Raw genomic sequence first — 71,481 nt, forward strand, 5'->3', positions numbered from 1 at the left:
CAAATCCAAGCCTCACTGATACACTTCCCTTGGATCGGCTATCTCTCTAGTCCCCTCAGCTCTGTCTGCCAACACCCTCCATTCTAATTGCCTAGTTCTATTTACTCAGCAGATTGTGAACTCAGGAGGGCAGGGTCCACGTCATCTACCAAGCACAGTGTCTAACAAATCAAAAAAAGTTAGTTTTTATTAACAACCGTGTGAAATACACGTTGAGGCATCCAGATTTGGGTGGAGCTGTGATTGAGGAGTTATTAGTATATTAGTATAGAATATAATACAGTCTATTAGTATAAATATGGTCACTGAAGTGGTGGGAGAGGATGGGGTAAATAGAAAAGAGGGTTAAAGGAAGAGGTCCTTTAAGGTCGTGCTGAGGGGGAAATGCCCTAGAATGAGGCTGAGAAAAAAGCCTGAGAGCTGGCAAGGATCAAGCAAAGGGCTCTGGAGCAGGTGAGCTCGGAGACCACATGTGATTCCGGGGTTTCCTCCAGCAGCTTGCAGTAGACTGGCATAGAAGCAGAGAAAGCAATCAGTTGAGTTTGACCCAGGATGAGGACAGGGGAATGTGTCTGCAAAAGAAATGCCAGCCCGGTGGAGGAAAGACAAAGTAAAACTAGGAAGGGATGCTAGGTTGGGAGAGGATGGGGGTGTGTCAAGGGATGGGAGGTCCTGATGGGGTTGAAAAATAGGTGGCATGGACATGCAGACATGAGAGACCTGAAGAGAATTTGACATTTTTTCAGGGTGTAACCATGCCTAGGATAAAAACACGGTCACCAAATTGTGTATGTGTTTTTTTTTTTTTTGGTTCTGCAGGACCCCAGCCTCCCTCAAAGTCCTCCTGGGAGCTCTGGGCATCCCAGGGGCTTCTCACACATGCCCGGAGAATTCACTCAGGAGGCTCTCTCCTCTTTTTCCCTTTCTGCTTAGGATCTCAGTGGAACCATTGACTCTTGTCAATGCCGATGGCCAGTGAAAGCACTGCTGCTGGCGAAGCCCAAAGAGGGGGCTGATGTGACTGCTGGTGCCCACCTGGCTCTGCACTGAGGCCACCCCTGCCCAAAGCTAAGGGCCCTAGTGTTAAAAGAAGCAGTGGTCAATGGCTCAGAGTTCTAGAGTCCAGGACATCTGAGTTTCCATCCTGGCTCTGCCACCAGCTCTGTGACCTTGAGCAAGTTAACTAACTTCTCTGTGCTTATCTGCAGAGGAGAGGATATTAAAGAACTTACTTCACGGGGATGTGGTGAAAATGAGAAATTCACTGAAACCACTTAGTACAGTGCCTGGCGTAGAGTGAGTGGTTAACAAATGTTGGTTATTATGATTTTTGTTATTATGGTCCTTCTTGCATTCATTAACTCATTTAACAAAAAGCTCTCGGCATTCCCCCGCATGTGCTCTGTGCTTCAGCCAAAATGGATTTCCTGACATTTCCTAGCACTTAGCATCTTGCCTCACCCCTCTGTGGCTTCATACATGCCGTTTGCTCTGTCTGGATGGTCCTTCACTCCTCGTCTGCCTGGCAAACTTGCCCTTCGAGCCCCAGCTAATGCCTGTTATCCTCAAGGGACTTTACAGACTGGATCAGATGCCTCCTCTGGGCTCGCACGTGACCAGGGCAGTCTCGTTGCACAACTCTGGAGGGACCCATCATATAGACCCCCAGACTTGTGCAACATGGCAATCCTGCCCATATCTCTCCTCTGTTTCCTTCTATCATAATTTTTTAAAATCAAATCCTTACTGTAATGATTTATTTACCTGTTGGTTTCTCCCTCTAGACTCTGAACTCCTTGAGGACTCTGCCTGACACAGAGTCAGGGCTCAGTGAATGCTCATCTGAATGAAGGGATCTTGGTCTCATCCTTGCATCCTGGGGCTCCTGAAGACTGGGAAGACAGAATGAACAAACATGAAACATGTTAAGAACTGAGCATGCTCAGGAGGTTCACAGCCCTGTGTGTTTTAGGTCGAGGCTTTTTTAAGACAAACAGAGCTGTGAGGGAGGATTCAGTGGTCACAGTGGGGGACTGGAGCTGAGATGTACAGAATGAGTGTGTGCTTGGGAAACCCAATGCTCCACACTTCTGGAATGCTTCGCTCTGGGACAGGAAGAATTCAAGCCCTCCATTCCCCATGATTTTCATCTGGTCCAAAGTGAAAGAAGTAATCATTTCAAAGCTCTTAATGGGACTGCCCTGGTGGTGCAGTGGTTAAGAATCCGCCTGCCAATGCAGGGAACACAGGTTCGAGCCCTGGTCCGGGAAGATCCCACATGCCGCAGAGCAGCTAAGCCTGTGTGCCACAACTACTGAGCCTACGCTCTAGAGCCCGCGAGCCACAACTACTGAGCCCACATGCCACAACTACTGAAGCTTGTGTGCCTAGAGCCTGTGCTCTGCAACAAGAGAAGCCACCGCAATGAGAAGCCCGCACACTGCAACCAAGAGTAACCCCCACTCGCTGCAACTAGAGAAAGCCCACACGCAGCAACGAAGACCCAACGCAGCCAAAAATAAATAAATAAATAGATTTATTTTTTTTTAAAAAAAAGCTCTTACAAGGACATTAGATACCCAAGAGGAACTATCATAGGTTAATGCTCTTTGCAGGCTTGTTTTTATACATGGTAGGCTGGGGCATAGCCTGAAACAAGAGGATGTGCTCAGAGGATCTGCCATTGCTCTAAAAGATAATTCGAGTTATCCCCACTATGGGCAGGGACCCAATTATAAGGCTCTTAGGAAAGTGTTTTTCTTCCTCAATATGGATTTAGACTATACTGTTGCTGAGAATAAACACTTGTATTTTATAGGCGTATGTGTGTATGTGTGTTTTTGATCTGCATTTAACCACTCTATCCCCCACCCCGCCATCCCCACTCACCCAAAAGGCCAAATCTGAACAATGAGGAGGAGGCATAGCTTGTTACTTCTCATTGGTGGAAAGACTTTAAAGGGACAGGACACTGAGAATCAAAATTGCCAAGCCCACCCTAGGCTGCTTGGTGAAGGCTATTTCCTGTACCTTTGCATGCTCTTGCTGTGAAATTCGTCTAGACTGAACATTCAGACTTTGGCGAGTGTTCTGCTGAGTGTTTCTTATCCTGTTGATTTGATCCCATGTGGCTTAGGGGGTGAGGTTTCCTGCACAGAGCCTAATGGAGACTGCCCAATGAAGAACTGAAAAGGTGGTCTCTTTCCGTGGGTGTGAGGGAAGGAAGATCTGAGACAGGAGAATAAAGTTAGGAACTGAGTGTACTCATGAGGGGACATCCTGTTAACAGGTTTTGGTTGTTTTTTCCCTCGGGCAGTCATGTGTCATGTACAATTTTCAATGATTTTTCCCAGTTGTATTTCCCTACAGGAATTCCTGCTCCTTCAGTGAATTCTGTCACCAGCACATAGGCCTTGCATTCATGGCAGCGCCGTGGAGTGAGCATGTCCAGCGTTGGGGCTGGGGAGGAGTCCTGCTGGGCAAAAGGCTCCAGAGCAGATGGGGGAGGAAGGGGAATAAAATGTGGAGAGGTCCATTGTAAGGGAGAAAGCAGTCAGGGTAAGGGGATGGACTTGAGCAAAGGCTTCGGTGAGCCCTGGAAATTACCTCTTCTGGGGCCCAAGAGCTTCAAGCCCTACTCCTGGCTGGAACAGAGAGTGGGGTGACATCTCGGGGAAAGGAAAGGAAAGGTGGGGGTAGGAACCCCTTGCTCTCACCCCATGGTTGCCATGAGCTGCACCTGTGCTTCCTCACTACACTGCTCTGTGGGAAGGTACTTGATAACAAGCAGAATAGATCCTGCCCACCTGAGGACACCTCCACATGCCACCTGCCCTACCCTTCGCTTCTCATTCTTCCTGGTGACCAGGGAAGTCTTCGGCACCTCAAGGAAGGTTACTACCACCTTCACTTTGGCCTTCTCCTCTGGGAGGAGGAATTAAAGCTGCAAATCTCTAGGAAGAGAAGTGGGGCAAAGGGAGGAGCTTAAGAATTTGCTACTCTCCCTTCTGTAACCCCTTCCTTTCACCCAATATAAGCCCAGAGCCTGAAGTTCAGAGGACAGAGATCACAGCTTACCACCTAAGGTTTAGTACTCAGCCCACCCCAGCCCCAAAGTACAGCTCAGAGCCTTGAACCCAGAGCCCAAACAAGCCCAGCCCTGGTCCAAAGTCCAGCCCAGAACCCAGACCACAGAGCCCAGAGCACAACCTGGCCCAAAGGCTAGCCAGAGCCCAAGATCAGAGCTCAGAACTTAGAGCTGGACCCTCAGCCTACAACCCAGGTCACAGCCTAGAACCCAGAGCCAGAGGACCCAAAGCTCAGAGTCCAGAATTCAGGTCAAAACAAAGCCCAAAATCTAGAGCCCAGAGCAGCCTAGAGTCCAGCTCAGAACCTGCCCCAAAGCCTAGAACCCAGCACAGACTCATCTTAGTTCCAGAACTCAGAGTCTAACCTACTAGTTAGGGTGGCCTAGAACCCCACACTCAGCCCAGAGCCTAGCAGATCTTTGACGCTCCTCCTAGAGGCAGCCCCAAAGGCAGAGATCAAGACTGCAAGCCGAGGTGGAAGAATTCCAGATCTCAACCCTACTCCTGGCAGGAGGAAGTAAGGAGCTGGTGTTTGTGTGTGTGGCAGGGGGAGTGTTCTGTGGTCCTCCCAGTCCCGGTCTGGAGGGTTCATCCTGGGGACTCAGATACCAGGCAAAACAGGGCTTTCTCTGCAAGGGCTGGCACTCAGAATCCCAATGGGATGGGAAACAGAGTCCCTCCACTGATGATTTGCTTTGTGACCTTGAACAAGTTCCTTCCTTTCTCTGGTCTCACTTCTACCAGAAAGGAAATTAGGAAGCGCTTTATGTAGACCCATAGTCCCAGAAACATGGAGGAAGGGGCTATTACAGCCCCTTCACTCATTTAGTCTTTCACTCATCATACATTTATTGAGGACTTCCCTGGTGGCGCAGTGGTTAAGAATTTGCCTGCCGATGCAGGGGACACAGGTTCGAGCCCTGGTCCAGGAAGATCCCACATGCCGCAGAGCAACTAAGCCCGTGCGCCACAACTACGGAGCCTACGCACTAGAGCCTGCGAGCCACAACCACTGAAGCCCGTGCGCCTAGAGCCTGTGCTCCGTAACAAGAGAAGCCACCACAACGAAAAGCCTGCGTGCCACAACAAAGACCCAACGCAGCCAAAAATAAATAAATTAATTTTTTTAAATGTTAATTTCTTTCCTCTGATCCCTCTGATTGGCAGGATGTCTTTGATTAATAGACAGTGGAAAAACACTTTCTGATCTGGGTTTAAAACTTAAAGGTTGAGAGTCTTAAATTTTAAAAAAAATAGAATACTTGGGGGAGCTGTAAAGGTGGCCTTGTCAGTACTTTCACTGAGACTATTCGGTGTCCACCCAGCAACACAGAGATGAATAAAGCATGGATAATCTTATCCTCTGAGAAAGTAACAGCTAATCATAGAGACAAGTGTAAGCAGACTAAGTTATGGAATGATGTGACAAAGGCCTTATAGAGATCTGTCTGAGTACACATTTGAAAACGTCAGCTTCTGTCTGGGGGGTAGAAGTCTGCGAAGCCTTCACAGGAGGTGGTAATGCAACCAAACCCTGAAGAATGAGTAAGAGTTCCTGAGACAGGGATGGACATGCCAGCCACAGGGAACACCACAGACATGGAAGTGTGTTGGAGGATGGTGGGTGCAGGAAAACTAAGCAGCTTGGACGGGCTGGGCATTTGCTGGCTGGGGATCTGGTAATCCCTGAGGCTGAGAAGATGGAGAGAGGCCTTGTATCCTCATCCTGAAGACACTGGGGAGCCATTAAAAGGATTAAATGCAGAGGAGTAAAATGACCACATCTGTACTTTATAAAGATGACACTGTCACTAGCCATCCTCAGACCCTCATCTCATCTCTCCTGGACTGCTGTAGCAATACCCTAACTGGTCCCCTCTGAGCCAATCTCCAACAACAGATGAATCTTTTTTTTTTTTTTAGTTTGGCCTCGCCACGTGGCTTGCAGGGTCCTAGTTCCCCGACCAGGGATCAAACCTGGGCCCTCAGCCCCTCAGCAGTAGAAGCACGGAGCCCTAACTACTGGACTGCCAGGGAATCCCCCAACAGATGAATTTTCAAAAAACAAATATGACCTTTTCATCCCCCTATTTATTGATTGATTGATTTTTTATTTATTTATTTTTGGCTGCATTGGGTCTTCATTGCTGCACGCGTGCTTTCTCTAGTTGTGGCGCGTGGGGGACTACTCTTCCTGGTGGTGCGCAGGCTTCTCATTGCGGTGGCTTCTCTTGTTGTGGAGCCCGTGCCCCTGCATTGGCCAGGGAATTCTTAACCACTGCACCACCAGGGAAGTCCCAAAATTAACATTTGTTGAGAGCCAACTGAAAGGTTTGTTTTGTACACATACATTGTCTCACCTGATCTTATAACATGATGATCTGATAAATTACAGATCAGATAAATGAGACTTAGAGAACTTAACTGACATGCCCAAAGTCACAGAGCTGGCTAGAGACAGAACTAGATTCAAATCCTGACGAGCCTGACTCCAGGCCACACTCTCTAAGGGCCCCAGCTATGCTTATCTCTTGCACCTAATCACCATGAGATCACGGGGTTACGTGTCTGAAGGTAGCCACCAAAAGCTGGAGGTCTCTGCATGCCAGTGGAAGTGGAAGCAGCCACTGCATGGTGTTGGGCTGTCCAGAGTGCTTTTTGTATAGATAGGTGAAAGGAGGCCCAGATGGGAGGCGGGACCTCAGGCAGGTTCTGCTTCTGCCACGTTGGTTTGTCTGAGTTCAACAAGTCCCTTACTCTGAAAGAGTCTTCCGGCTCTCAGAGGGTCAAAGGCCAGCAGACCGAGGCACAGCTGCTATGCAGGAATAAGGAATGAGCATAAAGAGAAGGAAGGCAGAGGCCTGGCCAGCCTGTAAGAGAGCAGTATCACTCAGGCTTCAGTCCCCACCCCTTCTTCTGAGGCCAGGCTTTGCGCTTCTGCCCAGAGAGCACCTCACCTGATCTTGTACCCCGGAGCCTACCAGGCAGGTTGGTCCAGCCACTGGGGCTTCCTCAGAGTTGTGCCACGGCGTGGCTTTCTGAGCCAAGGCTGACCTACCCAGCTTCTTCCACACTATCATTCTCATGTCACCTCAGCAGTCAGAGTCTTCCTGGGAAGTAGGGCTGTCTCTCTCTTCTGGAGAGGACCTTGAACCTGGGGGAGTCAAGGATGAGAAGATGCAGAGGCTCTAGGTAGGGAAGGGGGCACCAAGTATCCCAAGGAGTCTCTGGGCACTCTCCAAGTCCCTCAGCCCCAACTGAGGCTCAGAAATTAGACCCATCACCCAGCTCAGTCCTGAAGCCCGGATAGGAGGCTTCCCCATGGAGTGATCAGCCTTGAGTTGGGGGATCAGCCTCGAGGCCTCTCCTGTCTCTCTATTGCCCAACCAACATCTAGGCAGGAACTGGTAGCCCTCAGATGACTTCAAGGGCCCTCAGCTACTTCCTTCCCAAAGAGTCTCTCTTGGGATCCTCAAGAGTCCCTCCTTCTTACTTTCTGCCCTTCCATTTCCCAGCAGGGCAAACAAAAGGGCTAGGTGGGGGAATAGCCTCAGGCAATAGCTTGCCCAGCCCTAAGCTCTTCAACCTGGCCATTCCCTGGCCTCAGGCCTCAGACCATCACCACTTAGGGTATAAACTCACTAGTGGCTCTTGAGATAAGTATGTTTTAAGGCATGGGCTGGGCTCCTTTTCTCCAGAAGTCAGGGTGGTAGACCTGCCAGTTAGGGACTAAAGAGATCTTACCATTGGATAACAGTTTGCAAGCAAACTATCCCACTTGGCAACACTGGCATCTGACAACACCTTCACTTAGCAACAATCTCCTAGCACCAGCACCCCAAAGGCTCTACCTGGTAATCCTGCCCTGGAAGAATCCCACAGGGCTAGAAATACCACCTTGAATCACCAGATATAAATCTAGCCCCTAGTCATTTACATCAAATTTTCTCCCCTCTGACTTAAGTGGCCTTACTTTGTGTGGCTTTGCCCAGGATACTACTAATGATGATGATGGTGGTGATGATGTTAATGATGACGATAAAACTTTTTAAATGCTTACTATAGGCCAAGCGCTGTTCTAAGGACCCTACTAAATCCTCATGATAACACTGTGAGATACACAGAATTATTATCCCCATTTGACAGGTGAGGAAAGTGAGGCTCAGGAGACTTTGTAATTTGCCCAAGAGTAAATTGTGTGGTAGAGATAGGCTATGAAGCCAGGTGACCTGTCCTTGGAATCTTTGCACTTAATTCTGCTGCTCTGTCTCCCAAGAAGATCAGGGGACCCAGTGGCCTTCCCCAAAGGCCTTCAGGGGAGTACGCTAGGATATGATGAAGCCCACCAGGCTGGGAATGGTGCCCTGTGAGGGCACAGACAGGTGGAGAGCAACAAGGGGATCTCTGAAATGCATTTGTCCTTGACTGTGAGGCTGGGCTAGATCCAGAAAAGGTCAAGGTTGGCCGCAAGGATAGTACCCCTCAGAGTGGGGAGTTGCCTTTCTGTTCCTAAGGGAGAAGCCCTTGTCCTCACTGCTATCCTAGATGAAAAGAATGTTGCTATGAAGAACGGGCCCAGGTCTCTCTCCAGGCTCCTGAGGCTAAGGGAGCTGATAAGGTTGCCCTCTGCCCACCTTGGACAGGAGCCTAAGCAAAGCCTCTTGGGCCCCAGGCCTGGTGGTGTGGGGGAAAGGGGGTAGGAACAAGAGTAGCCAAGAGGGCCATGGAGACACATTGTCAAGACTGTGTGTAGCCAGAGGACAACATCTCTAAGTGACGAGTTTACAGACAAGCTCATGGTCTGAAAAAGAGGCCTGACTCTGGGTGTATAAAACTGGTCGCTGCTTTCCCTCTCTTAGCCTCAGGTTCATTGTCTATAAAGTGGGGGTAATAAAAACTACCCTCCCCAGTTATGTTGTGAGTAAATGAGATGGTATATACCTAAAGCACTTAGCACAGTGCTTGCCCAGCAATAATTGGGAGCTGTTGTATTAGCAGGGCCCTGATTCGGTCAGGGGTGAACGAGTGTCTCTAGTGATGTGCTATGGGGCTCTGTCTTGACCAGCAGGCTGGATGGTATAGTTGAAGTCGCCTGGAGCAGCCTGGATCTAAACTTAGGGAGAGAAAACAGGGGGCAATAGAACCAGCATTCAAAACAATTTCGACAGGTTGGAATAAGCAAGATGACACTGTTGTTCTGTGAGCTTCAAGAAGGGGGAGACACTACACAAAGCAGAGGATGAGGGAGAGACCTGACTTGACCCTAACTCCAGTGAAAAGGATCTGAATGATTTAGTTGACCACAACCTGATGGGAACTAATCATGGGAGAGAAAGGCTCCAAAGCCCAGCAGTCTTAGGCTGCATTAACAATGTGTCGTGTCCAGACTGGGGAAAATAATAGGCCTATTGTGTTGGCTTGGTCAGGCCATATCTGGAATCTTATATGCTATGCTGGCAGACTGGAACTGGGCCAGGAGGGGGGACCAGCCCAGCCTGGGCTCCCAGGCACTTGTGCTAAGCACTTCCCCTGCATTTTCTTGTTTCATATCCAAAACAGCTCTATTAGGTAGTCACTTAATATCTCCACCTTATACACAGGGAGGTTAACTGAGCTGCCCAGGATCAACCACACAGCTAGTAAACGGAGGAGCCTGGGGCTCTTCTGAATGGGCTACCCTTATGCTTGTACCTGAGGGAGGCTGAGCAGGCATCACTGAACACATCTGAGTCAGGCCCCCGCTAGTCAATGGGGATATGGCCGTGAAAAAGATGTGGTTCCTACCTTCCCAGAGCTCACGGTTTGGCAGGGGTCTAAATCACTTGTGTTGTAGCGTGATCCCATCGGACTGAGGATGTTAGCGCTGGAAGGGATCGTACAGTCACCTCAGCCAACTCAAGCCCAGAGAGGGGAAGAGACAGAACAGTGTCACACCACTCGTGGCAGAACCGTGGGGGCCAGTTCAGGCCCTTTTCACAGTATTCAGCTGCCTCATCTTGGCTCCCTTAGGCTCAGCAGTGGCCAAAATCTGTGTGCCAAGATGGGGATCTGCTAGGGCAGATGAGGAAGCTTGGTGTGGCCATCCTGGGGCAGCCAGACCTCATCTCTCCTCCTGGCAATCAGATTTTATGAAAGAAAAAAGGAAACTGACACTGAGCAACCACAGGCACAGGAGTGAGTAGCCTTGGAGCATCCCAGCAACCACTTCACTAGTCAGTCTCAACTGGCCCCCTCCCAGCCTCTTGAGTGCCTGGGAAGCCAGGGCTGATGGTGACATGAGGGGCCCAGAGGTGGTAGAAGACTTTTCTGGCATCTGGGTCTAGCCTCCCATCTTCTTTCTTTTTTATAAATTTATTTATTTTTGGCTGCGTTGGGTCTTTGTTGCCACATGCGGGCTTTGTCTAGTTGTGGCGAGTGGGGGCTACTCTTTGTTTCAGTGCATGGGCTCTAGGCACGTGGGCTTCAGTAGTTGTGGCACGCGGGCTCAGTAGTTGTGGCTCGAAGGCTCTAGAGCGCAGGCTCAGCAGTTGTGGCACACGGGCTTAGTTGCTCCATGGCATGTGGCATCTTCCCCGAGCAGGGATCGAACCTGTGTCCCCTGCATTGGCAGGCGGATTCTTAACCACTGTGCCACCAGATTATTCAGCACTCTTTCAAACCTTTCCTTGATTGTTTCAACCCAGAGCTTTGTATCTCCCAGGGCTTCTTTTTGGCCGTGCCACGCAGCTTGTGGGATCCCAGTTCCCCAACCAGGGATCCAGGGATTGAATTCTGGTCCTCGGCAGTGAAGGTACGGAGTCCCAACCACTGGACCGCCAGGAAATTCCCTCTCCCAGGGCTTCTTCTTGGGGAGACTGGTTTACCCTTCTCATAATTTTTGCTGAGAGGGATAGCACAGGGCTGTGGAGAGGGAAGGATGTGAAATGGGGCAAAACCTTATAGGCCTGCCTCTGCCACATGAGCGCTGTTTCATTTCTCTGAGTTTTCCTTCCCTCAGCTGTAAAATGGGGATAATAATAGCACCACCCTCACACGGTGGTTATGAGGGTTGAATTAGATCATGTTAAGCATGGAGGGAGCTCTCCGTAAAATGCCGCTGATATCATCATTGTGTGCTGATGGCTGTGGTCCCGACTCCTCTCCACAACTTAGGAGCTTCCTGCCGGCGGCGACTGCGACTGCGTTGCCTCGTCTTTCTCTCCCATCGCGAGGGCCCCACAGATGCCAATGTCGGGAAGAAGAAATGGTCCGTCTTGGAGGAGGGGTGAGGGGTGTCGGTTAGGAAAGTGTCAGCGCTATATGCTCCAGGTTTGGAGCAGAGGGAGACTCGAACTGACTCCAGACGTTAAAGGGGGCAGTAGGTTTCCAAGCTTCTGCCTTTCCTAGGCCTGGGGGTTGGAAGTCTTGGGGTGTAGATCTCACTCAGGTAGAACTCACTCTGGGGGACCTCGGGCAGGTCACTTATAGCCTTGGACCTCAGTTCCTCGTGCTTGTCAAGTGGGTCTCCGGCTTTAACCCCGGGGTTGCGCGGAGGCGCGCAGCCGGACGCGGGCTCCAGGCTGGAGAACGTGGCTTGGTGGCACAAGCCGCAGAGGGGTTTGGGCCGGCGGGAGGCCCGACGGGCTCCAGGATTGGCTGGCGGCGGTGTAGCAGAGCTCCAGGATTGGCCAGTTAGAGAGGGCAGGGCCCAACCTTTTAAGAGGCGCGTGGGGAGTGCAGTGAGCGAGTCAGCGGCGTTCGTAGCGGCGGCGGCGGCTACAACTACAACGCGAGCCCGGGCGGAGCGGAGGCCCGCGGAGCAGAGGAACATCGCGGAGCAGAGGAACATCCCGGCTTCCCGGTCCGGGGCGGCGTGGCCCGCGGCTCATGGCCAAAGGAGAGGGCGCCGAGAGCGGCTCCGCCGCGGGGCTGCTGCCCACGGGCATCCTCCAAGCCGGTGAACGCCCGGTCCAGGTGAAGGTGAGGGCCGGGCACCCCGGGTGGAGGGTCAAGGGTGGGCGGCAGGCTGAGGTTGGGGCGTCACGGGATAAACCTGGTTCTGGGACACCTTGGGCTAAGCCGGGAACAGGAGGACCCAGAGGCAGGAGAGGGCCCTGGGGTGCCCTGGAGGCAGGCAGTGATGGAGAAGGTTTGTAGGCGCTGGCCCCCTTTTGCCCACCCCCCACTCTGGGTGTCTCTGGGGAGCGGCCCCACCGGCGGCTCCACGTTGTGCCCGGCTCCGCTCTGCCTAGTCGGTTTCCGTTCCTCTGTGACCAGACGCTTAATTTTGCTGCCCTAGACGCCAGAGAGACCCCAGAAATCTGGGAAGCCCAACTTGGTCCCAAATCTCTCATCCCCCTGCTCTCCACCCCCACATGCTACGCCTGCTTCTCAACTCCGCAGTGAGGGCCGCTCAAGTTCATTCATAAGAGCGAGGGCTCTGCTCTTAAAGGAGCCGCATTCCGCAGGCGTTTGTGTCAGTGTAGGTGTCGGCTCTCGCGCGGAGCTTTGCGCGTCTTGACCTTCGGCCCCATTCCCAGCTCTCTGGACATAATGAAGGACCCAATGACATCAGACGGCCCCAGGGAGGGATCCCAGGCAAAAGATATCTAGATATCTAGGAGGTGACTGCCTTTTCGTTTTAATTTTATTAACCGATCCTTGGAAGAAGCCTGGGAAAGCAATTATGCTGCTCCCGTGTATGAGTAATCTACTTTCCCTGGGCAACCTTAACCTCCCTAGTGCCCCACCCAGAGAGGGTCCAGCCCTGCACCTAGAGGACTTTCCTCTCCTCTCCAAGATTCTCTGGGAACTGGGGGAGGGGGACAGGGAGAGAGGGAGGGTAGGACAGCTCCTGGGTTTGCCTGAAGGTCTGGCTGCCTCCAGGGGCCAGGGAGGCTCTGGGACAGATGGAAGGAACAGCTGGGCCTAGAGCCAGCTGGGTTGGGCCCTTAGGGATCTCTAGAGCCCTCACCCAGTAGGCAGGTTCACTAGCCTCTGAACCAGGGCAGAAGCCAGGGCTGGGCTTAGGCAGCTCTTGGCGGCAAGAGGATTTTCAGGTTGTGGCAGCTGGTGCCAGGTGGGGACAGGTCCATTGCTGGCGCGTGCTCCCTCTCCAACTTGGAAACAAACAGAACTGAGGCCTTTGGAGGAGTCATTAAGTGAAGACGAGCTGATAAGGATCTGGGTTTGGGGTGGGGTGGCTTAGGGGCCTCTTCCTCAGTATGGATTCCCCTTTTCCAGATTTTTAAGAACAGAGAATACCTTTCATTTCTTGTGGGAAGTGAGCTGTCCCTGGGTGGGAATAGGGCAAGGCAGACTTGTTCCTCCTGGCAAAGTTCCAGAGTTTCCTGTCTCTGGAAACTTCCAGGATGAAGGCCAGGATCGTGGATCTCTTTTCATTCTTTCCTCTTCTTCCCAGGAGTCGAAGAAGAAAAACCAGTTGTCCATTTGCAACAAACTTTGCTATGCAGTTGGGGGGACACCCTACCAGGTGACGGGTTGTGCCCTGGGGTTCTTCCTGCAGATCTACCTGTTGGATGTAGCTCAGGTGAGTGAGCTGAGCCCGCTAGGGCTCCTCCATCACCCCAAGGTGGGAGAGACTACGGACTCCAGGGTAGGGTCAGTTTCCCCATCTGTGAAATGGGACTGGGAATCCCTACTCTCCTGCCTCTCAGAGTCACAGCGGGTGAGAAATAAGAAGGCTTTGGAGAGTATCCAGAAGGGGAGTCTCTGCCCCAGGCCTCTTAGCTGGCAAGGTCAGCTCACTCCTCCTTGCCTGGCAAGAGCAACAGAGCCTGGAGGGGTAGGCGGTGGTGTGATAGAATGGAGCCCGCTGTGATGTTCTTAGAAGAGACTGGCACACAATACCCCCAGCTGGACAGCAGTAGCTGGCTTGGCTCAGGGGTTGGTGACTTTGCAAGCAAGGCATCTTGTATTCCCTTAATAGATGGGGAAGCCTAAGCCCCAGAAAAGACAAATGACCTAATTTAAGCAGCTAGTTTTTGAGCAACTCCCATGGGCCAGGCCCTAAATGGGGTGCAAATAATGGGGAACCTGCTGTCAAAATGTAAGAAGTTAGAAAAGTCAGACTGGGGAAACTGCAGTGTGGGAGAGGCCTCTCCAGCTTCCTGGAGCGATAGTAATAGTAGAGCCTATTGATGGATGAGGAAGAGTCCAGAGAAACTGTCTATTTAGGCCTAGAAGGTTTGGGGGGAGGGGGATAGCTTGAATGGGTAGTGACAGTAACAGTCTACTTTTTCAACATTTTTTCTATTGATTTCTTTTTCCACATCCAAGATAGAGCTTGACCCTGTAAGATAGGGGTCATAACCCCATTATACAGATGGGGAAATTGAGGGCCACTGCGGTGACCCAGCAAATGCTATTTCTGATATCAGGTGGTTGGGGCTTGTGAGAGGGAGGCAAGGAACTGAATTCTGGATTCATTCTAATTGATGGGAGTGTTTTTCAAGGGCAGTGGAGGGGAGGACCTAGGGGGAAATATCTGGGAAAGTTTCCAAGGAGACACACAGTGCTACTTCTGTTGGGAAACTGTTGTTGTCATTATTAACAAGGCAAGTGATGATGCTTAAGGCCTGGGTGGGAGCAGTACAGGGTCCTAATGGCCAGGCTGAAGTAGGGAGGGAGCCCTGCCTTTGCCCATCGGTGAGGGTGGTTGTTGCCCATCAGTTGAAGGATGAGGAAGTCATCTTTTGCCTGTTCCCCATCCCAGGTGGATCCTTTCTCTGCTTCCATCATCCTGTTTGTGGGCCGAGCTTGGGATGCCATCACAGACCCCCTGGTGGGCTTCTGCATTAGCAAATCCCCCTGGACCCGCCTAGGCCGCCTCATGCCCTGGTGAGTAGAAAATGCTCCTTCTGAGGTGGTCGAAGGCGGGGCTTCTGACATGTCTGCTACCCCGTGGTCCTTCCACATGGTTTGTCACAGGCTGGGGGGTGAGGAGGAGGAATGATGCAGAAACCCCAGCAAGGTCTCAGCTGCCCCAGGCATGGGCATTGGAACTCCTGCCAGTTCATACCCAGGCTGGCCGAATTGCTAGACTGAGCGGCTTCCCCTGGCCCAGGCCCCATTCCTCCCCAAGGTCCTTTTCCCTTCCATGAAGCTGGAATTCTAACTTCTCCCGCTCCATCACTTCCCATAATCGTTGAAAGGTTACACTCTGGAGCCAGCCTGCCTCATTTTGAATACCGACTTAGCCACTTAGAGCTGTACGACCTTGGGCAAGACATTTAACATCTCAGCCTCAAGTTTCTTCATCTGCAAAGTGGGGATAATGATTATGCCTGTCTCACAGGGTTGTGGTGAGAATTAAATTTTTTAATACGTAACGTGCTTAGAACCATTTCTGGCACTTATTAAGTGTAATTTGGCACCCCTGCAGAGTGGCTCCTGGTGGAGGGGTAAGCGTGGAAGGTAAAACCCAGAAGGGACAGCATAACCTCTGGCTCCTTGGACCGTGAGAACTACCTTTTCCTCTGACACAGAGCCTACAGGCCTCAGCCTCAGGCTTTGAGGCAAGGCTGGGGGGTGGTGGTGCTACAGATCAGCTGGCAAAGGCAGGCGCGAGGGACAGGCTGACAGGCCAGGGCTCTGGCTCCCTCCAGGACATCCTGCTTGGTGGTTGGGGGGCGGGGGGGGACATGCCCCTTTCATCTCTAGCCCATCCAGGCTCGAGTGGGCGCCTTCCTGCCCCAGGGGCGCCCATACCTGGTCTCCGGCCTTCAAGGCCTTCAAAGCTCTTCCCACAGTCCCTGCCCCCCAGCACAGCTTCCTTTCCCACGAGGTCCCCCTCCCACTGAAATCCCGCCAGCCCCTGGCAAAGGCCCAGCTTGGGGCCTTTGATCCAAGCTTCAGGGCCAGTGGGCAGGAGAGTCTGCCTTACCTGCACAGGCTGCTGGGGTTCCCGGTGAGCCAGCCCCTGAGACTGGGCCTGGTACCCGCCCCCCTGGCAGCCACTCAGGGGCGGGGCTGAGCTGCCACATCTCCTCATAAGACACAGCCAATGGCAGGCAGCTGCCCGGGCCAGCCTGAAGCAGCAGCAGCAGTAATAGCAGCAGCCCGGGCCAGCCCGAAGCAGCAGCAGCCCGGGTTACTCCCAGCACATTTGGTTCCACAGCCCCGGCTGCTTGGATGGAGTGTTTGGGGAAGGCTGCCAGAGGAGCCCTGGTTCTCTGAGGATCTGGGAGGGGTGGGGTAGAGTAAGGGCGGGAGAGCAGAGGAAGCCCTCCCTTTGGGAGGTGAGATCTGAGGACGTCTCGCCCACGCAGGCACGTGCGGCAACCAGCTTGGTGAAGTAGCTGAGGGCCCTTCAGGCTGGTTTGTGATTCAGCACGTGGCCTCAGCTGTCAGGGTGAGAACTCCTGGCGACACCTCTGAGTGGTACCCCCACCCCTGTCTGAGCGCATGCTGAGGGCTGCCGTGTAACGTACATGACCCTCCTCTTCATCCACCCCCATTAGGACCTGGGACCTGGCACCCCTTCTGCTTTCGGTGTAGAAAGAGGCTGGGCCTTCCAGGGCTCCTGAGCCCTGGGGCCCCCTCTCCCAGGCCTCAGACCAGTCCCTGCCCTCAGCCAGCATTTAAATCCTCCGTTTCAGACGAGGAAGACTCTGACGGAACACTTTCCTGGAGTTCCCGGCCACCCATTGAGAGGCAGAGTGTCAGCAGGGTCCCATGGGAGATGCAGCAGGGATGGATCTGAGGTCTGATTCCCAGCCCAGTGCTCTCGGCAGCTCCCTGAAGTCTCCCGCTGAGCTTTCCTGGTGTGATAATCACAGCAAACACTTGCTGTGTCCCAAGAACTGTTCTACATTTTAATATCAACTTAAGTCTCAAAACGACTTCAACCCTGTGAAATAGAGCCAAAGTCCTTACAATGGCCTATTGGGCCCTACATGACCTGGCACCCCATTTCCTGTCCAACCTCATTTCCTAATTCCATCTCCCATGCGCACGCCACTCTCTCTGGCCCCCTGGCCTCCTTCCTCCTCCCCAGGCCTGCTGGGGCACATTTCCCACCTGAGCCCTGTTGCCCCGCGACCTCTGCCAGGCCAACTGCCTCCTCTCATTCGAGGCCTGGCACAGAGGCCACCTTCTCAGTGAGGGCTACCTTGGCCACCTGCTTGTGAATCGTACCCACATACTCCCAATCCCCTTTAGCCTGCTTTCCTTCTTTTTTCTACAGCACTTAATCACCGTCTACTATGTTATGTAGCTTTTTTGGTGTGTGGTAGAAGACACTATTTAAAAATTTTTTAATTTACCATTTTAGCCATTTTCAAGTGTACAATTCAGTGGCATTAAGTATAGTCACATTGTTGTGTGACCATCTCTCCAGAACTTGTTCCAAACTGAAACTCTGTACCCGTTAAACACTAACACCGCATTCCTTGCTCCCCTCCAGCCACTGGCAACCAACTACTTTCTGTCTGTGAATTTGACTAAGTGGGATCATGCCAGATTTGTCTTTCTGTGTCAGGCTGATTTCACTTAGCATAAGGTCTTCAAGTTTTATGTTGTAGCAAGTGTCAGAATTTCATTCCTTTTTAAGGCTGGATAGTATATATCTTATGTTTATTTTTTGTTTGCCAACTAGAATGTAAATTCCACGAGGGCAATGACTTGTCTGTTTTGTTTACTGATACGTCCCAAGTCATTAGAATAGTGCTCAGCACAGAGTTGACACTTGAATATTTCTTGAGTAAGTGTTGAAGGTAAGGTAGGTGCTATTACTATTATCGTTTGTAAACGATAATTTGGTAAAATGAACCTCAAAAGTTAAATAACTTGCCCCAGACCAAGTTATTTATAGTTACTGGTAGAGCCAGAACTGGATCCCGGAAGTGTGGCTCCAAAGGCCTTTTCACCATGGTTCTCTGCTGCCTTTCTATACTGATGCCGTGAAGTTGGACCATCCTGAGATCTAACTAGGATGGTGTGGGACTCACATGTGGGGAGGCACTGGACCCAGTCCTCCCCTCTGGCTGCTCCAGAAGCAACACCTTCACCTGGAGTTGGCCTCCCCCACTCCTGTGTATGCACACATGGGTGAGATCCCACTGGGATGTCTCCTCCCCCACTGCCTCCCTGCCCCACCATCTGAGGTCTTGGCCTGCATTCTCAGCCCCTCAGCCCATAGAAAGCCCCTGTCTTTGGAGCCTTCACACCTGGGGAGATGCAGGCAAGACTCAGGAGGGTCTGACCTCATACCCCATGCTCAGGACTGTAGGCTGGGGGCCCTGCCTCAGTGTGCCCTTCTGGGCTGGGCCATCAGTCCCTTCCCAGAGACCCTGGGGCGGGTACATCCAGGGGGATGAATTTCCTTCCTGCCGGGCACCCTGTGGGGCTGCAGAGCAGTCCAGCCTGGGCCCTGATCCTGGGGTTTTGGCATCCTGCCTCCACTCAAACCCTCCCCTTCCTCAGGATCATCTTCTCCACGCCCCTGGCCATCATCGCCTACTTCCTCATCTGGTTCGTGCCTGACTTCCAACAGGGCCAGACCCTGTGGTACTTGCTTTTCTACTGCCTCTTTGAGACGCTGGTCACGGTGAGTATGGGCAGGGGTGCGGGAAGTCCCTGGGGCCTCCGGGGTTGGTGCCCGAAGCCACATCTGTCTGTCCATCGTCTGACTGGCCGAGGGCCTCTCTTCCATGCCAGTGTTTCCACGTTCCCTACTCAGCTCTCACCATGTTCATCAGCACGGAACAGAGTGAGCGGGATTCTGCCACTGCGTATCGTAAGTCTCCCCAGCCCACTGAGCCCACCCACCAGGGACCCAGGGTCTCCACTCCCTGACCCTCCTACCATGTTTCTTCCCTTGTGGGCCCAGCTCCCTGCTCTTGGGAGTGGGTGTGAAACCATCTTAAAAATAACTTATTGCTCTGGTGAGACCAGGGAGGTGGAAGGACCAGGGAGAGGTCACATAGCGAGGCCATGAGTTTAGGCCAAGGTGCTGTCTACCCCAGTACCCAGTACCCATCCTATCTGGAGCTGCTACTCTCGCCTGTGGCTAGAGCTGGGCTTATATCCATCTGACCTTCCTCCCTGGGGGCCCACAAGCCGTGCGGCCCCTCAAAAGGACTTGCTTTTTCCTGCTCAGGGATGACCGTGGAGGTATTAGGTACAGTGCTGGGCACAGCAATCCAGGGGCAGATTGTGGGCCAAGCACATACACCTTGTGTCCAGGACGCCAATGCTTCTACGGTAGCCTTGGAAGGTGTCAATCGCACGCAGAGCGCCACCTCGCTCAGAGAAACGGTAAGGCCCTGGCAGGGCAGGGCTGGGGGAGATGAGGAACGATGGGGTGATTCTGCCATTATCCTCAAAATATTAATAATGGCTAGTGTTTGTAAATGTTGGGCATCTGTTATACAAAGTGTTAACGTGCCCACTTTGCAGATAAGGAAACTGAAGCACAGGGAGGCTAAATAATTTGTCCAGGGTAATCGAGCTAGTGAGTTGCAGAAACTAGATTTGGGGAGCTTTGAACTGTGGGCTCTCAGACTCCACAGCCTGGCCTTCTTAACCTTTTGTTCACCTGGACTTGGCCTTGGGAAGCAACAGCAGGCGCAGGCTGATTTTCCCATTTTGCGGATAGAGACAGTGAGGCCCCCAGAGAAGGGACTGATCCAAGGTCATTGAGTAGAGCTGGTGGGAGCTGGGATGAAATCAGACTGACTGTTTCTCTATGTCACCTTTCCCCTCTTTACAGCAAAACGCATACCTGCTGGCGGCAGGGGTCATTGCCTCCATCTATGTCATCTGCGCTGTCATCCTGACCCTGGGCGTGCGGGAGCAGAGAGGTGAGGGGTCCTGGGGAGGGGTGCAGGCCCCAGCGTGGGGTGGTTTTGTCCCTTTGCCTGGGCCTCAGGCTTGGGGAGGGGCCTCTGCTCCTGCCTCACCGTCCCCTCTGGCCCCCAGAACCCTACGAGACTCAGCAGGCCAAGCCGATGCCCTTCTTTCGGGGCCTCCGGCTGGTCATGAGCCATGGCCCGTACATCAAGCTTATTGCCGGCTTCCTCTTCACCTCCTTGGCTTTCATGGTGAGTCGGGCCCTGATATGCTCAGCCTGGGCAGGAGGGGGTATGTGGAACGAGGGGCGGGGTAGGCCTCGGACTCAGGATGGGACAAAGCCCGAGGGACAGGTGGAATGGAGGCGGAGTGAGCAGGGGTCCCTGGAGCATGGGGAATGTCATGGAGGCTCAGCCCCAACTACATCACCTGTTTCCTTACCTTTCCTTCCCACCACGCTCTCCTGTCCCCCAGCTGGTGGAGGGGAACTTCGCTCTGTTTTGCACCTACACCTTGGGTTTTCGTAACGAATTCCAGAATCTGCTCCTGGCCATCATGGTGCGTGTGGGGCCCCGAGGGTGGCCGAAGTGGCTTAGGCTGCGAGATGGTTCTTTGGATATAGCCAGAGGACGTTTCCCAGACTGGCCCAAGGTCATGAGGGATGAGGGAGGCTTCTCAGAACCTTTGGATCTGACCTACCACTGCCTAGGTAGGACGATGAAAGAAAGAGTTTGGGTACATATATCAAATCTTTATGTTGTGCACCTTGAACTAGTACAATGTTATATGTCAATTGTATCTCAATTACACTGGGGGAAAAAGAAGAAAGGGTTTGGGGTTAGATGTTCAAGTAGAGAGCATAGCAAAAGCAAAGGTGTGGAAGCCAGAACTTCCGGAGCTCTGTGCTCAGAGAAGGCAGGAGATGAGATGGGGACTCGCCCTCGGCTCCCCTGAAGAGCCATCGGGTGCCTGTCCTCAACTGTCCAGATGATGTCATCTGTCTCTTGAGCAGGGCTGGGAGCACCTTTAGAGCCCTGGGAAGAGCAGAGGGTATTCCATGGCTCTAACCCACTTCCCTCTCCTCCCCCTTTGCCCATCCACAGTTCTCGGCCACAGTCACCATCCCCATCTGGCAGTGGTTCCTAACCCGGTTTGGCAAGAAGATGGCTGTGTACATTGGGATCTCAGTGAGTGGGGCTGAAGGACAGGGCCTGGGCTGACTTGGGGGCTACTGATGGGAGCTTCCCAGCTGACTCGTATTCCTGTGCCCGCTCCCCTAGTCAGCAGTGCCATTTCTCATCTTGGTGGCCCTCATGGAGAGTAACCTGATTGTCACATATGTGGTAGCTGTGGCAGCTGGCGTCAGTGTAGCAGCTGCCTTCTTACTACCCTGGTAAGTATATATAGGCCCACCGGGGTATGTTTCCCAGCCTCCCACCCCCCAGTTCTGAAGCTCCTTAGGGAGAATCCTGTGGGGCTTGTCTCCCTGCAGGCCATTCTGTGGGTCCAGGTTGGGGGTGGGGCAGGTCTTCCCAGTACAGTTGTACAGGTCGTGAACTGCACAACCACATCTAGTCAGGGTGGGAAATGGGGGCTTAGATCTAGCCTGCACTCTATACCTGCCTAGCTGAGCAACTAGATCTGGGGCTACTTCATCTTGGAGGAAAGGGCCGTCTTTTTTATTCACATGAAGTTGCCCACTCCTCATTGAACTGTGTGTGAGCTGTGGGACTGCAAACTCTCAGAGGACCACTCTTATTGACACGGACCACATGGGCTGGTGGAGGTCTGGGGTTGCTAGGCGGAAGGGTGCTCACGGCTGCCACCACCGTGTACAGGTCCATGCTGCCTGACGTCATTGATGACTTCCACTTGAAGCAGCCCCATATCCATGGGACCGAGCCCATCTTCTTCTCCTTCTATGTCTTCTTCACCAAGTTTGCCTCCGGAGTCTCCCTGGGCATCTCCACCCTCAGTCTGGAGTGAGTGGGGGGGAGTCTGGGCAGTGCTGGGCAGGGGTAGGTCCCAGGTGCCCCATCCTCACCACTCCCCTAACCACTGGGTCCCACAGCTTTACTGGGTACCAGACCCGTGGCTGCTCCCAGCCAGCACGTGTCAAGTTCACACTGAAGATGCTGGTGACCATGGCTCCCATAGTCCTCATCCTCATAGGCCTGCTGCTCTTTAAGCTGTACCCCATTGACGAGGAGAAGCGGCGGCAGAACAAGAAGGCCCTGCAGGCCCTGAGGTGAGTGGGGAAGGGACAGGGAGGTGGACGAGGAGACATCATCCAGTCTAAGCCCTCGGCTAGTACCTCCTGGGGCCAAAGCCAGATTTGCCTTCCACACATCTTCCCTGGACAGCTCCTCCTCTGCCCTTTCCCCCGGCTGATTCATCACCGTGGCCGTTAACATTTCTTGAACACAGGCTGCCTGCCTGGGCTGAGTGGTTTTACATTTATTAATTCAACAAGTACTTAATGGGACGCCTATGTGCCAGGCATTGCTCTAGTGAATGAAACAGATAAATCCCTGCCCTCAAGGAGTTTACATTGTAGAGAATGTACTCGTGATCTCCTATGGTCGTCCAACAACCTTGGGTGTCAGAGATGCCTATGATTCCCACTCTGCAGATGAAGACACTGAGGCTTAACCAGGAAGAGTGATAAGTGATAAGGGGCAGAGCTGGGGTTTGAGCCCTGGTGTTCTGACTCCAGAGCCCACACTCTTCACGGCTCTCCTGGTGTGCAGGAGCTCAGGTGCGGAGGCCAGAGGGCAGGGTGGAGTGAGTTGCGCCAGCCCAGCTCGCCCAGGCCAGGGCGTGGTACTGGGGCTTGGGGTGCCTTGTGGGCTGCAAGAACAGCGAACAAACCTACCAGCAGTTTCTGGGCTGAGAGTGGGAGTGAGCAAACTACGTCCTGTGATTTAGACCAGCCTGGCAGCGAGCTAAGACCTCAGAGCCAAGATCCTGCGGGGAACAAGCAGGTGGGTGAGGGTGCTTCCTCCAGCCCGTCTCCTCTGGCTTTTGCAGGGAAGAGGCCAGCAGCTCGGGGTGCTCTGACACAGACTCTACAGAACTAGCCAGAATCCTCTAGGGCCTGCTGGGTGGCCCGAAGCCACCATGCACAGGGCCTGGGTCGCCAGGCCAGATGAGGCATCTGGGCCTGCTTGCCTGCTCACTGAACAGCTGGTCTCCAGATGCCAGGAAGGGAGCCAAAGACTCAAGAGTGAGCGACTCAGGACGCCTCCTGTGCCCATCGTGAGGCGGGCTGTTCACACAGCCACCAGCCTCCCTCTGCCCACCACAGGGGCCAAGCCCAGGGGCTGCTACTGTGAATATGCCACAAGGACTGATCGGGCCTAGCCCGGGACACTAATGTAGAAACGTTTTATACAGAGACTAATTAATAACTTAATGACCATGTACATAGCAGTCTGTGTGTTTGTATATGTCTGTGAGCTATTAATGTTATTAATTTTCATAAAAGCTGGGAAACGGAGCTGCCTGTTTTCTGTCTTTGTCCTGACACTGAGCCGTTCTGTGCCAAGGTGCAGAGAGTGAGGGAGCGCTCAGCCGCAGGTGCCCTGGGGGGCGAGAATGTGTGTGGAGGTGTGATAACAGCATCAGCTAACATTTACTAAACACCTGTCTGTACCAGGCCCAGGTGTGGAAGCTTTCCTCTCACTTTGCTGATGTTCTCACTTAATCCATCCTGCTAGGCCAGGACTGTCCCCATTTTAAAGATGATGAAACTGAGCCCCAGTGTTGAGAGGGACTTAGCTAAACTCACACAGCCAAAAGAGACCTAACTGGAGTAACATCCCGGGTCTTCGAGACTAGTACCTTAACCACTATCCATTGCTCCCCTGTGTCTGAGAGCGGCCAGTTTGCTCTGCTCAGGCCCGCATGCTCTGCTTCCCACCCTAGGCTTGCCTGAGCATGTGACGCTGGCTGTGCTGGGGCAGACTCTGTGACTGGGCCCCTGTGGGGTCCCCAGAGACCTGTGATTCTTCCTCCACCACCGATAATGACAGTGTTGGAAGGCGGGAATGTACCCAGCTGGGTGTATGTGTTGGTTGAGGGGAGGGGGTCTCACCACTGGTGGCGGGGAGGAGGATGGTGGGGAAGGCCTAGTTTGTAGCATTTGCCTATTTCCAAGCTGTAAATATTCTCACTATAGCCAATTTCAAGTTACCAGCAGTTGTTCTCTCCTGCAAAATTCCTGAAAATTTAATAATTTGCCCTCACAACCTGGTAGGAACTTGCCTCAGCAAGTCATTGGGGGTTTTTTTTTGGGTTTTTTTTTGCGGTACGCGGGCCTCTCACTGTTGTGGCCTCTCCCGTTGCGGAGCACAGGCTCCGGACGCGCAGGCTCAGCGGCCATGGCTCACGGGCCCAGCTGCTCCACGGCATGTGGGATCTTCCCAGACCGGGGCACGACCCCGTGTCCCCTGCATCGGCAGGCGGACTCTCAACCACTGTGCCACCAGGGAAGCCCCAAGTCATTGGGTTTTACACACTTAGATGAAACTCCAAAAAATGAGGAAAGCAACACTGGCAGGATCAAGAGGCTACCAATCCAACCTCTTTGTTTTATATTGTTGGATAAATGAGGCCCAGAGAAGAGACGTGCTTAGACTCTTTAGGCTTGCTTTTTACTTTGGGTTTGGGGCTTTTTTTTTTTTTTTGAGCTGGAGCTCCATTTTTTGGATGAAGTTCTACTCAACCACTTTTATTTATTTATTTATTTATTTTATTTACTTATTTTTGGCTGCGTTGTGTCTTCCTTGCTGCGTGCAGGCTTTCTCTAGTTGTGGCGAGCGTGGGCTACTCTTCGTTGCAGTGTGTGGCCTTCTCGTTGCGGTGGCTTCTCTTGTCGCGGAGCGCAGGCTCTAAGGTGCGTGGGCTTCAGTAGTTGCAGCACGCGGGCTCAGTAGCTGTGGCGCACAGGCTCAGTAGTTGCGGAGCACGGGCTTAGTTGCTCCGCGGCATGTGGGATCTTCCCGGACCAGGGCTCAAACCCGTGTCCCCTGCATTGGCAGGCAGATTCTTAACCACTGCGCCACCAGGGAAGCCCTCAACCACTTTTTAAAATTTATAAAGTGTTAATAACAGGCACTGTTACACATGCTTAATAAATATCAATTTAATTAGTCCTCATAACTTCCCTCTGAGTGAGGTAGGTACATTTCCATTCAGTAGTTTTGCCACCACCAAGCCAGGTCCTGCTGCTGCCTTTGGAGCTGCCCTCAGGGTCAGAGGCTGCTCTGGTCTGACCTCCGTAGCTGGAGCGTTCAAGGACTCCAAGATGACATTTGCAGAGGTCCACTCACACCTCCCTTCTCCCTCCACTCTGATCAATAACCACCAAATCCCATCTTTAAAACAGAAATTTCCTAAACCACCCAAGCATACTTCTTTCCCATCCCTGCAATTACTTCTCAGGTCTTATCTTCTCTCACCTTGGATGATTATACCAGCATGCTCACTGGCTGACTGACTGATTTGATCTCAAATCAGATTTGATTCCTTCTGCAAGCTATCCAAGATAACCTAGTAGATTTCCTGTTTAGAAACTCCTTTGAGTCCCCATTGTCTTCAGGAGGAAATCCAAGACCCCTGCCGACTTCCCCAGCTCTAGATTTAGATGCAGCCCTTTTTGCAGGTCACCTGCCTGGCCCTGGAACACACCTCTGGCCCTTGGTCCCCTTGGCAGACACTGGTCTAGTGTGCCTTTGCTCCAGCATGCCTCTCGAAAGCTATGCCTGTCCCTTGCATCTTTGGGGCAGCTCTGGGAATCCATGCCCTCGTCATGGTCGCCCACACGGCGCCCAGGGCCAGACATGGAGGGGAGGGGTGGGGCGTGTGGAGCTGAATGAATGAGCTAAGACTAGAGAGGGCTTTGTCAGCCAGACCCAACTCCCACTGACCCAGTAGGAGGCTTCCCCGGTCTCAGTTTCCCTCCATTGTACCTTGGGGATTTAGAATTGAAAACCTTGCTTCTCCAGTTTCATGTTCACGGAAAGTGGTTCTCCTCAAAGACCCTTTGCTGACTCTTGGGGGTGTGATTTAGGAGGCTGGATAGGTGGGGGAAGTGGGAAAGCGATCTGGGATCCCAGGGACTCCTTGGATCATTGGCTGCTCCAGGTGCCTCTGGACAGCTCATACTTTCCTGTCCTTCGGGAGACGCTGCCACCTTGACTTCCTCTACGCTTGGATCCAGCAACACTACAACAAACCCTGCCTCTCCCTCTTCACTGTCCTTCTGCCCTCAGCCAGGCAAAGCACGTACCCCTCCACTCCACCCCTGCTGAGGACCAGATGTGGCTTTGACTCCACCTGCTGGAAGAAAGGGGAAACACCTTTTAACACTGCAAAGAAGGATTTCTGGATCTGTCCTTGACTGGCCCTAGGACCCTGGTTATCCATTTACGCAACAAATATTTATAATGGGCCTATTATGTGTCATGCATCGATTAGGCTCTGAGGATAGAGTGGTGAACAAAACAGAGCTTACATTCTTAGTGGGCACCAATGACAAATAAATGGACACGCACATAAGATAATTTCGGATTGCCATAAGCACCATGAAAGAAATAAGCAGGATGCACTAATAGAGGGAACTGGTGTGGAGGTTATTTTATTTATTTTATCTGGAGGTTATTTTAAATCAGATGCTCAGGAAAGAATGTTCTGAGAAAGTGATGTTTGAATCAAATCACAAAGGAGGAGAATTAGACAGACATTTGAAGAGCTTGGGGGAAAGTATTGCAGGTAGAAGCGACAGCTAGCATAAAAACCCAGAGGTAGGAAAGAACCTAGTGTATCTGAAGTACTGAAAGAACACTGTGCAGCCAGTGAGTCGTGAAGGAGAGGGTAGATGGTGTGACATGGATTTGGAGAGCTATGTGGGAACCAGCTCACCCAGGGCCTTGCAGCCCACAGTGAGAGTTTCAGTTCTATTTTGAGAGCAGCCAAAGCCATTGAAGAGGTTTAAAAATTGATTTACATTTCTACAAAATTGATTTACATTTCTAAAAAAGTGTAGGCAGAGGCAGATGGCACAGGGCTTTGTGAACCAAAAGGATTTTTCTCTTTATCCTAAGAGCAGACAGAAGCCATTGACAAGTTTTAAGTAGGGGAACCATATGATGATTAAGAGTTTAGAAAGACTGTATCATCTGCTTTGTGGGGAAAGGATTGAAGGAAGTGAAAGTGGAAGCAGGATGACTAATGAAGAGGCTGCTCTTGAAATGTTCCTGGGTAATGAAGAGTACAAGACAGAGGTGGTGGCAGTGGAAACAGAAAGAAGACAGATTTGGTAGCTGTTTGGCCTGGATAGTTGACAGAGAAAGGGTGAGAGAGGGAGAGGGAAAGAGAGAAATGAAGGTGATGTCTAGATTTCTTTTTTTCTTAATAATTTTATTTATTTACTTTTGGCTGCATTGGGTCTTCATTGCTGTGCGTGGGATGTCTCTAGTTGAGGCAAGGGGTGCTACTCTTCGTTGTGATGAGAGGGCTTCTCATTGTGGTGGCTTCTCTTGTTGCATAGCATGGACTCTAGGCATGCAGGCTTCACTATTTGTGGCACACAGGCTCAGTAGTTGTGGTGCACGGGCTTAGTTGCTCCACAGCTTGTGGGATCTTCCTGGACCAGGGCTCGAACACACGTCCCCTGCATTGGCAACCAGATTCTTAACCACTGTACCACCAGGGAAGTCCAATGCCTAGATTTCTAATTTAGGGAACAGAGAGGGAGCAATAGAGGAGCTCCCTCCATAATAGAGGGAGCACTGGAGGAGGAGCAAGCTTGGGGGACAAAACAATTCATTTGTCACCTGTTTGTATCATTTTCATATAAAAAAATGAAGAAATCACACTTAGAAATTCGACTAAATCAGAAACAAAGATATGCACTATCACTACTATTACTATGTAACCTTTCATTGGAGATATTAGCCAATGCAATTAGATAAAAAAAGAAATAAAATTGGAAAGTAGGTAAAATTATATTTATTTGCCAATGATTGTATTCCAAGAGAACCCAAGTGAATCAACTGAAAAACTCCTCTAAACAAGAAAAGTCCATAAGGATATGGGATATAAAAGATATGGGATATAAAATTAACATACAAATATCAATACAGAGAGGGCAGACAGCAGAAGCAAGAATTACAATTCTGCAGCATGTGGAGGGAAAACCACATTCACAGAAAGAGAGACAAAATGAAAAGACAGAGGATTTTGTACCAGATGAAGGAACAAGATAAAACCCAAGAAAAACAACTAAATGAAGAGGAGATAGGCAACCTTCCAGAAAAAGAATTCAGAATAATGATAGTGAAGATGATCCAGGACCTCAGAAAAAGAATGGAGGCAAAGATCGAGAAGATGCAAGAAATGTTTAACAAAGACCTAGAAGAATTAAAGAACAAACACTTAGAAGAATTAGAGAACAAACAAACAGAGATGAACAATACAATAACTGAAATGAAAAATACACTAGGAGGAATCAACATCAGAATAACTGAGGCAGAAGAACGGATAAGTGACCCAGAAGACAGAATGGTGGAATTCACTGCTATGGAACAGAATAAAGAAAAAAGAATGAAAAGAAATGAAGACAGCCTAAGAGACCTCTGGGACAACATTAAATGCAACAACATTTGCATTATAGGTGTCCCAGAAGGAGAAGTGAGAGAGAAAGGACCAGAGAAAATATTTGAAGAGATTATTGTCAAAAACATCCCAAACATGGGAAAGGAAATAGCCACCCAAGTGCAGGAAGTGCAGAGAGTCCCAGGCAGGATAAAACCAAGGAGAAACACGGCGAGACACATAGTAATCAAATTGACAGAAATTAAAGACAAAGAAAACTTATTGAAAGCAACAAGGGAAAAACAACAAATAACATACAAGGGAACTCCCATAAGGCTAACAGCTGATTTCTCAGCAGCAACTCTACAAGCCAGAAGGGAGTGGCACAATATATTTAAAGTGGTGAAAGGGAAGACCCTACAACCAAGATTACTCTACCTGGCAAGGATCTCATTCAGATTCGATGGAGAAATCAAAAGCTTTACAGACAAGCAAAAGCTAAGAGAATTCAGCATCACAAAACCAGCTCTACAACAAATGCTAAAGGAACTTCTCTAAGTGTGAAACACAAGAGAAGAAAAGGACCTACACAAACAAACTCATAACAACTAAGAAAATGGTAATAGGAACATACGTATCAATAATTACCTTAAAAGTGAATAGATTAAATGCTCCAACCAAAAGACACAGGCTCACTGAATGGATACAAAAGCAAGAACCATATATACACTGTCTACAAGAGACCCACTTCAGACCTGGGGACATACAGACTGAAAGTGAGGGGATGGAAAAAGATATTCCATGCAAATGGAAATCAAAAAAAAAGCTAGAGTAGCAATACTCATATCAGATAAAATACACTTTAAAATAAAGAATGTTACAAGAGACAAAGAAGGACACTAGATAATGATTAAGGGATCAATCCAAGAAAAAGTTATAACAATTATAAATATATATGCACCCAGCATAGGAGCACCTCAATACATAAGGCAACTGCTAACAGCTATAAAAGAGGAAATCGACAGTAATACAATAATAGTGGGGGACTTCAACACCTCACTTACACCAATGGACAGATCATCCAGACAGAAAAGTAATAAAGAAACACAAGTTTTAAATGACACAATAGACCAGATAGATTTAATTGACATTTATAGGACATTCCATCCAAAAACAGCAGATTACACTTTCTTCTCAAGTGCACACAGAACATCCTCCAGGATAGATCACATCTTGGGTAGCAAATCAAGCCTTGGTACATTTAAGAAAATTGAAATCATGTCAAGCATCTTTTCTGACCACAATGCTACAAGATTAGAAATAAATTACAGGGAAAGAAATGTAAAAAACACAAACACATGGAGGCTAAACAATCACTTACCAAATAATCAAGAGATCACTGAAGAAATCAAAGAGGAAATCAAAAATACCTAGAGACAAATGACAATGAAAACATGACGATCCAAAACCTATGGGATGCAGCAAAAGCAGTTCTAAGAGGGAAGTTCATAGCAATACAAGCCTACCTCAAGAAACAAGAAAAATCTCAAATAAACAATCCAAACTTAAAGGAAGGTTAGAGAAAGGAACTAGAGAAAGAAGAAAAAACAAAACCCAAAGTTTGTAAAAGGAAAGAAATCATAATGATCAGAGCAGAAATAAATGAAATAGAAACAAAGAAAACAATAGCAAAGATCAATCAAACTAAAAGCTGGTTCTTTGAGAAGGTAAACAAAATTGATAAACCTTAGCCAGACTCATCAAGAAAAAGAGGGAGAGGACTCAAGTCAGTAAAATTAGAAATGAAAAAGGAGAAGTTACAACAGACACCACAGAAATACAAAGCATCTTAAGAGACTACTACAAGCAACTCTATGCCAATAAAATGGACAACCTGGAAGAAATGGACAAATTCTTAGAAATGTATAACCTACCAAGACTGAACCAGGAAGCAATAGAAAATATGAACAGACCAATGACAAGCACTGAAATTGAAACTGTGATTAAAAATCTTCCAACAAACAAAAGTCCAGGACCAGATGGCTTCACAGGTGAACTCTATCAAACATTTAGAGAAGAGCTAACACCCATCCTTCTCAACTCTTCCAAAAACTGCCGAGGAAGGAACACTCCCAAACTCATTCTATGAGGCCACCATCACCCTGATACCAAAACCAGACAAAGATACTACAAAAAAAGAAAATTACAGACCAGTATCATGGATGAATATAGATGCAAAAACCCTCAACAAAATACCAGCAAACAGAATCCAACAACACATTAAAAGGATCATACACTATGATCAAGTGGGATTTATCCCAGGGATGCAAGGATTCTTCAATATATGCAAATCAGTGTGATACACCATGTTAACAAACTGAAGAATAAAAACCATATAATCATCTCAATAGATGCAGAAAAATCTTTTGACAAAATTCAACACCAATTTATGATAAAAACTCTCCAGAAAGTGGACATAGAGGAAACCTACCTCAACCTAATAAAGGCCATATATGAAAAACCCACAGCAAACGTCATTCTCAATGGTGATAAACTGAAAGCATTTCCTCTAAGTTCAGGAACAAGACAAGGATGTCCACTCTTATGACTATTATTCAACATAGATTTGGAAGTCCTAGCCACAGCAATCAGAGAAGAAAAAGAAATAAAAGGAATACAAATTGGAAAAGAAGAAGTAAAACTGTCACCGTTTGCAGGTGACATGATACTATACATAGAGAATCCTAAGGATGCCACCAGAAAACTACTAGAGCTAATCAGTGAATTTAGTAAAGTTGCAGGATACAAAACTAATGCACAGAAATCTCTTGCATTCCTATACACTAACAACAAAAGATCAGAAGGAGAAATTAAGGAAACAATCCCATTCACCATTGCAACAAAAAGAATAAAATACCTAGGAATAAACCTACCTAAGGAGGTAAAAGACCTGTACTCAGAAAACTATAAGACACTGATGAAAGAAATCAAAGATGAAACAAACAAATGGAGATATATACCATGTTCTTGGATTGGAAGAATCAATATTGTGAAAATGACTATACTACCCAAAGCAATCTACAGATTCAATGTAATCCCTATTAAACTACCAGTGACCTTTTTTACAGAACTAGAACAAAACATCTTAAAATTTGTATGGAGACACTAAAGACCCCGAATAGCCAAAGCAGCTTTGAGGGCAAAAAATGGAGCTGGAGAAATCAGACTCCCTGACTTCAGACTATACTACAAAGCTACAGTAATCAAGACAATATGGTATTGGCACAAAAACAGAAATATATATCAGTGGAACAGGATAGAAAGCCCAGAGATAAACCCACGCACCTGTGGTCAACTAATCTATGATGAAGGAAGCACAGATATACAGTGGAGAAAAGACAGTCTTTTCAATAAGTGGTGCTCAGAAAACTGGGCAGCTACATATAGAAGAATGAAATTAGAACACTCCCTAACACCATACACAAAAATAAACTAAAAATGGATTAGAGACTTAATGTAAGACCAGACACTATAAAACTCTTAGAGGAAAACATAGGAAGAACACTCTTTGACATAAATCACAGCAAGATCTTTTTTGATCCACCTCTTAGAGTAAGGGAAATAAAAACAAAAATAAACAAATGGGACCTAATAAAACTTAAAAGCTTTTGCAAAGCAAATGAAGCTGCAAACAAGACGAAAAGGCAACCCTCGGGATGGGAGAAAATATTTGCAAACGAATCAACAGACAAAGGATTAATCTCCAAAATATATAAACAGCTCAGCCAGCTCAAGACTAAGAAAACAAACAACCCAATCCAAAAATGGGCAGAAGACCTAAATAGACATTTCTCCAAAGAAGACATACAGATTGCCAACAAACACATGAAAGAATGCTCAACATCATTAATCATTAGAGAAATGCAAATCAAAACTACAATGCGATATCATATCACACCAGTCAGAATGGCCATCATAAAAAAATCTACAAACAATAAATGCTGGAGGGGGTGTGGAGAAAAGAGAACCCTCTTGCACTGTTGGTGGGAATGTAAATTGATACAGCCACTATGGAGAACAGTATGGAAGTTCCTTAAAAAAACAGAAATAGAACTACCATACGACCCAGCAGTCCCACTACTGGGCATATACCCTGAGAAAACCATAATTCAAAAAGGGTCATGTGGGCTTCCCTGGTGGCGTAGTGGTTGAGAATCCGCCTGCCAGTGCAGGGGGCATGGGTTTGAGCCCTGGTCTGGGAAGATCCCACATGCCATGGAGCAACTAAGCCCGTGTGCCACAACTACTGAGCCTGTGTTCTAGAGCCTGTGAGCCACAACTACTGAGCCCATGTGCCGCAACTACGGAAGCCCATGTGCCTACAGCCCATGCTCCACAACGAGAGAAGCCACTGCAATGAGAAGCCTGCGCACTGCAACGAAGAGTAGCCCCCGCTCTCCACAACTAGAGAAAGCCTGCACACAGCAACGAACACCCAACACAGCCAAAAATAAATAAATAAATAAAATAAATTTATTAAAAAAAAAAAAGGGTCATGTACCAGAATGTTCATTGCAGCTCTATTTACAATAGCCAGGACATGGAAGCAACCTTAAGTGTCCATCAGCAGATGAATGGGTAAAGAAGATGTGGCACATGTATACAATGGAATATTACTCAGCCATAAAAAGAAATGAAATTGAGCTATTTGTAATGAGGTGGATAGACCTAGCGTCTGTCATACAGAGTGAAGTAAGTCAGAAAGACAAAGACAAATACCGTATGCTAACACATATATATGGAATCTAAAAAAAAAAGAAGGTCATGAAAAACCTAGGGGCAAGATGGGAATAAAGACGCAGACCTACTAGAGAATGGACTTGAGGACATGGGGAGGGGGCAGGGTAAGCTGGGACAAAGTAAGAGAGTGCTAGTGTATATATGGACATATATACACTACCAAATGTAAAATAGATAGTTAGTGGGAAGCAGTTGCATAGCACAGGGAGATCAGCTCGGTGCTTTGTGACCAGCTAGAAGGGTGGGATAGCATGGGTGGGAGGGAGACAAAAGGGGGAGGAGATATGGGGATATATGTATATGTATAACTGATTCACTTTGTTATAAAGCAGAAACTAACACACAATTGTAAAACAATTATACTCCAATAAAAATGTTAAAAAAACAAAACCACTGCATCGTTTGACATGATAACCACTACCACGTGTGGCTATTTGAATTTAAATGCAAAATAATTAAAATTAAATGAAAAAATTCGGTTTCTCAGTCCTACTGGTTACATTTTAAGTTCTCAACAGCCACGTGTGCTTAGTGGTTATTGTATTCATGTAATTATAGAACATATCCATCATTGCACAAAGTTCTATTGTCCAGTGCTAAGTTAGAAGATAAGGGGAAAGAGAAGACCACACTTATGAGAGCAACAAATTACCTAGGAATAGGAAAAAAATAGCTCTCTGTTACACCACATGACCTATTTGGTCACAGACCCCCTGTCTAGACCGCTCTGTATTTCAGGTCACAGCCAAAGTCTCATCTCTTTGGGAATCTTCCCTGACTCTTCCAGGCTGACTCAGAGGTCACTCCAGTACCCGCCAGTGCAACATACAGTTGATTCTCATTATTTGCAGATTCCGTGTTTGCAAATTTCCTACTTGCTAAAATTCATTTGTAACCCCAAGAAGCGGGGCAGGAGAGGGGAGAAGAAGGCAGCAGCAATGACAGAGGCGGTAGAGAACCAGGGAAGGTTTAGGACTGGGTGTTTTGGATGAGATCCAGAGCCTCTCTCTTTTTTTTTTTTTTCTTCAGCTAAGACAGCAAAAGAGATGATTTATTGTACACATGTTACATTCAGCCACAAGTGAGAACAGAACTAGTCCAGAATGTCAAAGGTCCAGGGCAAAGGACCAAAAGGGACCGTTTTGATACGAGCAAGGGGGTTCTCTCAAAGGTGGTCGAGGCGATCAGAATGGTCATCGATGTTCCAGATCCACTGAGACAAGTTCTAGACAGTAGGCAAGCAGTCCAACAATTTGTACCAGCGTCCCTGGCCTCTGGCTTCCCTTGTTTCTGCTCCTGTGGCTTTCTAGGGTCTCCCTCTTTTTCTCCAGGGCAGCTGTGAGAGGCAGGGTGGGGCTCACATCTCCAGGGCAATCAAGGAAGTGCCCGATTGCTATGGCCTAAAGTGCTTTCCATTTTCCGGGGTGAGGCCTAAGCCCTAAAGTGGCCCAGGCTTGAGTAAGTTCTGATTGCTCACCCATCCAGCAAATTACCTTCTGTCTGGCAGAGATCCTGTTGAAAATGACCTGGGGTGGGTGGACTGGGTCCCCACTCCAAGGTGATCCAATATGGCCTGGATAGCTTGGAGGGAGTCTGGCATATCTTGGGGGTGACCTGGGTCAGAGAAGCAAGGAGGGGGCAGGACTGTCTGCCCTTATAGTGGTTCATCAGAGATGAGAGATGAGGCCTGAAGTCTCTCTGTCTCCCATGGCAGTCACCGCAGTCACTCAACCCAGTACCTTTGCCTTAGGACCCCCATGCAGCCTCAAAGGACATCTGTAATGGGGAAGGTAGGGGAACCACCCAGGGCAGCCCGCAGGTTCAGAGAGAGCAATGGAGTCACACAAGGTCACACAGCCAACCAGAGACAGAAGCAGAATGGAATCTAGTTCTCAGTCCCACACTTAGAGTTATTTTTGTTTTCCCTCCAAGTTATCAGTTTCTTTCTTACTTTTTTTTTTTCAGTATTAATGCTTTATTTCCTAAACAGGGTAGTGGTTTCACAGGTGTTTATTACATTAGTCCTTATAGCCTCTGTATGTCTGAAATACATCATAATTTTTAAAGGGGGTAAATGGTAAATTTGTAGAATACAAGAACAACTTAGAGGAGAGCTTGCTGAGGGAGGGGCATGGATGGGCATAGAGATGAAGAAGTAACAGTCGTGTCTCAGGGCTGAGGAACTGATCTCCATCCCCTTCATCCCCACTGCAGTTTTCTTGGTTCAGGTTTTCATCTTTTCAATAGCTTCCTGTTTGTTTTTCCTTGTTAAAGTCTTGTTCCCCAGATTTTATTGTTTATAGTTCTGAGTGGAATTGTCAGTTTCTGAAGGACCAAGACTCTTGTCCTGTGTCAGTCCCTTCCCCTTTACTTCCACCAGGGCCCAGACTCCAGAGCTAGTTTCCTAGCAGATGGGTTTGGTCTTTTCTGTTAACACCCAGGCTAGATGCAGATCCACTCCCTGCTATTTCTTAAAGGGACCCACGCACAGAGCCCACAAGGGAAGAGACTAGGTTGCCTAATCCAACTGCCACCTGATGCTTGGATGCCGCAACGACATTTCCGCCTGTGGCTGGCTGGCTGCATTTTGCTCACACACGCCGTTGGCAGACAGTTCATTATGGTTCAAGTCAGTCTTTTTATTTCTAAAGAAAGGTGTAAAAAAGATATTCCTCATCCTAAATGGAAACTGAGTGCGTGGTTTGCCCCCCACATACCCTGGATCTGTCTTTGGAGTCTGCACAAAACACAACCTCCTTCAATCTCATCTCAAACTGCAGAGAGTTGAAGATAGACCCATGTCCCCAGAAATGGGTTCAAGGCTTGGTTTCACTCCTTTAGTTGCTTTAATTTCCTGTAAAAAGCATGCGTTTATTTACTTTTATAATTATAAAGGAAGCTCCTTATTAAAAACTTCTTTTATTATGGTAAATTTCATATAGGAAAATGCACAAATCTTAACTGTACAGCTCAACTTTTCCCTATGTATACACCCACATAACCTCCACCCAGTTCAAGATATAGAACATTTCTATCTCCCTGGAAGTTCCCTTGTGCCTTTTTCAATACCCAATCCACCAGAGGTAACGACTATTCTGATTTCTGTCACCATAGGTTAGTTTTGCTTATTCTTGAACTTCTTATGAATGGAACCATATAGTATGTACTCTTCTGTGTCTGGTTTCTTTGCCTTAGCACAATGTTTTTGAGATTTATCTGTGTTGTTCTGTGTACTAGTATTTTTTTTTCATTTTGATTATTGCTGGTAATATTTCATTTTGTGAATACATCACCAAGTGTTTTATTCTCCTGTTGATGGATATTTGGATGTTGTCCAATTTTGGCTGTTGACTAAAGTTGCTGTGAACATTCTTGTACCAGACTTCTGACAGACATATGAACTAATCTTTCTTGGGTGTATGTCTGCATGTGGAATCGTTGCGTCATAGTGTAGATGTATGTCTGGCTTTTTAAGGATCTGCCAAATAATAACATATGAAAATTCAAGTTAGTCCACATCCTCAGCAACCCTAGATGACAGGTTTTTTTAAAAAGCCTTTCTTCTGAATGTATCAAGTATCTCATTGTTGCTTTGACGTGCATTCTTTGATGAGATATTATTTTAAGCAGTTTCATACATTACTGGCCATTTGTCCTTTGTGAAATGCTTGTTCCAAGTCTTTTACTCATTTTGAATTGAATGTTTGTATTTTTCTTAATGATTTGTAAGGGTTCTTTCTATATTCTGGATACGATTTATCAGTCTCTACCTTGCTGATTTGTTTTCTTAATGGTATCTGTTGATGATTAGATGTTTTTAAGTCCAATTTATCCATTTTTTAAGAGCTAAGTGCATTTTGTGATCTGACTAAGAAATCTTTACCTACCCCAATATCAAAAAACCTCTATGTATTTATTTAGAAGTTTGAGTGTTGAAGTTTTGACATTTAGGTCTATGATCCACCTTAGGATTATTTTCTGTGTATAGTTTAAGGGTCAGGGTTCTTTTTTCTCCACATACATCTAATTGTTCCAATATCATTTATTAAAATGCCATCCTTCCTCTACTTAATTACAATGACACCTTTGATGAAAATCAAGAGAGCATACACGTGTGGGTCCATTCTAGACTCTTTATTCTGTTCCAGTGATCGTATTTGCCTATTTTTGCTCCAAAAGGTCCCTGCTATTAATTACTATAGCTTTATAGTAAATCTTGAAATCTGGTGACGTAAGTCTTCAAACTTTTTTTCAAGAGTTCTTGTATATTCTGGGCTTCCCTCGTGGTGCAGTGGTTAAGAATCCACCTGTCAATGCAGGAGACACGGGTTTGAGCCCTTGTCCGGGAAGATCCCGCATGCCACGGAGCAACGAAGCCCTTGTGCCACAACTACTGAGCCTGTGCTCTAGAGCCCGCGAGCCACAACTACCGAGGCTTCGTGCTGAAACTACTGAAGACTGCACGCCTAGAGCCTGTGCTCCGCGACAAGAAAAGCCACCGCAATGAGGAGCCCGTGCATCGCAACAAAGAGCGGCCCCGGCTCTCCACAACTAGATACAACTAGGGAAAGCCTGGGCACAGTAATGAAGACCCAATGCAGCCAAAAAAAAAAGAGTTCTTGGATATTCTAGTCCTTTAATTATCACGTAAATTTTGCTATCACCTTGTCAATTTACACACAATCACACACACATATACTACACACATGGCTTGTGGGAATTTAAACTGGATTGCATTGAACCTATAGACCAATTTAGAAAAAATCAATAACAATATTGAGTCTTCCAATTTATGAACATGGAATATCTGTCCATTTACTGAGGTAATCTTTAATTTTTCTCCAGATATATTTTATAGTTTTCAGTGTCAAGGTCTTGCACACCTTTCAATAGATTTATTCCTAGGTATTTAATATTTTTCATGCAGTTACAAATAGCATTGGTTTTTTTATTTATGAAATTTATTTTCTTATATAAATTATGTATTTCTCTGGGCAGACAACCTTCACCTTATTTCACTAATAGCACATCTGTAATACCAAGCTACAGGACAAGTCTTAACAAGGTCTGTATTCAACGTAGCACTTGTCTACCGGGTACTGTAGAAGAGGATGAGGAAAAGCCAGGACCCATCTCAGGTGAAGAACGGGGAGGGGGCAATGTGTCTTGCCTCTGACAGTTGGTTTTCTCCCGGGAATGGGAACATGCAAAGTTATGTCTGGATTCTGGAAGGGGGAGGAGATCTTGGAGGCTGAGAAGCCCAATGCAACACTGCAGCTCAGCTCCCTTTATCTCTGGGGGAAGCAGGGACTCCTCTTTCACTCATCTGTAACACATCACTCTGGCCTAGCTGATGCTTTGGGTAAACAGAGACAGGGGTCATCCTCGAATTAGCAGCACTTAAGAACAGGCCATACACCGCCACAGTGTGCCACACTCCCTGGGTGTCCCTGGCCCCAGGGACCTGAAAGCTGTGTATCCTAGGGAGAGGTGCCACTCAAGACCCAGAGATGGCTGTGGAAGTCCCTTCATCTAATGGAGCTGGGGATGATGCTTGGACGTCCCCATGACCACACTTAGCTAGCAATGCTCTGGTGTTGGATCTTCTAACCATTGGTCAAAGCTGTAATGAGACCGAGTCTGTAGGCGGAGTGAAGGGATGCCTGAGTAGGAAGGGGGAGGAGCGTGGGGATGGGGGCGGGTAATGGGCAGTGATTGTAACATGATTAGGTCCTCCTTGCAGATGGAGGCTGGGCTGAACTGGGAGTGGGGTTAGGAGGGGCTGCAAGCCCCCGCCCGGAGCTCCTCTCACTCTGCCTTTGAACAACGCTGAAGACAAGTTGCTCACATTCTCTAGAGCACGTTCTTGATGGGGGCTTTGGGGGGAAGTGGTGATTTGGTATTGGCCAAGAGCCACATTAAGCCTTTATGAGGGCAACCACCACAGCCTTGGCATTGGGACTGCATAGGTCACAGTAGACCTGGCCAGTGCCCACAAAGACGATGGGTTTGCTTGTGATGTAGGTCATAGAAATAGCAGCTCCCACCTTGTCATCGATGGTATCAAGTTTGGTAAGGACACCGAGGTGTCTGGGCCATAGAATGGTCAGCCAAGTCTCTGTTGAACTTGACCAGCTTGTCCACGGCCTCATTGCCCACTAAGGCCTCCCCCACAAACAGCACCAAGTCGGTGCATTGACAGTAATGAGCTTGGCCAGGGCAGTCATCAGAGGGGCATTGTCTTGCATGCGGCCAGCTGTGTCCACCAGCACCACATCAAAACCTTGGTTATGTGCAAAGGCAACGGCTTCCATGGTAATGCCAGCAGTATCCTTGCCATAGCCCTTCTCAAACAACTGCACCATGGTGTGGCTCCCGTGGTTCTCGGGGGGGTGTAGGGCAGTCAAACCCCGGGTGTGTGTCCGCAGCTGCTCCACAGCCCCGGCGCGAAATGTATCGCAGGCAGGAATGAGGACACTGAAGCCATTCTCTAACAGCCAGAAGGAAATCTTGGCAAGATTAATAGACTTCCCCATGTCATTCACACCACAGAAAGTGACCACGTAAGGGCGCTGATGGTGCTGGGCGTCCATGATATCCTGGAGCATGTCCACACAGTGCTGTGGCTGCAGAACCTGCACCAGGGACTCTTGGAGAGCTTGCTTGGGAAGTCACCGTGCTGAACGTCCCCATCACCTTCCCTTCCAGCTTGCTGGCCACAGATTCACAGAGTTGCACTGCAGTGGCTGCTGCCACGTTCTTAGCAATGAGATGGTCATGCATCTTGTCCAGCACAGATTCCATGTCTTCACGACTCAAGCTCAGCATCCCAAACATGCCACCCAGGTTCCCCTTGGTAGCACTAGGTTTGATGGAGTTTTGAGCAGCTCTGTAGTCATCTGAGCTGCTGCGGTCCAGATCCTAAAGCTGCCTCCCAGACCCAGTCCCTCGAATCCAGCTGATGCCCTCGGCTGGGGCCACCTCAGGGGCTCCATTGATGGTGGGAGTGCAATAGTCCAAGACTTCTCTGTTAGCAGAGCCACCCAATGCCCACACCCCGGGCACTTTTTTGCCCTTCTCCTTGGGAGCATTTGACTTACTGGACTTGCCGGACTTCTCCATACCCCTCCCATGCTTCTGAATGAACTCTTTTCACTTCCTGCGGATCAATTCCTGTTTGGAAAGTTCTATCCCGTTCTCAGGCCCCACTGGGAGACCTGACTTTTCTGCAGGGACTTCTTTGCTGGTAGCCAAAGGGCCATCAGAACCTTCCTTCTTGGTCCCCTTGTTTTTTTTTTTTTTTTTTTTGCTGTTCTTGGCTTTTTCCTTAGGCTTTTCACCCCATGTCTCAATCATGGACCTCACAGGTTTCTTGGCCTTTTCAGAATCTTCCAATTTCTTCATGGTTGTGGGAGCATGGATCTTACTGCTCTCCTGATTCACGAAGGAGCCGCAGAAAGTCCTTCTGGCAATTGAAAGTACCGTTCAATAGACTTAAGGCACGTTGCTGTCGGATCTCAGTGCGGTACTTGTCACAAAACAGCCGGTGCACAGCGTCTATCAACTTGCCTGCGTACGTCAGTGTTAGGATCTTCTGAAAACCTACCACAAACAGCAGCTCAAACTGGTTGTCCAGTTTATACCTGAGCGTGAATGCCTCATGGGTGAAGGAGTTGTTACCTCCCCTTTCCTGCCACAGTACCGAACGAATCAACGCGTTAATGAGCCGGGTGCATGAGTCGCTCACGCCCTGGACGCACCAGAGCACGAGCCGCCTTTGGAGAAGATGGTGAAGAAGTTGAGCGTGGCGGCAGCGGGAAAGGAACAGGGCTGGCGCCGGGAACTCAGGCCGAGATGGTCGCTGCTTCCTGCTGCGCCAAGCGCTGGACACGTCCCACCAGTGGCCCCGGACACCGGCTCCAATGGTATTGTTTTGTTAAGTTTCATTTTCCAATTGTTTCTTGCTAGTATGTATCGACAGAAATACATTTGCTTTGTATATTGACCTTGTATCCAGTAGCCTTCTAAAATTCACTTATTAATTCTATGAAACTTTCATATATTTAATTTAAAAAACATCTTCATCGATCTTAAAGTTCCAGCTGGTATTTTCATTATTTTAAAGCATCCCATTTATTGACCATCACCGCTTATCTTTCTGGCTCACTCTCTTAAATATCGTGAATCCATTAACTTTCTAACCTCTTCAGGACCTCCAGCCCATTGACCCTACCACCTTTTTATTGCCCTTCACCTTGCCTACTTACCTCTTGGGGTCCATGGTCTCATCATTATCATTACTTTCTTGCCCTCTTTCCTCTATATAGATCTTGCTTGGTTACATTCCTGTTTAAATCCAAATCCCAGGCTCAACATGGTTGAGAAAAAGACACAACAATATTGGCTAGTTTCACTATAAATGGGCCTGTGATGCTACTCATTTCCCAAGTCCATTCGTTCTTCCACTCTTAACTATCTCACACCCTCTGTCTTCTCAAACCTCCAAAGCCTCCTCTCCACCCTCACTCTCAAATGGTGATCTTGCTCCTTATTTCATTAGAAAAGCAATCAAAAGAGAACTTCTACATTCTACGACCAACACATCAACCTACCCACCAGTATCTGCACTCCTTTATTCGAGCGCATTCGTCATACAATAGTTTTCTCTCTCTCTCTCTCACATCTTCCATTACTCCCTCTCTAATGATTCATTCTCAGCAGCTTACAAACAGGCCATGTTATCTCCTGTCTTAAAAACCAAATCAGGGCTTCCCTGGTGGCGCAGTGGATAAGAATCTGCCTGCCAATGCAGGGGATATGGGTTCGATCCCTGGTCCGGGAAGATCTCACATGCGGCAGAACGACTAAGCCCATGCTCCACAACTACTGAGCCTGTGCTCAGGAGCCTGTGATCCACAACTACTGAAACCCGCGTGCCTAGAGACCATGATCTGCAACAAGAGAAGCCACCGCAATGAGAAGCCCCCGCTTGCCACAACTGGAGAAAGCCCACGCACAGCAATGAAGACCCAACACAGCCAAAAAAAGAAAAAAAAGAAAATAAAATCAAACCAAATCCCTCCTCTGACAGCACACTTTTTTCTAGGTACCGTCTCATTTTTCTAATCTACTTTATAGCAACACATCTCAAAAGATTGCCTTTATCCTCTCTCTCTACTTTGTCTACTCCCATTCTCTCTTGAACCCACTCCAGTCCACTTACCCTAGCCGCAGGGAGTGCTGTAACAGGCAGCAGAGCAAAGAGCAGTATCTAGAGAGAGGGATGATTGGACTCTAATCCGGTCAGCTTTTGCCCCAACTATTACACCAAAACTGCTCTTGTCAAGGTCACCAATGACCTCCATGTTGCTAAGTCCAGTGGTCAGTTGCCCTCTTACTTGCTTATCTACAGCCCAGATGATCACTTCCTCCTTGAAACTCATTTGACCTCACAGGGACACTCTTCTCTCTTTGTTCTCTTTTTCCCTCTGGGGCTTTCCTCCCATCTTCCCAACCTCTACCTGAAGTGCCCAGGACCCAGTCTCAGACCTCTTCTCTTGTCTACACTTGGTCGATGGCTCTCAACCCTATCAGATCCAATACTCCCTTTTAATTTAATTTAATTTTTAAATGTTTTATCATAAATAATGTCAAACATACAAACGAAAGTGGAGAGAATAGTACAATGTATTCCCATATATCTATTACCTGGGTTCAATATTTAACAATACTTCTCCCCATTTGCTTTATCTATCCCTTTTTCTCTTTTTCTTTGCAGAAGTCTGGGATTTGAAAGCAAATCCCCAGACACCAGTCATTTCACTCCTACCTACTTCAGTATGCATTTCTTTTTTTCTTTTTCTCTCTTTCTTTTGTAATTCAAGCAAGATCGGTATGCATTTCTTTTTTTTTTTTTTTTGCTGTACGCGGGCCTCTCACCGCTGCGGTCTCTCCGGCTGTGGAGCACAGGCTCCGGACGCGCAGGCTCAGCAGCCATGGCTCATGGGCCCAGCCGCTCTGCGGCACGCGGGATCCTCCTGGACCAGGGCACGAACTCGCATCCCCCGCATCGGCAGGTGGACCCCCAACCACTGCGCCACCAGGGAAACCCCTGGTATGCATTTCTTAAAGACATGGGCCATTGTCTTGCAAAACCACAATGCCGTGACCATACCTAACAGCATTTAAAATAGTTCTTTGGTATCATTTAATATCCAGTCCATAATTACACTTTCCCTAATGTCTCAGATATGTGTTATTACAGTGGATTTGTTCAAACTTGGATCCAAACAGGTCTTCACATTATATTTTGCTGCCGTATCCTTTCAACTTTATTCATTGCCAGCAGTCCTCCTCTTCCCTTTATTTTTCATATCATTGACTTATTGCAGAAACCAGCTCAATTGCCCTGTAGAATGTTCCACATTCTGGATTTATTCCTTTTTTATAACAAATCTTTTGTAATTTGCCCTTTACTGTCCTGAAATGAAATTGAGAAATAATGTAGCTACTGTATTAGTTAGGGTCTGGCAGGAAACAGATGGCACACTCAAGCCGAGTCCAATCAAGGCCAGTTTTATAAAGGGATTATTGACAAAGGTTGGGCAAAGTGAAGGGAACCAACAAGAAATGAGGAAGCACTAGAGGACGTGTCTGCCATCCCTGGGCCTGAAGGACCAAGAGGAGGGAGTGGTATCTCCCTCTGGCTGAACCCCACAGGAAGCCACTGGGCAAGGGAGCTGGTTGATGTCATTTATGAAAGTTGGCCTCCTGGGGCAGGTAGCAGGGTGCAGTAGAGCAGAGAGTAGATCGGGTCGAGAGGGACAAATGAAGTATATCCCTCAAAGCAGTCTACACACATCATTTCAAAATAATGAATTGAATTTCCTGTATTACAAGGAAAAACGAGAGGAAACTAATGTATAAAGTATTATATATTTGAATATGCAAAAATTTTGCACCACTTCACCAGAAGCCCTAATGGAATCATCAGATGCTTGCAGCCGTTCCTAGAATCACTGTGTCTGCCAAAGCGGCACATGCAGACTGATCCAGGAGAACTGGAGTGGCATCTCAAATACAGAGAGAAGCCATGTTGTTGATTTTCGAATCAAGACCAAGCACCCTTTTGCATCAATTACAGGGAAATGGCGTTCCTGGGAAACTTGGTGTATATTAAAACAATACCCCGAATACTCGGTGTTTATGTGGAGAATAGATTTAGGCTCTCTGTTGAGATAAATAATAAACATATTTTTTACCAAATGAATGTCTGATAGAACATTTTTAATTAACTAATTTATTTATTTGAGGTACGCGAGCCTCTCACTGTTGTGGCCTCTCCCGTTGTGGAGCACAGGCTCCAGACGCGCAGGCCCAGCAGTCATGGCTCACGGGTCCAGCCGCTCCGCGGCATGTGGGATCTTCCCAGACCGGGGCACGAACCCATGTCCCCTGCATCAGCAGGTGGACTCTCAACCACTGCGCCACCAGGGAAGCCCCTGATAGAACATTTGAAAATCATATGGAATGCGGGACAATTTCTGTTATGCAGGACTGTCCCGTCCATTGCAGGATGCCGAGGAGCCCCGGCCCCACCCACTAAAGCCTCATAGTGCGCCCCACCCTAATCATGAATACATAACCTCCCCCAGCAAAAACGTCCTGGCAATTTTCCAAAATTTTTTCTAGTGGGTGGATCATCCTGTTGGAGAATCATTGGCTTAAGTGATCTCCTCTGGTCTCATGGATTTAAGTACACTGACGGCTTCCAAATTATTCATTGTCTCATCCTCTCTCCTGAGTGTACACTTGTAGATTAAATTTCTACTTCATGTCTCTGTTTACATCACTAACTGGCACCTCAGAGTTTACATGTTACAACCAAAACCTTGAACCTACTCCTGAATGCAGGCACCTCCAACCTTCTCCTCCCCCAGATTTTTTTTTTTTTTGGCTGCATTGTGTCTTCGTTGCTGCGCATGGGCTTTCTCTTCATGGCGGTGCGCATGCTTCTCATTGCAGTGGCTTCTCTTGCTGCGGAGCATGGGCTCTAGGCGTGCGGGGCTTTAATAGTTGTGACACACGGGCTCAGTAGTTACAGCTCGTGGGCTCTAGAGTGCAGGCTCAGCAGTTGTGGTGCATGGGCTTAGTTGCTCCGAGGCATGTGGGATCGTCCCAGACCAGGGCTTGAACCTATGTCCCCTGCATTGGCAGGTGGATTCTTAACCACTATGCCACCAGAGAAGTCCCAAGATTTATTTTAGTTTAGTAACAATTTAATTCTTCTAGTTGTTCAGGCCAAAAATATTAGAATCATTCCCAACACCTCTCTTTTTCTCACGCTCCACATGGGATCCATCATCAATTCAGTTGGCTCCACCTCCGAAATACATTCCAATCTGATCAATTTTACCGTCCCCACCACCACTTTGGTCCAAGCCATTGTCATCTCCCAAAACTGTTACAACAGCCTCCAAAAGGGTCTCCCTTTTTCCACCCTGGCCTCTACTTTCTATCTGCAACATGGCAGCCAGTGAGATCACTTAAAAAATGTGAGTTAGATTAGCTCCCGCCTCTACTCAAAACCATGCAAAGTTCTAAGTGAAATGGGAACCTCTGGTATCTCTGTGTCTCCAAATTCCTTCTTCCTGTAAGGAGGCCAGTCAGATTGGATTAGGGCCCATCCGAACAGTCTCTTTTAACTTAAACACCTCTTTCAAAGTAGTCTGTTCTGAGGTACTGGGGATTGAGCTTCAACATATGAATTTTGGAGAAACACAATTCAGCCTATAACATCCCTATTCATATGAGGGATAGTTGCATTGTATTAAGGAAAACATTACTGTTCTTTGAAAGTTAAATATGGACAGAAGAATGTATATGAATTTCACTGACTAGGCAAAGGGGTAGACCATATCAGATTGTTGGCATCTCAACACCATTCTCACTTCCTTCTAAGATTCATCCTCACTTCCCCTATATTTTGGAGGCTGGAAGCCTCAAGACTATGTTTCCCAGATTCCCTCGACAGCACAGTTCTGGGTTGTGTCCTGCAAATGAGAGGTGCACGTGTGAGATTTTCAAAGCAGAGGAAAGGAGAGACCATTATTACTCTGTCAGTGGTGACCAGGCTAGGGCTTCTGCAGGCGGCAGGTGGAGGTTTGGAGTGTAGCTTCAGGCGTCCTCCTGTGAATCACCCACTTTGTGTCTCTGGTAACTGAGATCATTGGTGTTGGTTCCTTATGATTTCTGCACTTCCTGATTGCCTAAACATCAGCAGACATATTTTTGGCTGCGGGATTCTTTGCAAGATACTTCTCAAAATCTTGTATTATCATTACCAAGCCCTCTTCTTCTCCCTCGATTATACAGGCATGGAGGCCCAGCTGGGCAGGCCAAATTGCGGTAGCCTAGTTCTCCAGTTGGGAGCAGAGCAAGAGAGCTGTTTCTCATCAGCTTTCATAATACCCTCAAGGCTTTGGTTCTAACATTTTTCCCAGGGAAACTCTGCACTGGTGGTTGGTTGCAGGACATTTAGGGTGATGAATTAAATATTGCACATAGGATTGGAAGACTTTAGTTCTAGGCCTAGCCTAACTATGGGATTACTACATGGCCTTGGACAAAACCCTTGACTTTCGGGGTCTTACTTTCCCCATTTATAAAATGGGAGAAAGAAGAAGAAAACAAATCTGAGTCATAGCTAACATTTATACAGTACTTTCTATGTTCCAGTCATTATTCTGAAGACTTTTCATATAGCCACTCATTGAATCATCAAAAATCATATGAGAAAGGTACCATTTATATCTTACATTTGGGGAAACAGATACTAAGAAACTTACCCAGGAAGTCTGTGTCCTTGTCGGGGCTTTGAGCCATTAAGCTATTTGGCCTCTTGTTTCATGAAAATGTGTGATAAATGGCAATCGATTTACAGTTTGGATGTACTGGCCTTTGTCCCAAGTTCTTTGGCCTCCCAAACAAAGTAGGAATTCACTGGATCCAGGAACTAAAGACATTAGGAATTGTCCTGTGTCTTTCCCTCATGTGACTCTCTGCATAACTTTGCACAGCATTTTGTTCCACTGGCAGGTAGAAGACGACCAACCCATAGCTCTGAAGCATATTTCTCTGTTCAAGTGACCTCCGCTGATTGAGTTGGACACTCCTGATTCTAATTATGGATTTCCCTGAGAGAGAGAGAGAGAGAGAGAGAGAGAGAGAGAGAGAGAGAGAGAGACCCTATTAGCCCAGCTAGAATCTGGAAATGACTGCTCTCCAATCACTTGGAGGCGGTACGTTCACTTGCTGGACTATAGAGATATTTAGGTCCTTTTTCACCAGCTCTTTTTCACCAGGGACAGTAATATGTCTCTGTCCTTACGGAAAAATCTCTTCCTTCTCCAAGCCTGGCAGCCAGCCTCAATCTTCCAGGGACAGCTCAGTTATAGTGGAAAGAGCCTTCCATGCAACCTGAAGTCCTGGGATGGGATCGACATCCAGGTCACCGCTTACTGACTATGTGACCTCAGGCAAGTTATATAAGCTCCCTGAGCCTCTGTGTACTCATTTCAGAAAAATCAGAAAATGCAAACAGTTATAACTAGAAAAAGAAAACCACCCTCTTTGTCCCCTTCTTTCTCCCTTTTACTAGGCTCCTTTTGATGTAACACACACAGGCACAGATGGGAGGAGTCTAAGGGTTTAGTTTCAAAGCTTTGGCAGGGCCTTTGTGTCTTTGTAGAAAAAGGAAAAGCCATTAAGAAGTACCTGGCTCTTCAATAGCCTTGCTCACTATTCCCAGTGGCCTGAGTGAACACAGTTTGGGAGGCCAAGGATCAAAGAAGGAAAATAAAACTGTTCTGCATTGCAGATAGAAGTCCTACCCATTGTGAGAGAGGTGGCCTTGCAAATTACGGGGGTAGAGGAGGTGAGGTAGCTAAGTCAGGAACAATTAGTGAAACCCAAGAGCAGAGAATTGTACAAACCTCTAAGGGAAGGTAGGCCACTAGGACAAGTATGGGAGGGGTAGGTTTCCCCTTCCTGTTCTGACCCAGTCAGTGGCAGCAGGCCACCTCTAATCTAATCTAAAAGAGCCCCTTAGAGGAAATTAGTAAAGGGCGCCCCCTCTCTGAGTGGATGCAGCTCTGTGCCAGGGTGCAGGGTTCGGTGAGTGGAGTGTGAGCTGCACACCTTACACGCGTTCATGGTCTCCAAGGCTACACTCAGCAACCCTGATTGCCACTCCTCAATGTAGGCTAGTGAGCTGCAAGGAAGGTCTGCTGAGAGGACAGACGAGCCCAAACAAGGGTGATGCCCAGAGCTCTCCCCTCATCTCAAGACACACCTGGTGGGATGAGAAAAGGAGAGGCCAAGCATGCAGCCCGGTTCCCTACCCTCTGAGATTACGTAAAATTGCCTCTACAAAAATAAATAAATAAATAAATAAATATTTTTAAAAAGTGAAAAACAGGGCTTCCCTGGTGGCGCAGTGGTTGAGAGTCCGCCTGCCGATGCAGGGGACACGGGTTCGTGCCCCGGTCTGGGAAGATCCCACATGCCGCGGAGCGGCTGGGCCCGTGAGCCATGGCCGCTGAGCCTGCGCGTCCGGAGTCTGTGCTCCGCAACGGGAGAGGCCACAACAGTGAGAGGCCCGCGTACCGCAAAAAAAAAAAAAAAAAAGTAAAAAACAAAACAAACAAACCAGCAATTGCCTCTAGCCTCCAATCCCAAACCCTGTGAAGGAAATCCACAGCCTTCCTAAGAATCCTGTGAGTTCCTAGGGATTACATTCTCAGGTTATCCCGCTGGGTTTCTGATCCCTTCTACATGTATGACCTCACTTCTTTCTCCAAGTTTTACAAAAACTACTCATACTAAACATTAATTTGAGTAGTAGGTATAAGATTAGAGGCAGGCAGGGAAGTATTTACATTGAAGAAGGGAAAGCTCCAATCTTAAATATTTGTTTATTTGGCTGCGCCGGGTCTTAGTTGCGGCATGCGGGATCTAGTTCCCTGACCAGGGATCAAACCTGGGCCCCCTGCATTGGGAGCTCAGAGTCTTAGCCACTGGGCCACAACGGAAGTCCCCCGATCTTTTTTATTTATTTATTTATTTTTGGCTGTGTTGGGTCTTTGCTGATGCACATGGGCTTTCTCTAGTTGTGGTGATCGGGGCCTACGCTTTGTTGCGGTGTGCTGGCTTCTCATTGTGGTGGCTTCTCGTTGCGGAGTAGGGGCTCTAGGTGCGTGGGCTTCAGTAGTTGTGGCATGCGGGCTCAGTAGTTGTGGCTCGAGGGCTCTAGAGTACAGGCTCAATCGTTGTGGCTCATGGGCTTAGTTGCTCTGCGGCATGTGGGATCTTCCCAGACCAGGGCTTGAACCCGTGTCCCCTGCATTGACAGGCGGATTCTTAACCACTGCGCCACCAGGGAAGCCTGGGGAGTCTCCCAGTCTTAAAATTCTCTTCAGTTATCCTGCCATTCTATGGGTTTCTCACTGACATTTAACCCCATGTACATTCAGTCTTCCAGAATTTTGCTGGCTCCCCTCACTCTCCCTTTCCTATATATCCCTCCCTCTAGAATTACCTTCTGTACTCCAATTTGCCTTCCTCTATTATGCAGACCAATTCAGCTCTCCCCAACTCTGAATCTGCAACATGGGGGGATCTTATATTTAATGGAATCCACCCTTCTTATAACACCATACATGTGGTACAGTTGTGAGAACCTAAAGGGGAAAAAATGTTAGCTTCATTTACCATGAAATCCTGGTGAACCTCCTGGGTAATGTGATGCTTAGTAAATAGGAGGCATAGAATATCAGGTAAAGTTGAAGTAGAGTGATTTTTTTTTTTTTTAAGCCAGACTGAAAACTTGAGTTGTTACCTGGACCTCCACATGGCTGGGAAATATGAAATATTCTGCATATCTAGCTTAGTCAGAAATACACTGATCTTCTATTAACTTGATCTTTAAATAGAAATTAAGGTCTCTCAATAATGAAGCCTTCAAATTGCCACTCCCTGAAGACAAAGGTCAGTCTTGTGGGCCCTGAGGATTATATAGTTTTACTGGGTACTTTTTTTTTTTTTTTTTTTCGGTACACAGACCCCTCAGTGTTGTGGCCTCTCCCGTTGCGGAGCACAGGCTCCGGACGCACAGGCTCAGCGGCCATGGCTCACGGGCCTAGCCGCTCCGCGGCATGTAGGATCTTCCCGGACCGGGGCACGAACCCGTGTCCCCTGCATCAGCAGGCGGACTCTCAACCGCTGCGCCACCAGGGAAGCCCTGGGTGCTTTTTTAAATGGTGGTTCTTAAACATTAAAAAATTATTAGTATAAATATAACTCAGTGAGACTTCAATGTCCTGCGTTGGAGATGATGAAGGAGAGGGGAAGTGGGGACGTGCTGACTGACACAAGTTAAGTCACTTTGTGCAATTTTGCCTAAAGATGGAGCTATCGAAGTCAATGCAAATCCAGAGTATTTTGATTGTCCATGACTTGGGGACAGAGATCAAAGCAAAAAATCTTACTTCTAGTTAAGTTTAATAAGTCAGAGAGTCTGCTGTGTTCCAAGAAGTTCAAATACTGATACATCCTGCCCAGACTTCAGTGAATCACAATTCGTATCTTAGATGGTAGAGAGGGAGGGCCAAGTGGAACTACCTATTACAAACTGGTCTCTCTCTGTTCTGTGGAGAAGAGATAGTCAAGCTGACATAGAAATTCCTAATAAAGATATTTAGGATCATTTTTTTTTCAATGGGGTCTCACGGATGACCGCACAGCTGGCAATCTGCCAGGATTCTCGGGAATGACAAAAAGTGCTGATTGCTGAGTTAAGGGTGTGGATGTTGAGTGGCTTAGAATGGTTGGGACAGAAGTTCTCTCAGGGTGTCAGCAAAATAGAAGATCCCAGGGACACAGTATTTGCTGCTCTTTTCCCCCAGCTCATATCATCATATGATATGAGCTCATATCATACCTGAATCTCCTTTTCCTGGTAGCTGTCACAAAACCTGGGAATAAGGGTTGTAAACTTTGTTGCAAATGGCGGGGAGCAAAAGAATACATAAGTATGAACACAAAATTGGGTACAGGATTTTGGAAGGCTCTCACACAAGGAAGGGGTTCTAAATCTTAAACTTCATTAATTTTATGTTAAATGTGTGTCTATTTTGACCTGAGTCAGAGAACATTTTTCTGCCCACTGTATTTCTGGCCATTGGTCCTTCTGGAAGGCATCATAGAAAAGGATCAAAATCCATCATGTTCATTCCTGCCGAGTGATGGCGTAACATCAGAGCAGCAACCCTGGGCCATCATAGGAACTAGCCTTTCACTAGCTCATCGAAGGTCAACTTTGTAATGAGAGAAGCAAGTAGAACAGCAGGGATGTATCTGGAAAACATCAGGTTATTGTGACTATCTTTTCAGCATTCTCATGCTGATTGCTCAGAGGTTGTTTGCACTAGCTGCACAATGAAGGATAGAGGACAGCCAAGATGATCAGGCTAAGCTCTGCAATTTGTAACTTCCCATAAAGTTCTCAGGCAGCAACACTTCCCTTTTTTTTTTTTTTTTTAATTTGTTAGGGATGGAAAGTCACACCATTTTTTTGAGATGGCCCCTGGCTTCCTACAACATAGCCAGGGATGACACAAGAGGATATGTTTTCCAGTTGCCTTTTAAATTAGCCCATGACTGTATATCTGATGTGATCTGATTTATATTTTGAAAAGTTCTTTCTGGCTGTTGTGTGGAGAACTGATAGTGGGGATGTGAGTGATAGCAGGCAGGTGAGTTGGGGGCTCTGCAGTAGTCTAGGCAAGAAATGATGGGGGTTTAGACTTGATAGGTAGGACTTCAGAGAAGAGGTTAGAGTCTTTAAAAAGGAGAGTCAACAGGATTGCTAATGAATTGGATGTGGGGTGAGGGCTGTAGGATGGGAAGGAAAAGAGGATTCGCAATTGCTTCCTAAGGTTTTGGCCTGAACTACTAGATAAGATTTCAGAAAAGGGGAAGATGGGGGCAAGTGTAGAAAAAAAGAGTCAAGAATTCTCTTTTGATCATGAAATTGATCAAGTCAAGCTCCACAGACTATGCAACAGCTATTCTAAACAATGAAAAATTTCAAGTCATTCAGTAAAATATCCATCAATTAAAGAACAAGCTCTATAAAAACCAATGCAGGGGCTTCCTTGGTGGCGCAGTGTTGAGAATCTGCCTGCCAATGCAGGGGACACGGGTTCGAGCCCTGGTCTGGGAAGATCCCACATGCCATGGAGCAACTGGGCCCGTGAGCCACAACTACTGAGCCTGCGCGTCTGGAGCCCGTGCTCTGCAACAAGAGTGGCCACGATAGTGAGAGGCCCGCGCACTGCGATGAAGAGTGGTCCCCGCTTGCCACAACTGGAGAAAGCCCTCATGCAGAAACGAAGACACACACAGCCAAAAAAAAAAAAAAAAAAAACCAATGCAAATAATATATTTATATGAATAAATTTTGTTTCTTTTACTCTGACACAGAGAAGTTCATGTCCTGTCAGTGTTATAACTAAGTCAACATAACCAAATTCCACATCGTCTGGAGACTTTCAAGGTTAAAAAAATAATAAGTATGAGAAGAAGTAAAACTACAGGAGAAATTAACACGACACTGTAAATCAACTATACTTCATAAAATAAAATTAAAAAAAAAAGAAGTAAAGCACAAATGACCACCATGTTTGCAGGCCAAACAATAATATCTAAAAGGCAAGTCTCAAGGTTTAATTATCAACAACAGAGAATTCTGAAAGAGAATTTTGTTAAATGGGGAAAGTCTTGGGACTTCCCTGGTGGCACAGTGGTTAAGAATCCACTTGCCAATGCAGGGGACATGGGTTCGATCCCTGGTCTGGGAGGATCCCACATGCCGCGGAGCAACTAAGTCCGTGCACCACAACTACTGAAGCCAGTGCGCTGCAACTACTGAAGCCCGCTTGCCTAGAGCCTGTGCTCTTCAACAAGAGAAACTACTGCAATGAGAAGCCTGCACACTGCAACGAAGATTAGCCCCCGCTCGCCGCAACTAGAGAAAACCCATGCATAGCAATGAAGACCCAATGCAGCCAAAAATAAATTAATCAAATAAGTAAATTTTTTAAATATGGGGAAAGTCTTTTACATGCCTTCTCGTTAATTGATTGATTAATAAATTACTAATAATCTCACATGCAAACAAAAAATGCACTCAACTCCTTCCAAAAGGAGAAAATCTATGTCCAGTTATGGCATCCATTCCTTCCCTGGTTACATGTGCTCATTTAACAAACATGTAATGAATGTCTATTATGTACCAGGCACATTGCAAAATTATTGAACATAATTATGAACACAACATCTTCCTTGTCTCTGTGGAGCTTGTAGTCTAGTTGGGGAGATAGAAATATAAACATATGGCAACTTTCAACTTCAGCAATCTGGAATACTAGATAACCTGAAAATGTTCAGATGATAAACACTTAGAAACGCTGACTAAAATTTAAGGAAATGCATAACTGAACTGGTAAGAAGAGAGAGTAATTTCCAGGGTCCAAAGTAAAGAGAGAGCTGAAAACCAGAGTGGTAAGCATGAGAGCAGATGATGTAGCTACCCTGGGGGAAGGCTCAATCCCAATAATCTAAAGTATTCTAGGATCTATTCAATGTGGGAAAGGACTAAACAAGGACATGAACCCCAGGGGTGAGAATCACTGGGTGCTACCTTGAAGGCTGACTACCACAACCCACCTGGCAAAGCACTAGTCCAGCCAAGGTGCTGGCCAATGACAAGACAATCTGGATTGGTGGGAGAGGAGAGAAGTCATACATACCACAATCAGCTCCATTAAGCGAGGACTGCTGCCTCTACTTACATTTCCTTCCTTGCTGTGCCATGGATATTTTTTCTCTTTTATTTAGATATAACTTTGTGAGATAACAGAAAATATATATACTGTTCTCTGCCCCTGGTTCTTGATACAGAGCTCCAAAACCCTTGTAATTTCCTAATCTCAAGGAATTAATTAATTCCTAATTAATAAGAGCACTAGGAGCATCTTTCATTCTAATATTTGCTCTTTGACCCCAGGTCCTGACACAGAGTTCCTTGGAATTTCCTGAGTGATAGTAATGCCTTTGTTCTAACGAGGTGACTCAGTGGCTCCTGGATGGGGGCTGGTCACCAGAAAGACCAACCCATGATTAGAATCTTGGAATTTTCAGTTTGACCTTCCACTCTCTAGACAGGAAAGAGGGGCTTGAAATGGAGTTAATAATTGATCACATCTATGTGATGAAGCCTCCATAAAAATCCCAATAGTATGAGGTTCTGAGTGCTTCCAGGTTGGTGAACATGTGGAGATATAGGGAGAGGGGCATGCCCAAAGCGGGCATGGAATCTCTGTGCCTCTTCCCTGGTGCTTTGCATCTCTTCTATCTGGATGTTCATCTGTGTCCTTTATCATACCTTTTATAATAAACTGGTAAACAGGAAGCGAACAGTTTTCCTGAGTCCTGTGAGCCACTCTAGTAAATTAATCAAACCCGATGAGGAGGTCATGGGAACCTCCAACTGACAGCCAGCTGGCCAGAAGCACAGGTGACAACCTGGACTTGCAATTGGCAGACGAAGTATGGGGGGAGGAGACGTCTTGTAGGACTGAGCCCTTAACCTATGGAATCTGAAGCTAACTGCAGGTAGATGGTGTCAGGATTGAGTTAGACTGTAGGAGATCCAGCTAGCATCACAGAGAATTGCTTGTTGTGGGGATAAACCCCACACATCTGGTGTCAGAAATGTTTTGAGTGTGGTAGTGGTATGAAAGTAAAGGAGAAACAAAGGAGGAAAACTGGGTTTTTCCTTCTCAAGCTGACATAGAGTAATATGCAGAAAGTCAGATATATTTAGAAAGTAATTATCCTTCTCTTTCCTTTTCCCTTCCCCTAGACTCATGTATGATGTGAATTGTGATGGTTAAATTTGTCATTTTGTCCACAAGTTGCAAAATATGGAGGGGGATCATGATGGAACCAGGGGAGAAATGGATGCTGTAACTGGACATGGGTTATCGCCTTTTGGAAGGAGTTGAGTGTATTCTTTGTTTTCGTGTGAGATAATTACATTATGTTAGGCAGAGGCATTTAAAAATTGTATATGGTATGAAAAAAAAAGTGGGAGGACGTTGCTTGGCAACCATGGTTGGAATGCAGAGGACATCTGTTGTTTTCCTCTATCTCCTTCTTTCGGAGAATGCCTCCTCCCCCGCTATACGCTGGCTTGGTGGGGCTGTCAGTCATGGTTCTCTGCCCTTCCCTACTCAGGGGATGGCGTCTAATCCCGACTAGGCCACTTGGAAGTGCTTTCTCTGGAAGAATATTTTAGAGGGAGACAAGAGAACAAAAAACTCTTCAAGTTGATTCATTCTGGGGCAGTATCCTGAAGGGCCTTTCTGATTGTTTCTATTACCTACATATCCAGAACTGCCCTGATTCCCGATTATCTTGATACTTAACTGTTCAGACCATCTTTTGATTTTGTGAATTTTCACATTTTCTTTCAACAAATCCTTTGATGTTCCCCCTTAAGTTAGCCAGAGTTGGTTTCTGCTGCTTGTAGCCAAAGAAATTTATCTGGTATTTGATTCCTCAGTGTTAAGCTCAGTTAGAAGAATCCCACTAGAAAAGAACACTAAATTCAGTTAGAATGGTTTTGTAGCAAAGAGAACCCCCAAATAAGCTGATATTTAGTGATCCAGCTCTTTCAACACATGTATATAGCAATTTCCTCCCCGGGCATATCTCCATAGTGTCTGGACTGAAAAAGGTTTCGGGAAGGGCACCAGTACTTGCTGATACATTATATTCAGAACCACTACCTAGTATATGGCTTTATAGGTTTTGCACTACAAAAAACTCCAGGGAGTGCCATTCACGTAGATTATGACGTGAACGGTGCCCTTGATGTTGTGTAGTGCAGTGACCTATTACTCCCCTCTCATAGTCCCTGTTGCTGGATTTGGCTTTTTGCATAAGCCCCATACAGTCTTCTCCTCTTGAATTTTTCCCCAGGTGCACAGTTGAATTTCCTTCCAATCAGTCAGGGCTAAACCAATCCATCAGATGAGTTTGCATGTGTACGAATCAAATAGTGGACATAGATCAAGACTGATTCTCAGGAGGTTCCTAGGAAATCAGAGGATACACTGACTATTTATATCCCCCCGAAATTCATGTACTGAAGCCCTAAACTCAGGTATGGCTGTATTTGATGATGGGGCCTCTAAAGAAGTCATTAAAGTTAACTGAGATCATGAAAGTGGGCTCATGCTCCAATAGGATTAGTGTCTTTTAAGAAGAGATACCAGAGAACTCTCATTCTCTCTCTCTCCACACACATACACTGAGGAAAGGCCATGTGAGGAGGTAGCAAGAAGGTGGTTGTCTGCAAGCCAGGAAGAGAGTCCTCACAAGAAAGTGAATTAGCTGGCACCTTGATCTTCACTAGAAACTGAATTGGCTGGCACCTTGATCTTAGACTTTCCAGCCTCTAGAATTGTGAGAAAATTAATTTCTGTTTTTTAAGTCACCCAAGTCTATGGTATTTTGTTATGGCAACTCAAGCCGACTAAGACAGATTTAAATAGGCATGTGGAGGTGGAGAGAAGGGCATTAATGACTTTCACTTGTCAGAAATACTGACTCCCAAACTGTGTCCAATCTAGCCACTTTGCTACATGAAGAAGATAAAATGAGTTGATTGGGTGTCTTTTTGTTGGTTGTGGGGGAGGACAGGTGAATGGAAAATGTGGGAGAGAATAGAATCAAATCTTTCTATGTTTTATATTTTCTTCAACATACAATCCATAAATACCTTGTCACTATAGCAAAGTAATTATTATACCATGACTACCACCACAATCACACACACATAAGCATTAGAACAGAAATTGTATTAATCATCAGGGAAGTGCAAATCAAAACAACAATGAAATACCACTTCACACCCACTAAGATGGCTATAATAAAAAAGACAGACAGTGACAAGTTTTAGAGAGAATATTGAGAAATTGGAACACTGATCCATTGCTGGTGGGAATGTAAAATGGTGAAGCTGCTGTGGAAAATAGTTTAGCAGTTTTTCAAAAAGTTAAACACAGAGTTACCAAGTGATCCAGCAATTTTACTCCTAGGTATACCCAAGAAAGTTGAAAATGTATGTTCATACCGCAACTTGTACACAAATTTCATAGCAACACTATTGGGACTTCCCTGGTGGGCCAGTGGTTAAGAATCAGCCTGCCAATTCAGGGAACACAGGTTCGATCCCTGGTCCGGGAAGATCCCACATGCCACAGAGCAACTAAGCCCATGCGCCACAACTACTGAAGCCCACATGCCTAAAGCCCGTTCTCCACAACAAGCCACTGCAATGAGAAGCCCATGCACTACAATGAAGAGTAGCCCCCGCTTGCCACAACTAGAGAAAGCCCGTGCGTAGCAACGAAGACCCAACACAGCCAAGAGTCAGTAATAATAATAATTTTTAAAAATTTTAAAAAAGATATAGCAGCATTATTCATAATAGCCAAAAAGTGGGAAAAAAACAAATGTCCATAACTGATGAATGAATGAACAAAATATGGTACATCCATAAATGCAATAATATTCAGCTACAAAAAAGAATGAGCTACTGATATATGCTGCAACATGGATAAACCTCAAAAATATTCTGCTTAGTGAAAGAAGCCAGATGCAAAAGGCCACATGTTGTATGATTCCATTTGTATGAAATGCTCAGGGACTTCCCTGGCGATACAGAGGTGAAAACTCTGTGCTTCCACTGCAGTGGGTGCGGGTTCGATCCCTGGTCAGGAAAATGACATCCTGCAGGCCACGCTGAGTGTGGCCAAAAAAAAAAAAATCAGAATAAGCAAATTCATAGACAGGAAGTAGCTTAGTGGTTGTCAGATGCTGGGTGGGAGTCATGGGGGATGACTGCTAAGGGGTGTGGGGCTTTTTCTTTTTTTTGGCTGCACAGCATGCGGGATCTAGTTCCCCAACCAGGATCGAACCCGTTCCCCCCTGCGTGGAGTCTTAATCATTGGACCGCCAGGGAAGTCCCAGTATGGGGTTTCTACTTGGGGTGATGAAAATGTTCTGGAATTAGATAGTAGTGATGGCTGCAAACTCTCTTAAATATACTAAAAATGACTGAATTGTACACTTAGAAGGGTGAATTTTATACTATGTGAATTATATCTCTATAAAGAAAACCAGAAAGATAGCAAGCTGACTTCTATACTTATAGATCTTGGACAGTCAGCCATTTGGTAACACCATGCAACTTTGCATTTTCTACCAAAATGCAAGAAGGAATTACTCAGAGAATAAGGAGAAAGAATTGGTTATAAGCTACAGAACATTAATTTTAAAAAAATTTATATTGTATACAAGGCTAATTATAAATGCCATATAAAATTCTACAAAATATAAACAATACCTAAATGCATAACGTAGAAAGTTAAAATCTCCTAAAACCTATTTTATGAGCTAATGTATGGTGGTAGTTTAACAAATCCTGACATCTCAAGTCTAATAAAATAAAAGTTTATTTATTTATTTATTTTTGGCGCATTGGGTCTTCATTGCTCGTGTGGGTTTCTCTAGTTGTGGCGAGCGGGGGCTACTCTTCCTTGCTGTGTGCGGGCTTCTCATTGTGGTGGTTTCTCTTGTTGCGGAGCACAGGCTCTAGGCACTTGGGCTTCAGTAGTTGTGGCATGCAGGCTCAGTAGTTGTGGTGCACAGGCATAGTTGCTCCGCAGCATGTGGCATCTTCCCAGACCAAGGCTTGAACTTGTGTCCCCTGGATTGGCAGGCGGATTCTTAAACATTGTGCCGCCAGGGAAGTCCCCTTTCCATTTTAAACGTTGGAAAAAATTGCTGTATTTTTTTTGTTAGTATGCAGGAGTTCCTTGTCTTTTCTAGATTAAGGACCGGTAAACTATAGCCCATAGACCAAATGTGGCACACCTTTGGTTTTCGTAAATAAAGTTTTATTAGAACACAGTCACACCCATTCACTTACTGTATATGGCTGCTTTCCTACTACAACAGTAGAGGTGAATAGTTGTGTCAAAGATCATCTGGACTACAAAGCCAGCTTAAATTTTCACTATTTGGTCTTTTACAGAAAGAGTTTGCCAAATCCTGTTCTAGTTAATAATCTCTTATTGGTGTGAGACAAGGCAAATATCTTTTCCCATTTTGTCATCTCTCTTTTGACTTTGTCTATACAGTCCTTTATTGAACGAAAAAGAATCTTGATTTAATGTAATCAAATCCATTAATTTTTCTTTTTTACCTCAAGTTACACTTTTTTGAAGTTTAGAAAACAATTTCTGTTCTGCCTCTAGATTACAAAATATCTTCCTAATTTTTTTCTTATTAAATTCATAACTTTACCTTTTTTTTTTTTTCTTTTTTTGCGGTACGCAGGCCCCTCACTGCTGTGGCCTCTCCCGTTGTGGAACACAGGCTCCGGACGCGCAGGCTCAGTGGCCATGGCTCATAGGGCCCAGCCGCTCCGCGGCATGTGGGATCTTCCCGGACCAGGGCACGAACCCATGTCCCCTGCATCGGCAGGCGGACTCTCAACCACTGCGCCACCAGGGAAGCCCCATAACTTTACCTTTTATGTTTAGGTGTTTAACCCATTTGGAGCTCACCTTTATATAGGGTGTTAAATAGAGATCTAGTATTTTTCTCCATATAGTGAGCCAATTTATCAAAAACTATCTACTAAACAATCCAGTTAGCCTCTGTGCCAGTTTTCAATGTACTGCCTCACAGTTCCAAATCTACCCGTCATTGCCTGCTCAGCAACACTTAAGATGATCCCTTTAAATATTTCTCCATTCTCCATTAGCATCTGGCATAATGTTAAGCTAGTCAGTAGAGGATGCTGGAGGAACACTGAGGAAAAAGATTCTTCCTGATTCCTTCTCTCATCAGGCTCTTGCAGTTTCTGTGACACTGGGCTTGCAGCACATAACTTCTCCAGCACCTGGTTCCTAGATTGTGCAGTGGCCTGCAGTGCCCAGTATGCAGCAGCTTCCCCTGGCACCGTCTTGGGTAGATTTTCAGAAAAATTCACTGGTGCAACTTCATCATCTGGTGAAGAGGACACTCCTTTGTCAACCCATTCTGGGTCTCAGGCTGCCCACTCTTCTGTGGGCATTGTCCTAGAGGTAGTATCTATTCCTTACATCTGAGATTCTTGTATTCTTTAGGTTCTCTTTTTATTTCTTACTACTCAATCTCCTGTTATTTCATCCCGTGTTATAGTTAATAGTTCTCTATGTTAAACTTTTCCTGTTCATATTACTGTATGGTGTCTGTCTCTCGCTTGGACCCTGACTGATACAGTCATATTCTCATTTATTTGTGCTATACTTTTATCATATATTAAATTCCCATATTTATACATAGGTCTATCTCTGAGATCTCTCTTTTGTTCTATTTGGCCTATTGGGCTAATTTAATCTTAAGTGAGAAAATAGGTGCAAAGTATCTAGCCATTACCTATCATATAGTAGGTACTCATTAAATGATATTGATTATGGTAGAGACTGCCTATCTTTGCCCTCAAAGACCAATAATCTGACTTTGGTTTAATTTTATGGGCTGAAAAAAGGGAGTCAGGTCGAGTAGAGGAGAGTGGACTATTTCTCAGTTCAGTCAACTTATGAATGAATGAAAATCTAGAAGTCACTGGATTTTTCTGACTTTAAGCCACTGCTTTAGCCATCAGCCATAATTTCAATTCATGCAGACATTTATTCCCACAAGGATACTGATAGATTTATTCTATAATTTAAAAAATTTCTTAAACATAATAATTATAAATCTGTACAATGTAACCTCATATAGGAACTCGGATGAATATAATGTATTCCAAGTATACACAATGCTTTGTTTCTTTTACATTCTTGTTCCAAAAAGAAAGTTTCTCTCACCAGTTAAATACGACTGAGTAATAAGACAAAATCTAAACAAACAGAAAAACATCTCCTGTTCTTGGAAGGGAAGACTTGAAATGTCCAGTCTATCAAAATTGATACATTTAATACAGTTAGAATTATAAACAATATTTTTTTGAAATGGACAAAATAATTTTTAACTTGATTTTGTAGACAGTCTCCAGAGATGAATGTGATCAATTCCTTCCCTTGATGATGCAGAGTTCTCTCTCCCCTTAAACCTGGACTGGACTTGATGACTCACTTAATCAAAAGAATAGAATGCTGACTTGCTTAATCAATAGAATGCAGAGAAAGTATCATTCTGGGACTTCCAAAGTTAGATCATAAGAAATACTGCAGCTTCCATGGGGATCTCTTGGAATGTTTTCTCTTCAGACACTCCCCCTCAGAACCCAGACACCATGGTGTGAGAATCCCAAGCCACACGGATAGGTCACTTGTAGGCACTTTGATTAACAGCCCCAACTAAGCTCCCAGTAGAGAGTCAACATGAATTCCCAGTTATGTGAACGAACCATCTTGGATATCCAGCCCAGTCAAGCCTTCAGATGGCTCCAGCCCCAGCCATCATCTGACAGTAATCACATGAGAGACCGCCCAAGTGAGGAATGCCCAGCTGGGCCCAGGCAACTCCCTGGAGCATGAGAGCTAATAAATTATTGTTTTAATTTACTAAGTTTTAGTGTGGTTTGTTATGCAGTAATAGATAACTGGAAAAGAAATTGATACCAGAAGTGTTATCCTGCTGTGACAAAAACCTAAAACATGTGGCAATGGCTTGGGGCCAAGGAGTGTTTGGAAGCTGGAAGGGCCTCAGGGAGACGGTTAGTGAAGACTTGAAGGAGAGAAAGGAAATTGTTATTGGAGGCTAGAGAAAAGATAACTCCTGTTAGGTAGTAGCAAAAAGTTCAGAAGAACGTCACCTGTGGTAAAACACAAACTAGAAAATGTAGTTAATGCGTAGGTGAATTTGGCTAAGGAGATTGCTAGGTAGACTGTTCCAAGTGCCAACTGGTTTCTTTTAGCTGTCAATGATAAGGTACTGAAAGAGAGAGATACGTTAAAAGGGAACTAGTCGGCTTTTTAGAAAAATTTAGAGGCTATATGAAGGGCTCAGGACGGTTTTTCCAGCCATTAAAAGTTTCTCAAAGGAAGAATACTGTTCAAATAAAGAAGAGGTCAAGAGTGCGTTTGTAAGACTTTTTGTTAAGACTTTAGAAAGTTTTAAGTGCATGTTTTACAGATTCTCTCAAGTAAATGAAGTGGCTTCTAAGAATGGTAGAATGCCTCTTAGACTTTTTTTTTACTAGACAAGAGAGCTTTTAAGAGTCTTAAGGGTGTTTCCTGTAGCATACTGAATCTCAGACCAAGGTAGAGAAGGGCATATCTTGAAGATATTTGTGGATGTGACTTTTGAGAACCTAAATAAAATTCCCAGAAAACACAATGTTCAGGAGAACTGCATTTTTAGAAGTACCACCAGCTTCAAGTAAAAAGGACGGTTCAAAATGAAAAGAGCCCTTGGAACACCCAAATTCCTATGGGCAGGAAGCAGGCTGTAAAAGCTACACAGTGGGCTTCCCTGGTGGCACAGTGGTTGAGAGTCCGCCTGCCGATGCAGGGGGCATGGGTTCGTGCCCCGGTCTGGGAGGATCCCACATGCCGCGGAGTGACTAGGCCCGTGAGCCATGGCCACTGAGCCTGCGCGTCCGGAGCCTGTGCTCCGCAACGGGAGAGGCCACAACAGTGAGAGGCCCGCATACGGCAAAAAAAAAAAAAAAAAAAGCTACACAGCAGGAAATAGAAGCCACTTTTGATGGGAAAGGAAGGATGACTCAATGTGAAGAACCAAGAGTCTAGAAGGCAGAGCTCAAAGCCACAGAGAATCACTCCCTGGGAGCAGGACTTGAGTCCCAGTCAAAGAAATGGAAACATGTACCTGGCTGGGACTTCAGAATTGCTGTGGAACACTGACTGTTATGTGTGCCCTGTCTCTCCCTTTTGAACAGAAGTATTTATTGCAGTTATCTTATCCCTATAACATCATTGTATGTTGTGTTTGTGTTGCAGACAACTTGATTATTTTTTCATAGATCTTCGGATCAAGAGGAACCACACCCAAAGAGCCACATCTAAAGAGACTCATCTACACCTAGACCTCATTCAGATGATGAGATCCTGAACTTTGAGCTGATGCTATAATCAAATGAGATTTTGGGAGTTGTGGGAGAAGGGTGAGTGTATTTTGCACATTCAATGGATGTGAATTGTGTTGTCCAGAGGGAGGGCTGTGGTAGGTAGTCTTTACATATGTTACACCATCAGTCTCTCCTGTAGCTTCTTTTTTACTCCAAAAATTTTATGTGACTTCTCTGCATCATTTCACCAGAGATTTATCTGTTTCATTATTCTTCTCACAGAATCAACTTCCGTTTATGTCAATCTTTTAAAATTCACATGTATTTGTTTCTTGCTTATTTAGTTTCTCCTCTTTTATTAACTCATTACTTCCACTTTCTTTGGGTTAGTTCTGTTGTTCTTTGCCTAACTTTTCTCTCTCTCTCTCCCTCTCTCTCTCTCTCTCTTTCTCTCGGCCATGCCCCGAGGCTTGCAGGACCTCAGTTCCCCCACCATGGATTGAACCCAGGCCACATCAGTGAAAGCCCCGAATCCTAACCACTAGGCCACCAGGGAGCTCCCTCTTTGTCTAACTTCTTGATTTTAACATTTAGCTCTTTAAATTTTAGCTTATCTTCTTTTCTAATATAAGCACTCAAGGCTTTGCATGAAGTACATCCTACAAGTTTCAAAGTCATTTCATTCTAAGTGTTTTCTGATTTCCTGCCTGATGTCTTCCGTGATCAGTTAAGCAGTATGTTTAAAATTTTCCAAACATACAGGGCATTTTTAGTAGCTGCTGTTATTGTCCTCTAATTATGATTTAGACACACAATGTGGTAAGTATAATACTTATTCTTTGGTATTTGAGATTTGCTTTTCAACAAGGCTAGAGCATGGCCTAGAGTATGGTCAATATTTACAGAAGTTCCATGGAAATGATCGATGAAAATATATACTCTCTAATATTGGGTAAATTTTCTAAATAAAATCTATTAAATCACACCTTAAAAAAGAACTGTGTCTTAGTCTTGGGTCCCCTGTCATTATTGTATGCCATTTGTGACATCTTTTGCAGGGGGTAATCCAGTTTTCCTTTTTTTGTTAATGCGATATAAAATATTTCAAAAATTTATGGTGTAGGCAGTATGCTTGATATTAAACTATGAATTTATGGAGTTTTACACTTAATAGTTTGTTAATATTTTAAGATACTGGTATTTGATATCTCTTTTTTTTTGGCTGCACTGCGTGGCTTGCAGGATCTTCCTTCCCCGACTAGGGATCAAACCTGGGTCCCCTGCTGTGGAAGCCTGGAGTCCTAACCACTGACCACCAGGGTATTCCCCTGATATCCCCTTTATATGAAAAGGTTGATTCCAAATTTTAAGCTGGAAAGTCATTGCAAAATTGTACAAAAAATATTACAACCATGTAACTTATAGCACTTTTCAATACTTAGATTTAGAGTTATGTGTAGGGGCTTCCCTGGTGGTGCAGTGGTTGAGAGTCCGCCTGCCAATGCAGGGGTCATGGGTTCGGGTTCGAGCCCTGGTTGGGGAGGATCCCACATGCTGCGGAGCAACTAAGCCCATGCGCCGCAACTACTGAGCCTGCGCTCTAGAGCCCGTGAGCCACAACTACTGAAGCCTGAGTGCCTAGAGCCCATGCTCTGCAACAAGAGAAGCCACTGCAATGAGAAGCTGGTGCACTGCAACGAGGAGTAGTCCCCGCTCGCTGCAACTAGAGGAAAGCCTGCACGCAGCAATGAGGACCCAATGCAGCCAAAAATAAATAAATAAATTTATTTAAAAAAAAAAGAATTATGTGCAAACGAATCATAGTGTCTATGTTCTGATCATCAAACAAAAATAATAAAAAATTGGTTATAAAAAAGTATACGGTAGCATAGAAATAGACTGAATTCAGATGTACATTTCAGTGTACATGGGAATTTTAGGAATCACAAAATTGTCATCCTTCCTCAGAGAGGAAGGTATAGTTTATTTAATAAATGGCACTGGCACAATTAGCCATCCATCAGAAAAAAAATATAATCGGACTCCCAAACTCACTACATTCAGAAATAAATTCTGGATACATGAAACAAAGGTAAGAAAAAAATTTTTTAAATAATATTTTGGAGTCTAAACATATAATTTAAGATTTAGAAAGACCTTTTATTTATTTATTGAAGTATAGTTGATTTATTGAAGTATAGTTGAAGTATACTTGAAGTATACTTTATTGAAGTATAGTTGATTTAAAATGTGTTAATTTCTGCTGTACAGCAAAGTGATTCAGTTATACATATATATATTCTTTTCCATTATGGTTTATCACAGGATATTGAATATAGTTCCCTGTGCTATACAGTCGGACCTTGTTGTTTATCCATCCTATATGTAATAGTTTGCATCTGCTAATCCCAAACTCCCAATCCTTCCCTCCCCATGCCCCCTTGGCAACCACAAATCTATTCTCTATGTCTGTGAGTAGAAAAACCTTTTAAACAAGAGAAAAATTCAGATCAAGAAAAAATTAGGTTTATTTGAACTCATAAAAATTCTTTTTTTTTAAATGGGAAAAGATAACAAAGCCAAAAGATAGATTGGAAAAATGTTTGCAATGCATGGAATTGAAAAGGGATTAATACCTGCAATATACAATGAGAGTCTATAAATTAATTTTTTTAAAAAAGGCAAGTCAACCCTCTGCAGCACTGGGGGCTACATTTCTTCCCATTAGCCTCCCTCTTCTAAGTTTGCCCTCAGGAGGAGGGGCCTGTGAGAAGCGCAGAGGAGGAGCTGCTTTCCAAACCTGTGTGGAAGAGTGGATCCCCGAACCGTACAAGGAATGGACTGTGTCAGTAAGGGGTGGACTGTGTGCATGACCTCTTAGATCTACATTCAAAAAGAGAAGTGCTGTGAGGAGTGTAGGTGGCTGACAGCTTCCAGCTAATATACTGCTGGGATGTGCCACAACATTCATGCCAAGGCACACTCTCCCTGGATTAGTCCCAGTCCATGACTGAGTCCAGTGGGCCCGGAGCTGGGCCATTTCTGCCTCATGTGTAGGGCCCCCCTAATGGGAAATCAGCCTGGCCAAGGCTTTCTCAGAGCTGTCTGCACGGCCTTCCGAGGCTCTTCCTACTCATTCCTCCTTTCATGGAACTTCTAATTCCATCTTCGGCACCTGCTTGCTAGAGGACTCAGATTTAGTTTGGGGTGAGTCATTGTACAACAATAGATAATGAAACAGCTTGGTGTGGGTGCTGCCATAACAAAAACCTAAAATACTGGCTTTGGAACTGCCTGGCAGAGAGGCTGGAAGGGCCTTGAGGGACGAGGCTTTCAAAGAGCTTCAGTAAGAGTGTGAGCTGAAACCTAACGGGCCTGAAGGGGGTTGCTGGGGGACACAAAGGAAAGAGAGGAAAGGGGGTCCTTTCCCAGAAAGTCTGGCAATACTGTCACATGAAGTAATACAGCAAATAAGAAATGTCCCTGTTGAACTCAAGGAGCCAATCAAGGAGATTTCTAGGCAGAATACTGAAGGTGCTACTTGCCTTCTACATGTTGCCTATGATAAAACATGAAAGGAGAGAGATAAACTAAAAAAATAAACTTAGCTATAAAGCAGACCACATATTGTATGATTCCCTTTATATGAAATGCCCAGAATAAGCAAATTGTAGAAACAGAAAGCAGATTAATTGTTGCTGGGCAGTGAGACTGGGGGGAAATGGGGAGTGACTGCTAATGGGTACCGGGTTCCTTTGTGGGTGACGAATATGTTCTAAAATTGATTGTGGTGGGACTTCTCTGGTGGCGCAGTGGTTAAGAATCCGCCTGCCAATGCAGGGGACACAGGTTCGAGTCCTGGTCCGGGAAGATCCCACATGCTGCAGAGCAACTAAGCCCGTGCACCACAACTACTGAGCCTGCACTCTACAGCCCATGAGCCACAACTACTGAGCCCGCGTTCCATAAATGCTGAAGCCTGTGCGCCTAGAGCCCGTACTCCACAACAAGAGAAGCCACCACAGTGAGAAGCCCGTGCACCGTAACGAAGAGTAGCCCCCGCTTGCCGCAACTAGAGAAAGCCCGTGCACAGCAACGAAGACCCAACGTAGCCAAAAAAATAAAATAAAAAATAAGTAAAATTGATTATGGTGATGTTTGTACAGCTCTGTGAATATACTAAAAACCACCAAACTGTATGTTTTAAATGGGTGAATTGTATGCTATGTAAAGCCTCCCTGTATATCCAGGACCAGGACTTATTAGGCTTGAACAAAGATCCGGCAAGCCATGCAGCATGCCTTCCACCCCCCCCCCCCCCAAAAAAAGTGTCCCTTGGCAAAAATAAAATCCAAGACACAGTTCGGAAAACATTATCTAAAAATGAAGTTAAGGGTTAAGACTTCAAAAAGATCTAAGTAGGGGCCCCATAGAACCTGTCAGAGAGAAGTGTCTCTGAAGATCTTATGGAGGTTCACTCACTGCAGTCTCTCAGGGAGCCCAGGGTAGAGATGAGCTGATCTCAAAGACAGTTGTGGGTGTGGCTTTTGTTGAATGGAGTCGGTTAAAAATCTATACACAAAACCCCCATAAATCCTTTAAGGGAATTGTCCTGGCAGGAGCATAATTAGCTCAGACTAACAGGGACATAGTAGAGAATGAAAAGAGGCTTTTGCATCCCTTTTATAGGCATAGTACAGAATGAAAAGAGGCCTTTGCATCCCTTTTATAGGCAAGAAGGAGACTGAGAAGGCTACTCAGTTGCAAACTCAATTTTCTTTTGGAAAAGTAAGGATGATTCAGAGGGTGGAACCAAGAGCCCAGACACTGGAGCCAAAAACCACAGGGAACAAGAATGACTCTCAAGCAATCGGGCAAAGCTCTAATCCAACAAGCATTTCAGAGCTGGCTCGGTTGTGTACCTCCCGTTTTCCCTCTTTTTGAGGTTATCCTTTGCCTTTCCCACTATGGTATGTAAGATGTGTGTAGGGGAGAGATAACTTGCCCCTTTAGTTTACAGATCTGCTATATAGGGAAGGGGTGTGAGGGAGAGACCAATTAGGAGATAAATTCAGAAGCTCATAAGATAGCCCAGGCAAGAGATAGTGGTGGTTTTGAGTAGGCAACAGTGGAAAAAATGATAAGTGGTGAGATTCAGAATGTATTTTGAAATTAGAGCCAACAGGCTTTGTTGATATATTGGACTAGGACATGAGAAAAAAAGAAAAGTTGAACATGGCTTCATAATCTCTATCTGGAAGAACCGGGTGAATGTCCCCCTTCAACCTCTTTTGTCTGCCTTTTTTCAGAGCAGAATTTTCCAGAATGACCTACACTGTTGTCTCCATTTTCTCACCTCCCACTTGTCACCCCACTCCTAGCTAGGCTCTGCCTACTACCTCTGTAAAATTGCTATTGACAGTATCATCAATGACCACTGTGTTTCTAAATCCAATGGACACTTTCCCATCCTCTTTTTATTTGATCACTCTATTGCTTTTAGTACAGGTATCCACTGCCTTTCTGAAACATTTTCTTCTCTTGGCTTTCTTGAACCATGTATTTTTCTGATTTTCTGCTACCCCTCTGGTTGCCCCTTCTGATTCTCCTTTTCTGGCTTCTCTTCTAATTCATTATTAACGTAGATCAGTAGCTCTGAATGACCCTTTTCTGGTCTCACTTGATACTCCACCAATCCTAGGATTCCTAAACCAACACCTCCTGGCCAGACTTGTCTTCTGAGCTCCTGTTCTATATGTCTACTTGCATGTTTGGGAAATCCCACAGGTACCTCGAACTGAACTTGTCAAAACTGAAGTCATCACTTTCCCCAACAAACTTACTCTTCCTCCAGGTCCCCAGTCTCTGTAAGGAAATACCATCTACCCAACCACTCAAGCCAGAAAGCTAATAGTCTTGGCTACTCACCCTCTCTTACACGTACCCTCACAGATAATCAATCAAGAGCTCCTGTAATTTCCACCTCTTCTAACACTCACTCTCAAATCTGTCCATTTCTTTTCATCTACTGCTGCCACTGTGGTCCAAGCCATTATCCCTTGCCTGGACTTTTGCATCAGCCCCATACCTCTATCCACTGGCCTCCTTGTATCCACTTTGGCCCTCCATGCTATGTTCTTATTCAAACACAAATAGGACCGTGCACTCCCTTGGTTTAAAGTCTTTCAATGATCTCCTATATCCTTGGAATGTACTACAAATTGCTTAATATAGTTCATAAGACTTTGCATGATCTGGACCTTGCTGTCTCTTCCACCTCAGTCTCACATCACCACCCTTTTTTTCTGTGGCCAGTCACACCGATCTGATCTCAGTCTCTTGAACCTGCCAAGGTTTTCTCACCTTTGGGCCTTCACACTTTCCCTTTGCTTAAACATCTCTTCTCCATTCTCTTTGTCTGGCTCTCACTCATCCTCCAAGTCTCAGATTAAATAGCACTCCCTCAGGGCAGCCTACCCTAACACCCCAGATTAACTCAGCTCACTCTGTTGTGTGTTTTCTTAACCTTCTGAACTTCTGCTGGGCAGCACTTTGCTTGTGATTCTTGTAATCATTGTAGAGTATCTGTTTCGTGTCCATTTTCCCCACCAGAGCATTAGCTCCATTATGACAGACCATGCTTATTTTACTCACCATTGTAGATGAGCATATAGTTAGATGCTCACTAAGTATTTCTGGGCTGGCTGACAATTGGGGAGGGCCTAAGTCGCACTGTGCTTTGGGCACAGGCTAGAATTGCCTGAGGCTATAACCCCTCCACCCTTTCCTCCCTTAAGGGCAGTTATAAGGGCCAGGGGAAATGGAAGTACTGCATGACTTCATGCACTGTCTAGTACAATATGAAAGAATATTCATCACGATTTTACTTATTAGAGTGAAAAATCAGAAGAAGCCAATAGCCCCTAAATATCCAACAATGTGGGAATGACTTCATATATTACACCAGTGGTTTAAAATAATTGTCTAATAGATCTAATCCCTATTTTTCAAATAGAACCTGGAATAGGACCCCAATGTAAGATGCACTAAAATGGGTCAGAGCTTCACCTCTTAGGCCTCCCTAGCTTTCCCTTTCTTTTCCCCCTCTCTCACTTTTCATCCTTTCTCCCCCAGGTCTTGAAGACTTTCCAGTTCCTGGCTCTATTCGCTCTTCTAAAGCCAGGGCATCATTTCTGTTTAGGTTTCCATGAGATACTCCCAAATGCTTTGTTGTGTTGTTGTTATGCTGGCTCAAGTTGGTTTTCTGTTACTTGTAATTTTTAAAAAATAAAAACAAAAACCTGAAATAATACTGTTACAGCTTGAGATTCATTTATGTAATGAAAAGAGAATTGGGTTTGGAGTCAGAAAACTGGCTTCAAATCTAGATCCTGACTTCAGGCAAATTAATCATTTTCAATTCAGTTTTCTCATCTGCAAACGGGACTATACTTTTGCAAATATTAAAAACAAACAATACTAATATATTAAAAGGATTGGTATCGAGCAGGCTCTCAACAAATGTTAAATAAATAAGATTAAAGTCTTATTAGAAGTCCCTCCTACCCCCTCCAACTGGAAGGAGTGCATACAGTGTGGCCAAAGTTAGCAAGGTTGCCATCTTGTGGAGATTTTCTGACACACTGTCCAATGTCACTAAGCACATCTGAAGTAAAATGTTCAAGAATCTAGAGCTACCTAAAAGGATGGCAAACACACCAGAGAGACATTGGAATGAAACTGATAATAAAAGACATGAGACAAGGGTAATTCACCGTCGGAAAGAGCAGGGAATGAAGAACCTAGAACTTAACTTTCAGGAACTGTCACATGCAGCAGAGAAGTCAGGGGAAGGGGCAGGAAGGAGTGACTGATGGAGGAGGACAAGTGCACAAGTATAGCCTGGTGTAACACTCAAGCCAGGGTTGACATACCTATCTTCAATGTTAGCTAACCTGATCCTATCTTGTTTTTTCCAAGATCTCA

General features: G+C 46.2%; 1 protein-coding gene and 1 pseudogene across 3 annotated transcripts; one reads left to right on the plus strand and one right to left on the minus strand.

Moving 5' to 3' along the window:
* The first annotated feature begins 11,827 nt into the window (after positions 1–11,827).
* Positions 11,828–23,372, plus strand: MFSD2A (MFSD2 lysolipid transporter A, lysophospholipid). Of its 2 annotated transcripts, none has more exons than XR_013829182.1 (14): positions 11,828–12,047; positions 13,489–13,617; positions 14,803–14,927; positions 18,513–18,636; positions 18,747–18,825; positions 19,189–19,346; positions 19,801–19,891; positions 20,010–20,131; positions 20,355–20,438; positions 20,984–21,067; positions 21,161–21,273; positions 21,719–21,862; positions 22,053–22,128; positions 22,911–22,965. XR_013829182.1 is itself a non-coding variant. In XM_079927464.1 (14 exons), exons 1-14 carry the CDS (start codon positions 11,955–11,957, stop codon positions 22,972–22,974), a joined length of 1,587 nt encoding a protein of 528 aa, XP_079783590.1. In that variant the 5' UTR covers positions 11,828–11,954; the 3' UTR covers positions 22,975–23,372. The 2 variants fall into 2 exon arrangements, 1 of the variants encoding a protein (XP_079783590.1); XM_079927464.1 differs by having other exon boundaries at positions 21,952–22,128; positions 22,911–23,372.
* Positions 23,373–39,196: 15,824 nt separating this feature from the next.
* Positions 39,197–41,225, minus strand: LOC307189923 (signal recognition particle receptor subunit alpha-like; annotated as a pseudogene). Its single transcript has one exon. The product of its transcript is annotated as a signal recognition particle receptor subunit alpha-like (transcript).
* Positions 41,226–71,481: the final 30,256 nt, after the last annotated feature.

Source organism: Stenella coeruleoalba (genome assembly GCF_951394435.1).
Source record: "Stenella coeruleoalba genome assembly, chromosome: 1".
In the NCBI taxonomy this organism is placed as follows: domain Eukaryota; kingdom Metazoa; phylum Chordata; class Mammalia; order Artiodactyla; family Delphinidae; genus Stenella; species Stenella coeruleoalba.

What these genes read in the sequence shown, in the direction of transcription:
- MFSD2A (XM_079927464.1), top strand. Translation starts at nt 11,955, where the DNA reads ATGGCCAAAGGAGAGGGCGCCGAGAGCGGCTCCGCCGCGGGGCTGCTG. An exon ending in GGGCGTGCGGGAGCAGAGAG is followed by an intron (nt 19,892 to 20,009) that starts GTGAGGGGTCCT and finishes TCTGGCCCCCAG; the next exon opens with AACCCTACGAGACTCAGCAG. An exon ending in TCACCTCCTTGGCTTTCATG is followed by an intron (nt 20,132 to 20,354) that starts GTGAGTCGGGCC and finishes CCTGTCCCCCAG; the next exon opens with CTGGTGGAGGGGAACTTCGC.